General features: G+C 45.5%; 1 protein-coding gene, 1 long non-coding RNA gene and 1 pseudogene across 3 annotated transcripts; all 3 read right to left on the reverse strand.

Moving 5' to 3' along the window:
• Positions 1-14,395: 14,395 nt before the first annotated feature.
• SCGB1A1 (secretoglobin family 1A member 1) lies at positions 14,396-17,801 on the reverse strand. Its single transcript, XM_077114982.1, has 3 exons — positions 17,692-17,801; positions 15,471-15,658; positions 14,396-14,528 (listed from the first exon to the last, which is right to left on the reverse strand). The coding sequence occupies exons 1-3, from the start codon at positions 17,744-17,746 to the stop codon at positions 14,418-14,420; spliced, it is 354 nt and encodes a 117-aa protein (XP_076971097.1). The 5' UTR covers positions 17,747-17,801; the 3' UTR covers positions 14,396-14,417.
• A 3,421-nt stretch (positions 17,802-21,222) lies between these two features.
• LOC143645871 (uncharacterized) lies at positions 21,223-22,155 on the reverse strand. Of its 2 annotated transcripts, none has more exons than XR_013157200.1 (3): positions 22,048-22,155; positions 21,512-21,604; positions 21,223-21,270 (listed from the first exon to the last, which is right to left on the reverse strand). It is a non-coding gene; the product is annotated as an uncharacterized LOC143645871 (long non-coding RNA). The 2 variants fall into 2 exon arrangements; XR_013157199.1 differs by lacking the exon at positions 21,223-21,270 and adding an exon at positions 21,308-21,412.
• A 16,584-nt stretch (positions 22,156-38,739) lies between these two features.
• On the reverse strand, positions 38,740-38,914 carry LOC143647529 (U2 spliceosomal RNA; annotated as a pseudogene).
• Between the last annotated feature and the right edge of the window lie 12,514 nt (positions 38,915-51,428).

Here is a 51,428-nt window from a genome sequence, read left to right on the forward strand (position 1 = left end):
TATGAGTGCATATGTCAACAAAAAGATAGGCACAAGTATCTCCAAGTAGTTGCATGAATAATACTTCCAAACTTGGAAACAACCTAATTATTATCTAACAGAAGATTAGATAAATTAATTGTGGTGTATTCATATAATGGAATACTATGCGACAATAGAGAAGGGTGATGGTTATACAAATGCATATATATGTAAATTATTATCAAGCGGTACATTTAAGATGAGTGCACTGTATTGCATACATCTTATACTTTGATTTAAAAAAATGGAAAGAAATACAGAGTATATCCAAAGGGTGTTAGAATAGTAATGATAATTTATCAAACACCTAATATGAGTCAGATGTTTTTTTTTTAACTTTTTTTTATTGTGAAATATAACATATATACAAAAAAAAAGCAGTAAATTTCAAAGTATATTGTAACAGTAGTTATAGAACAGATTTCAGAATTTGGTATGGGTTCCAAACTCTTTTAGGGTTTTCCTTCAACCTACTCCAAGACACTGGAGACCAAAATAAATATCAATATAATGATTCAGCAGTTACTCATTTGTTAAACATTACCTCTTCTGTATAACTCCATTGCCACCTTTGATCTTTCTCCCGGTCTTTAGGGGTATTTGGGGTATGTTCATTCTAACTTTTTCATGTTGGAAAGAGCTGTTGATAATATGGGGTAGGGGGATGGAACTAGCTGATGTTCTGGAGAGGCTGGGCCCCCTGGAGCCAGGTGTTTTATAGAGATTATTTTACTTAATCTGTCCAAACCGCAAGGTATTATTCTCACTTTATAGATGAGAAAACTGAGATTTAGGGAAGTCCAATAGCTTATCTGGGTCCCAGCTGGTGAGTGTAGAAACCAGGACATGAATGCTATGTCCTGGGGTCTTGCTATATGCTGTGGGGGCTTCAGAGTGATTCCAGGTAGAGTGTCAAGGTTTTCTACATTGCCTGCCACTTTCCCTAAGCACTAGGGCTCTAGATACTGTTCTTGGAGAGCTTCATCAAGTATCCTGATATTCCAGGAACCCCAATACTTCTTGCCATGGTTAAAAAAAAAAAAAAAATGGAATGGGAAATCCAGCCTCTTTACACACCCTCTCCATGAAGTTGTTCCAATGGGGAAAAGAACCAAGGCTTCCAACCCAACCCCTTCTCTCTGTGTTGTAAATTCTCTGAGAACATAAGGTGGGCAGGTGATAACCGTCAATATGGAGAGCCAAGTTTGAATTCCAGCTCTGCTGCTCTTAAACCGGGGGCTCTTGGGAAGTCCTTTAACTTCTCAAAGCCTGTGTTTCCTTGTCTGTAAAAGGGAACAGTGGTACTTCCCTTACAGTTAGGTGGTGAGGGTTCAATGAGGTCCTACATGAGTGCTGGTCTCCGTGGAAGTGCTTGATAAATGGTCAGAAGTGTAGAAAAGTCAGTGTTCACTTCATTGATGCCCAACCCCCTTCCCTGCCTCTTAAATGGATTTAGCGCCATTCCCTCCTAAACAATTCAGCTCAAAAAATGTTGAATTGAAAACAATGCTATGCTAATAATTTCTCCACTATGTGTGAACATCCTGAATAAATGTAGCTGAATCTCAGTGCTTTAGGAAGGGGGGAGGATGAGTCATTTTGAACTAGAATGGAGAGAAGGTTTTATTTGGGGTGGAACTTCAAAACTGGGTAAGATTTAGTCACAGAGAGAACTAGGTTATAGGGTGGGTGTTCCAGGTGAGGGATGGAGTTGCCTAGAGAGCAAAGGTGGAGTTTGGGAATGGAAAATAGGCCGTTTGAGTCGGAGTCTAAGATTTATGTAAGAACTAGTGGAAGATAAAGTTGGAAAGGAAGACTGGCTGCAGATGAGGTCCAGCTAAGGAAGCGGGAACTTTTTCTTTTGGAAAAGAAGTCACTGAATGTTCTCAAATGTGGCAGGTACGTGACGAGACCCTTATGGGGTCTTATGGGAGATGAAAGAAATCAGGCTAAGGAGGCCAATGTGGAGGGAAATGTGCAAGTTTAGGGGGAGAAAAGTTGGATGTGACTCAACAAATGGAGAGGAAGGGATAGGTGGGAGGCTGGAGATGGGGAAGGAAGGTGAAAACCTCCTGAAGTCTCAATGCTGATTGCTTGGGTTTATGTTGCAGGAAGAGGGAAGTGAAAAGAGAAAGGCAGTTTGGAGCTGATAATGACAGAGATTTCTTAAGGACTAAGACTGGAGATGGTGGATTTTTTCTCTTCTTGGTTCCTCTCCTTCTTCAGTCTGCTGTTTGGATGTTCTCAAGAGCACACTGTCCTCTCCTGGTCTTAGACTTGAGAACACGCAAAGGACAGACACCGGCTTTCTAGAAGCTTCCTTTCCACCCTTGTGGCATAAAAACCACACAGAGGGAGGCATGTCCAGACTGAAACAAACCTAACAGCAGAAGAGTTTCCAAATCTACCCCTCCCAAAGACAAGAATGTGTTTAGATAGTCTACCAGAGGTGTGGGGGCGGGGAAGCTCTTCTCCAGCTTGTGCAAACCTAATGGTCTTCTGACTTTATGGAGGGAAGCAAATATGTTTTCAATAAAAGTCCCTTTGTTATTGTTGTCTTACAGGGCTGTAGCAATGGCCAGGAAGAAAACCACCCCCTCTGAAGGGTGTTTTTGTTGCTATTCTTTGGCGCATTGTCCTAAAATGGGAAATAACGTGTTGCTGTGCCAAAGGAAACAAACACCTGCAGTTAAAGGCATACCTTCCACGAGGTGGCTTTTCAGAACACTTACCATTATAGTCCTGGCCGGTCTGATTTGCAATTCGGTGCTTTTCTTCATTTCCAAGGGGACTGGGCGTGGGCTTGTTTGTAATTGAAATGGACTTTGGTAACTCTGGGTTTCAGGGGTTTTTCCTTCACTCCTTCATCCAATAAACATTTATGGAGCATCTATTCTGCACCAGCCCTGGTAGTTTTTTTTTTTCACTCTATTCTCTTCCTTGGGAAACTTGTTCTTCATTTTTTTCAATTTTCAAGGTCAGTACACAGCTGCTGCTTCCAAATGGCTGAGAAGCTAGAAGGAATCTCAGCATGTTCTCTTTTTCCCTTGTCCCCCTCCTTTCCTCCTTCTCTCCCTTCCTCCCTTTCCCCTCTCTTCCTCCCTTCCTCCCTCTCTCCCTTCCTTCTTTCTTTCCTCCCTTTCTTCCTCTTTTGTTTTCATCATTTGTCTGAAAAACCAAAAATGGGATTTTTTAACATGTCAATCAATACATTTCATGGTCCCATGGATTTTCAAAGTTTGCAGTCACTGGGGGTCTGGTCTGAAATTCTTAGGGTGTCAGACATTAAAAGAAAATCTTTTGGTTATCTGGTTAACGTTTAGCACTTATCAACACTGATATATTTGCAAAAAAACTCAGGTCTTGAAATGTGAATTAATATGCTTAGGATGGATTTGTGATGTAAAAAAAAATAATAATAATTACGTTTCATCAACAGATCTCTTCCTTATCTAGAAACTGGAAAGAAACAGGGAGCAACGAGACATGGTGAAATTTTAAACTTTCTGGAGGGTTTTGACTTTGATGAGAACTTCCTGCCCACGAAGCTCATTCATTTCTCAAATGGCTTGTCCAGGACGTGATGTTGGTGGAGAGGTGTCTCTCAGCTTGCTGGACACTGATGCAGTCCCAACTGGAAGAAGTGGGATGGAATCAAATGGGCCTCTAGCTATAATCTACTTAATTTGCTGTCTTACTTCCCACGTTGGTTTCAACTTTCTCCAGAAGAGGCTCAAAAGTAGGATCCTGCTATGATTGAGTTCATGATGTGGATTCGCATTTGAGTCTCTTCTTTTTCTTACCTGAATTCTCTAATTTTTCTACCATGAGTGGCAAGATAACAAAATTGTGGATCTTGCCTTCATGGGGACTCAGGTTCTAGAAAAGGAGACAGAGGTAAGTAAATGCAGTTGTGATGGAAATGTAGAGGTGAAGAGATGCCCAGCTCCGTCCATGCCTCTTAGTTGGATTTAGCACCATCCCCTCCTAAATAATTCAACCCACAGTTGAACAAAAATGTTATGCTAATAATTTCTCCACTATGTGTGCCCATTGTAACCAAGAAATCAGCTTTTAAGGGATAATTTTGATTACTGAATCGTTATGTATATATACCTTTTTGCTTTCTGGTATACTGGAGTAGACAGAGGGAAACTCCTGAAATCTCTAAATTGTAACCGAGCTGCCTTGATCTCTGACAATGATTGTACAGACCTTATCTTCTACCCCTGTGACTGTAAAAACCTTGTGACTAACCTTCATTTGTACCTAGTTATCCAGTTTTTCAACTTTAGAGCCTTGTAATCACTAAAGACAGCCCCTGATGTTTATTAATGAAGCATCTTGGGTTAGCCCAGAACTAACCCACCCTGAGTCCAAAGTTATCTTGATAACCAAGATTGGATCTAACAAAAGTGGGCCCATCTGACATGTGCAGTAGATTAGACTTTCACCAACAAGTCATCTGTACCTCAGTCCGCCATTTTCCTACATATGTTCTATGACTAAGCATGTCATCAATCTGTGCATGCTCAATAATCAGATCACCTCTCATTCCATCATCTGGGGCTACTGCACTCATTATCCTAAACCCTGCCCTCTTTTTCTCTAATAAAGCTATCAGACTCACTGCAGCTTGGGGAGACAGATTTTGGTCCGCTAGATCATTTGCTTTCCTACTACGCCCCTAGTAATCAACTCTTTCTTTCTCTGCAACCCCAGGGTCTCAGGAATTGGCTATCAAGCGTGGGCAAACGAATCCACAAGTCTGAGATTAAGAGTTTCATGCTCCAAGGTCTTTGTCTGATCACAACATCCTGAATAAATATAGCGGTGGGTTTGGTGAGGGGTGAGGGGAGGCAAGACCAAAATTTTAGAGACCAATTAGGAGGCAGGAGAATGTCACCCCTCCCTGCCCCCTCCATCCTCCCCCAATATCCACATCTCAATCCCTGGAAATTGTGACTATGTTAGGTTACATGGCAAAGGGAAATTAAATTTGCAGGTGGAATGAGGATTGATAATCGTTCGACTCTGAGATGGTCCTTATAAGAGGAAAAGGGAGGCAAAAGAGGAAGTTGGAGTCAGAGAGAGATTTGAAGATGCTGTGCTGTCGGTTTTAAAGATAGAGGAAGGGATCATGAGCCAAGAAATGCAAGGTGGCTTCTAGAAACCAAAAAAAGTCAAATGGATTTTCCCATAGGGCCTCTAGTGGGAGCACAGCCAACTGACACGATACCTTGACTTTAGCCCAGTGAAACCTTTTGGACTTAATCAATGTGTGCTGCTTTAAGACATTAAATTTGTAATAATCTGTTGCAGCAGCCGTAGAAAATGAATACCGAGGCTATTTGCAATAATCCAGGCCATAGATGGTGAAGACTTGGTATTGGCCAATAAGGGTAGAGAGAAGGGGACACATTCAAGGTAAATGGATTTAGCAGCTGCTTGCAATTCTTTCGAAGACCAGGAGATGCTTGTATCCCTTGGTCCTTTCGCCTGCCGTCCGGCCCCCTCGCTGCTCCACTCACCAGAACCTTCCTTGGAGCCCCCGATCCTGCCCATTGCCTGAAAATCTCCATCCTGTCCTAGGGCCCAAGGAGCATCTACACAAGAGGGCCAGCAATTCCTGGCATTCCCAGAAGGAATCCCAAAGGGAGCTTCCAACACTATAGAAGCTTGCAATTACCCCAAGTGATTGGATGCTACAGGTATGGAATTTCAGATAGCCACTTTGGGGTGAAGGCTGCATCTACATGCATTGCTGAGTCAAGGGGGAACAGATCTGAGTTCCACCCCCACCCCCAGCTGATCCATTCAGAAACTGGTGGCTGTAGTTTTTTTTTTTTTTTGCATGTACTATAGTTTCATCATTTTAGCTTGCTCATGGAACTATGCTGGGTGACAGATGACACATCTTCACATTTTCCCTGTTCTGCTGTAAAGCACTGGGGAGGAATTACACATCCCCTAATTACACGGTTCAGAATGCATTGTCTGCACGTCCATCATCATCAATCAAGGTTTTCTTTATCATCTGAAGCCGTTTTGAGCAGCAGTCACCCTAAGGTGAATTACTACCCACAGAATCACCTGGAATTCACAAATAGCCCGCCTTGCATCACCAGTAGCTATAAACTAGACATAATTTTATCTGCATCATCTTGATAAAGTTGATGAAAGCTAGGTTCGCTTCCTCTTCCTGCCTCATGAGTCATTTAAGATTTTTCTGCCAGGCAAACCTCGGCCCTCTCATGTGCACAGGGCGTAAAACTGCATTTTTCTTACGGATCAGTTTATTCAGGCGATACACTGAACTACAAGTAAGGGCCAGCACTTGGATTTTGCAACGCGATGATGCTGGAATTTAACACAAATACTGCATGCAACCCAGAAAACCTCTTCGCAAAGGTTGAAGAGAAAGAAAATCAATTTTATTATTGAATAAATACTAAAGCAGAATGTGATAACACGTCATCTGCTAAAGAGATTGCAAAGACAGAAAGAAAGCTTCACACTTTTTTAATGTAGCTAAGCGATACAATCCATGACATACATGGTCTCACGGTATCTCTGTGATTGGAGGTAGGTTTGCAATTTAGAGCCCCCTGAAACCATGCTCATCTCCTCCCCTGAAACTTGATGATTTCACTTCAGAGAAATGGCTATCACCCTTGAGGAAACATTCTTGAGCTGTGAAATTGGCGAGGCGCTTTTATAAATCTTTTACAAAAAGATCACATCCACTTCAAAGAGACAGCTAATGAACTTACCATGGAAAGTTTTCTGAAGTAAATGCTGAAAGAGAAAGGGTCAAGGAGGAATTCTCTTTTCCTTTCTGCACGGGGTGGGGGCGGGGGGATGGATTCTTTTCTTTTCTGTTTGTTTTGATTTGTATTTATCCTTAGGATGGCAATGTTTGCTAACAACTTTGGCCTTTTGAAGTAAGTGTTCCTTCTGTTGTAGGTTGCATATGTGCGTGTGTGTGTATGTGTGTGTCCCCAGACACTTTTTAAAGAAAAGCGTCGCCCATATTTACCATTTACTTACCAATGTGATCAAGAAATGTGGTCCTTGCGTGATTGTGAAAACCTTGTGTCTGATGCTTCCTTTATCTACCTTCGGGATAGATGAGTAAAACATGCAGATTAAAAATAAATAAATAATAGGGGGAACAAATGTTAACATAAATTTAGTAGATTGAAATGCTAGTGATCAAAGAAAGAGGGGGGTAAGGGGTATGGTATGTATGAATTTTTTTCTGTTGTCTTTTTATTCCTTTTTCTGATTTGATGAAAATGTCCTAAGAAATGATCATGATGATGAATATACAATTATGTGATGAAAAAAAGAATGTTCGTATTGTATGTTGATTGGTTTTATTAATAAAAATTTAAAAAAACAACAAAAAAATGGTCTTTCTTTCTCCTGGGCTCTACAGATATATGAATGCTGAAACTAGTACAGTGCTAAAAATACACTTCTTGTTTTGAATCTTTTTCCTCCTTCTGTTGAGATACATTTTAAGCTTCACCACCCTTTCAGTTTGTACTTAACATCCCTCAAAAGCGGAAAGCTTATATGTACACAGGTGGCCTCCCTGTGTTTTGTGTTTGGCATATTCAGAGTGAAAATGGCTGATTATATAATTTATATTTCTATAATTCAGGGGTGGACAAATGTTTTCTGTAAAGGACCAGACAGCAAATATTTTAAATTTTGTGAGCCTGTACATGCATTCTCTAACACTTCTCCTCCTCTTCCGTTTAGTATTTTTTTAAAATCTCCTAAAAATGTAAAGACCATTTCAATTTGAGATACATTAAAAAATGGCCACGCAACGTGGGACAGAAATCCTGGAATGAGCTGAGACTCAGCATCAAGGGATTGAGAAAACCTTCTCGACCAAAAGGGGGAGGAGAGAAATGAGACAAAATAAAGTGTCAATGGCTGAGAGATTCCAGAGTGGAGAGGTTATCCTGGAGGTTATTCTTATGCATTAAATAAATATCACCTTATTATTTAAGATGTAATGGAGAGGCTGGAGGGAACTACTTGAAAATGTGGAGCTGTGTTCCAGTAGCCATGTTTCTTGAAGATGATTGTGTAATGGTATAGCTTTCACAATGTGACTGTGTGATTGTGAAAACCTTGTGTCTGATGCTCCTTTTATGTACCTTATCAACAGATGAGTAAAACATACGGAATAAAAATAACTAATAGAGGGAACAAATGTTAAAATAAATTTAGATTGAAATGATAGTGACCAATGAAAGGGAGGGGTAAGGGGTATGGTATGTATGAATCTTTTTCTGTTGTCTTTTTATTTCTTTTTCTGAATTGATGCAAATGTTCTAGGAAATGATCATGATGATGAATATGCAACGATGTGATGATATTGTGATTTACTGATTACGTATGTAGAACGGAATGATCATAAGTTAAGAATGTTTGTGTTTGTTTGTTGTTATATATTTTTTAAAAATTAAAAAATTAATTAAAAAAAGGCCACAACCCGGATCTGACAACAATAGTTCAGGAACTCCTGCTTTCATACATGGCTGTCCATCGCGAGTGCCCACACGCAGACAGAGAAGTACCCAATGACCGTTCCTTCATTTCTCTAATTTCCTTCTGCTCTCTCTCAACAAGCCACACCCAGATACATGTGCTTCCTATGGTTGTGATCAGCTTATCTTGTGATCTGCTTTAAAAAAACCTGATGCACACTGCAGCGTGTTGACACAGGCTGCATTCTTGGGGAGCATGAGGCTGAGACGTGGTGCAATACAATTGCGCTTCCTTTTTAAATTCCCCCCCCCTTAATAAGCACGCTTTTTCAGTCATGTAACAGCCTGGGCTGCCGGCTCACTCTGCTCCATGCAGTCATTTTGAGATGCAGATTCCTTTCAAGGTACATCTTACCGCCATTCTTCCCCAACTCTCTGCGATGAGGGACCCATCTTTGATAGTTGTCAATTCATTACTGACCAAAATTTCTGTAAGCAAATCATAAAAATGAATCACTGGGAAAATGACAGGGGAGGAAAAAAAAGCTAAAGACATACAAAACACAAGCCCCAAATATTAAATTATTTTAACATTGCTTTTCTGAGTTGCCGTAAAATTTACCAAATACACCGTCTCAGGTTCTGAACATGTCATTACGGACCGGTGTTGGAAATCCTTCGAGTGACACTGGCCCAAAGCACATGCCTGAAACAGGGTCATCTCCATGTCCAGATGTCCAGGTGACAGGCCTTAGGCACCCAGAGAGCGGAGGAGACCCCACTCTGCCCCGTGATCATTTAAAATCAGGGGTGCAAGGGTAGGTCAGTGGTAGAATTCTTACCTGTCACACGGGAGACCTGGGTTTGGTTCCTGGTCCTTGCACTTCCCAAAGAAACAAACGAAGCAAGCAAACAAAGAAGGAAAAACAAACAAACAAAAACTCAACAAATGGTGCTGCAATAACAGATACTCACATGGAAAAAGAATGAAATGTGACCCAGCCATAGAGCATAAAAAAAAATTTTCAATAGGTTTATTGAGGTTTAATTTACATTAAATAAAATCTACCTTTAGAGGTTTCATTGTGTGAGTATTGGCAAAAATATAGTACCGTAAGATCCAGAATACCTCCATCAATTTTTTTGTGTTTTTTATTGTGACATACAACGTATATACAAAAAAAAAAAGCAGCAAATTTCAAAGTACATTGTAACAAGAAGTTATAGAACAGATTTCAGAGTTTGTTATGGATTAAAGTTCCACAATTTTAGTTTTTTCCTTCTAGCTGCTCCAAGACACTGGAGACTAAAAGAAATAACAATGTAACGATTCAGCAGTCATACTCATTTGTTAAATCCTATCTTCTCTGTTATACTCCTCCTTGTCCTTTGATACTTCTCCCACTCTGTAGGGGTATTTGGGCTATGCCCATTCTAATTTTTTTCAGGTTGGAAGGGGCTGTCGATAACATGGGGTAGGGGGATGGAACTAGCTGATGTCCTTGGAGAGGCTGGGCCCTCTGCATTTCAGGACTTATCTAACTTAACAACCCATCTAGAGGTTGTAGGTTTCTAGAAAGTAAATTTTAGTGAGTGAAACTTGTGTAGAAGTTCAGATAAAGCCCTAGGTGTTCTTCAGGGTTGGACTGTCCTTCCTTTCAATCTCAGATACCTGTGCTTTACTTGCCGCCCTTGGTAAATATTTCCCTGGGAAATATTTCATTAAATTTCTGAAACTTCTTGCCCTAGGCCCTTATCCCTTTGGACAACTCAAGCGGTTGGTTCACCAGAGGCCAAGGTATGTGAGTTAATGATGAGCTGGATGCAGGTGAACCCCCGCCCAATCCCCACCCCCATCAAGGCCCCACCCCTGGCAAAGAATTTCTCTGGGAATTGCCAACCCCCCCTTGCCCTGCCCGGGAATTTTTACAATCAGAGTCCCTCCTTTGTGGCAGACAATGAAAAGCTGGGTGTCACCCTTTACTGTGGCTTTCCTGGACTTTTCTCATTATTATCACTTAGTTGATTGCTCAACAGGTTCTGGAGATTCAGGCATTCCTTTGCAGACACCACTTCTTCTGGACTCTGGAATCAGCTTACCTGGGCACTTCCCGGCTGTGTGCAACTGATATTTTCTGAGCTTCAGTTTCTTGATCTGCCCCATGGGGTCCCCAAGTGGTTAACTCAGGGCTGGGGGAGGAAGAAATGCCAGAGAGTAAGCCACCAATAAAGGTTATTAGTTCGTGGTGCAGCTTCCAGGAGGAGGCCAAAGGTCAGCGCTAGCCAGGTCTGAACCGCAGGCTCTCAACTCATCTGGGACTGGAATCATTGCTAAATCCGGAAGGGCCGCAGATGCAGCTCGCCGCGAAGGCGTTTGTGCCACGGCCCCTGCTTTTCTTCAGCATTCTGATTTTTAAAAGATTAAAAAAAAAAATCAACTTAAAAAAATCATTGCGATGATAAAATATCACCCGAAGGGAGCTGCATTTTAGCAGCTGTAGCCGAGAGTGGCCGGGCCCTGGGCTCCGCAGCGCCTGGGTCGCTGCTGCCCCCTAGTGGCCGTGAGTGGCGAAGGCGCGATCCACCCGCCCCAGCCTTGCTTCTTTCCACTCCTGCCTCCTCTCTGCACGGCCTCCCCACTTTTTTTTTTAATTTGATATTGACCGAGAAAATCAAAATAAAATGCAATATGTTTTGAATGTGGGGATGGTTTATGGTTTTGGTATTCGTTGCTATTTAACAATATTATTTAATAATCAATCTGGAAGTGTAGTCAATAGAAATGCAGAATACTGGTTAAACTGCATTGATTTGCAAAATGTTGCTATCATTCTTTTTGGATTATAAATGTCTTTTTTTTAGTCGATATGGAAACCTTCATACATCCTGGGGGCATGATATTCTGAGAGCATGCAAACATCCTTCGATGTAGATATGCTTATTAATGCACAGTAACTGATGACTGGAATTTTTGTATATTTCTTGCTTCTACATTCACAATCTGCATTAGTTTGATCTTTAAGGAATTTACAGACCACTAAGCAGGCAGCAGTATCAGCAATGTGTGCAAGATAAGAATAACCTCCAGCGTAACCTCTCGACTCTGTTTGGAATCTCCCAGCCATTGACACTTTATTTTATTTTATTTTTTTGCATGGGCAGGCACCAGGAATCGAACCCAGATCCTCTGGCATGGCAGGCAAGCATTCTTGCCTGCTGAGCCACCGTGGCCCACCCCATTGATGCTTTATTTTGTCTCATTTCACTCTTCCCCCTTTTGGTCGAGAAGGTTTTCTTAATTCCTTGATGCAAAAGAGGTTTTCTGGGGGTAGCTCTTAGGCATAATTTTAAGTAGGCTTAGTCTACCCTTTGCAGGAATACGTTTCACAGGGACAAACCCCAGAATCGAGGGCTTGACGGGCCCCCAATTTTATTTTGCATTTGGGGCCTGGGCCAACTTCCATGGACAGGAGGTGCTTTTGGGTTTTGATATGAACACAGGGCTCATCTTTCTGATGAGTTCTGTTCTTTGGGCATATTGCCCTTGGGCAATTATTGTTGGGTTGGTTAACCAACCAACAAATAAATTCTAAGCAGCTGATGCTGTGCGGAGCCGAGCACAAAGACCCCGGAGTGCCAAGGGACTTGGTTTGTTTCATGAACAAAGCACAGGCAGGGAAGCGGGTGAAAGAGCAGAATGAGCGATGAGGGAGGGCTGGAGATGTGAAGCAGGGATGGCTTACTTTCTGGATTTTGAATTTGTGATAAGAGTGCTGGGAAACTTTGAAGGGTTTTAAGTGTGAGGCAGGTGGAAAGGGATTTGCATTTAAAAAATTTCCTTTGGCTGCTGTGTGGAGAATGGTTTGTAAGGGGGCTAGAGTGTGAGCTGGGGGACCAGCTGAGAGGTGTTTGTGCAGGTGAAAGATGGGTAGTAGTGGACAAGGATGACCCTTGTGGACATGGAGAGAAGCGGATGATTCCAGAGATGCTTTGGAGGTAGGCTTGTGTGATCGGATGGAATGGGTGCAGGAGAGGGAAGGGTCAAGGGTAAGCTAAAGGGAATTTCCAAAGCAATGGTGTTGACGGAGGTGGAACTTGCCGAGATCGGGAAGACCGTGAGGGAAGTGGACTGGGAGGGTGGTCAAAACAAGTAGAGTTTGAAAGGTTGAGTAGATGTAGGATATGAAGGGGTCTGGGCTCTTTTGCTGGCAAGCCCAGAAAACTGGAGAAAAGGAGCTTTAGATGTTCTGAGTTTTCTCCTGGATTCCAAGGGCAGGGCTCAGCCAAGGGTTGGGAGAGGCTTTGATCTTGGACAAAGTCCCAGTTGTGCTCAAAGATCTTGTTCTCTGTTTCTCTGTTTTATTCTTTCTTCTTACTGCACCCTCTGCCTGGAACGCTCCCCTAATGGCTGGTTCTTCCTTATCCATCCAGTTTCTGCTCAGATCCTAAGAAAGGCCCTTTCTGACCCCTTTGAGCTAAAATTGGCCTGTCCAAGCAACTCTTGCTCACGTCGCCCCATTTATTTCTTTTAAGGCTCTTATCACAGTTCTGTCTACCTGTCTGTCTGTCTATTCTCTTTTTCTGATGGAGCGGTGATTCTTCTCCTCTACATGCCAGTTCTATGAGAGCAGGGGCTGCTGTTTCATTCACTCTGATCTACTTGGGGTATAGTGAGGCTCTGGCAGGACCTATTCATTGGATTATTTGATCTATTCCCAGGTCCGTCAGAGTGCCCAGCACCAGGAGAAAGCTAGAAAGTGCCCAGTGAGTACCCGGAGATGAATTTCATGCCTGAAGACTCCTTTGCTGCAAGAGAAAAGGGGAACCTGAGTTTTGTTTTGCATGAAATGCCATTGAGCAGGGACTCGGGGGACTGGGGTGAGTCAGAAAGGGATGTCAGGGCCATGGCTGGTATGTCCACCAGTGGGTATCGGTGACCAGGGCCACTGACCTCACAGCCAGGCTGGCCCAGCCATGACAACCTCCCAGGGCACCTCTACTGAGCAAAGATGCCCTTCAAACAAGACTGCACGAACCGACAGCTTTAAATGTATGCCTCTGGAATTTAAGCCCGGACATATGACGGTGCAGGAAGGGTGGCCAGTAAATCCTAGAAAATGCACAAACACAGGGTTTTTGTGATGGGGACCTCGTGCCTCAAATTCACCCCCAGACACCCTGGGTCTGTAAAGAGGGTACCACATCAGTCTCATCTTCTAGAGTTTGTTTCCCTCATCCCCACATTTCCTTTGGGAATGGATTTCCTTAATAGGCAGAGAGTATCGTCCTGTGCTCTATGGGACACAGGGCCACCCAACCCCAAAATAGGTCCTTACTGCCCTGTGCAAATGTCTGAACTAGTCATCTTTTAGCTTTGGGAGAAAGGAACTCTTCGAAAAGTTCCATCTTTGCTCGCAGGCGTGTTACTTGGGTGGGTTAGCCAACTCAGGTGTCTCCTCTTCCACCCAGAGGGCGGGAGAAACAGAATTGAAAGAAATGGAACCGTTAATGTCATCACTAAATGAGTGGGGATGGGTGGGTCAGTCTGGGAGTGGCCTAAGGTTAGCGGTTCTCCCCTCCACAAACCGCCCCCCACCCCAACGAGGCCACCTTTGAGCAGGGCCTTGGCTGCATTTCCAGGTTCCCTCTCTGTCCATGGAAGGGTTTGTATGTTGGAGGATGCTTTTGCTCCCTGTGGCTATTCTGACCTCAAGGTCTGGGCTTCCTCCCCTCCATCTTTCTCTTGGCTTTGTTTATTCTTACCCCAGCAAAGGCAGACGCCCCCTCCTCCCGCCCCCCATTCTAGCAGGGAAATGAAAAACAGGGAGGCTGTGATGCTTGTTCTTTATCGAGGTGAGCAAGGCTGCTGGCCTGGGCTGGTGGGGCTTAGGTGACAGAGGGTGGGAGCTTTGCATTCAGTTGGTGATCTTTGACTTCTAAATCAGATGGGCATAGGTTGTCAGACTTAGTACACTGTGGGCTTTTTATTATTTTTTCCTAAAAAAAAAAAGAAAAAAGAAATCAGTGAACAAACCTCAAAGTTAGAGAGACATGACAATAAACAGAATCTTGAAAGTGGAGAAAGAGGCGAGGTAAAGTTGGAAAGAGCTCTGCTTGTAAGAGATGTGATTATTTTGCGAAAGCCTCTTTCCGAAAGCAAGGAGGTAGCCTTCTTGACCAAAAGGGGGAAGAGAGAAATGAGACACAATAAAGTGTCAGTGGCTGAGAGATCTCGAGCAGAGTCAAGAGGTTATCCTGGAGGCTATTCTTATGTATTGTATAGATATCCCTTTTTAGTTGATGGTGTACTGGTGTGGCTGGAGGGAAGTACCTGAAACTGTACAGCTGTGTTTCAGTAGCTTTGTTTCTTGAAGATGACTGTCTAATGATAGAACTTTTGTAATGTGACTGTGTGATTGTGAAAACCTCGTGTCTGATGCTCCTTTTATCCAGGGTATGGACAGACGAATAAAAAAATAAGATAATAAAAAAAATAGATAATAGGGGGGAAATAAAGAGTAAAAAATTGAATAGAATGAAATACTAGGGGTCAATGAGAGGAAGAGGTAAGAGGTATGGGATGTATGCATTTTCCTTGTTATTTCTTTTTCTGTAGTGATACAAATGTTCTAAAAATACACCATGGTGATGTATACACGGCTATGTGATGATATTGTGAGCCAATGATTGTATAATCTGGATTCACTGTATGTGTATGAAGATTTATCAAAAAATCTTTATCTATGCCTATATCTATATCTATTTATAAAGCAAAGGGGAAATGGCTGTGAGATAGCTGGGTCTGGCCTCTGGGGCCATCTGTGCCATGACTCTCCTCTCTCCACTCTGGGTTAGAAAAGTTTGCAGAAAATAGGATGATGCAGCTGAGGGACTCAGGGTTATGCACGTCTAAGGGGAGAAGCAAAGAAAGCTGGTTACCGAGAGCTTCATGATGCTGGTTTTGGTCTCCTGGGGGAGAATGTCTATCAGCTTCTTCATTTTGACCCCAGCGTCTTTCATATCTGGCTCAGGCTTGAAAGGTTGAATTGCGGATTCATAATCGGAAAGCGTGCCCATGAAGATGGTTGTAAGGACATGGAGAAAGCTTTCACACACCATCGCTGCAGCTGGGGCCCAGAAAAAGAGAAAAAATATGTATCCAGACCATCTTCCAAACTGGCCAGCCCCCTGGCTGGACATGCCCATGATGCCAATGCCCAGGCTGGGCGGCGGGGCCAGCAGCCCTTTTGCCCATGGAACAGAATGTCAGCTCTGCCTCTGGTGCCGCTCCTGGCAGTTGACTCTCCTGGTGCTCTGTGAATGCTTTCTGGGTTATGGCCAGCTTTTTCTGGCTTCCTTGGACTTCCTGGGTGGGGGTGGGGCAAGGTGCCATTTGGCCTTTCTGCTCGAATTCTAGGCAGGGTATTGCCCAACAGAAGCTGCTGTTCTGAGTTGGGAGCACCTGGAGAGGCAGCAGCCTTGGGGACTTACTTCCCACTAGAACATGCCTCTTACCGATGGTGAGTGATGGTCTGAGCCACATGTCACTGTGGGCTCGTGGCAAAGCCAGGCTCTGGCAGGAAGAAACACTTGTACCAGCCAAGCATGAGCCCCCACAGTCAGGCAAGCTTCTTTGGGCTCTTCCTTGTCCTATTGTGCTCCCTGTAGTGCTCCCTGGAGTGTGCTCCCTTCTCAAATCTCTGCTTCCAGGAGCTTGGGGGAGAGTCACACTCCCCACCCCCTGCATGCCCCCATCCCTCCACAGAGGCGCAGATGCCCAGTACCTGCGTTCTCTGCCTTATACTCAAATTCAGCTCCTCTCCTGGACTCCAGGCCCCTACCCCAAGTGGCGACTCTGAGTCACATGCTCTCCAGAACTTAGATTCCTGCTTTGTACCTTGCTATATCATCAGGCAGGTTAATTTACCTTTCTGTAGCTCAGTTTTCTCCTCTGTGAAATGGGAGTAATATACCATCTTCAGAGGATTGTTGTAAGAATGAAGAGATAGTAAGTGAAAGAGGGACACGTTGCAAATGCTGAGTAAATGCTAGAGATATTGCTGCTATTTTACCATATGCACACAAACGAATATACAAAAGCCTCCCAGACCCACCCCGAACATAGTTCAGTACCATCTCACAGAGCCACCCACTTTTACACCCAGCACTGCGGTCTTCTAATTAACATGCATTGCAGCCCAAAACGGTATTATTTCCCTGGAGAAACAAACTTCTCTACAAGATGGCTGCTTCTTGCTTTTGGTTTTATAACCTCCCAAGGTCATAAAGTTTGTCATCGTCATGGGTAGCATGAAACTTTCAAAGCGAATTAAATGGAATTCGTTTATTAAAAAAAGCAAACGAAACGATAGCATCTTCAGATTGGGGTGGAAGAAGCTGATGCAGAGTTAAAAAACCAGTCAGGTCACCCAATTCCCAAAGAAGGGGGGACTTGGAGAGAAACGTGAGAAAGCCACCCTTCCCTCCCTCCTTTCCTTTCTTCCCTCCCTCCCTTCCTTTGGTTCTTCCATTCCTTTCCACCTTAGTGACAGCAGCAACTGCTCAGAGGCTCCTACTTCTTTTTGCAGAGAACCAAATGTTTAGAAAACTCTCTTTTGGGCTGGCCGTTTCCTAGAGGGTAGACCTCTTTCTGGTTCATTCTTCTCTGCCCAAAGAGAAAAATGCCTTGGGGTGGGTTTCATCTGGGGACATGAGGCTCTGCAGCTCCTTTTCCTGGTCCGTTTGCCTGTCCGAGGCGGGAGGAGACCCCAAACCTGGAGGCTGCACGGAGAGCTCTTGGCATCTTGGGGTTTGTCCAAGTCTGGGCTTTGAGCTGCTCATAATTCCTATTCCGTTGGTTATCAGACCCTCTCATCTAGATGGGCTCTCCAGCATCCCTCCCTTCAGTCTGCTCCGTTCCCTGGAATTGTTAGGTTCTTGGTTATGGACAATGGGACCCTTTTTGGGTTTCCTGACAGCCTCAGAGCTCCCTCCAAGCCCTCAAGATGGGCTCTGAGCTTCCTGGCTCAGAGTCAGTACCCCAGACTCTCCCCCAGCCACAGAGGGGACTCGAGCAGTTTACCCTTGTCCTGAGCAGAACTGGGGGGCCGTGACAAGCCCTGAGGCCAGTCCTGGACTAAAGAGACTCTGGGGGGCTCACCTGGGGTGCAGCTGAAGGCCAGAGTGACCAAAGCAAGAGCAGCAAGGAACTTCATGGTGGGTGGGAGGCTGGGGGAGGCTCTCGCTTGTCTCTGGGCCGGTGGGCTTGGGTGAGACCTGCCCGTGGCAGAGCCTTCTTATATGCTCCAGGGAGTGCCTGGTGGGGGGAGGCCAGGGCACTGCACTGTTTACTTGGGCATCAGCCCGGTGGAAAAAGTAAATATCTTATTTTCTCAACTCAGTTTCTGTCCCCATTGAAACGGAGCTCTCAGACAATGGGTCACTTTTGGGGTAGGGAGTCCAGAGTCCTGCATGGAGACTGGGCCGCCCACCTCACTCTCTGGCCCTGAGCGCTGGGGGTGGGGTGGGGAGGGGGCAATTCAGGAACAAGGTAAACAATTGTGGGCTGGTCAACCGGGGGAAACCGAGGCCCAAGGCCCTTCAGCAAGTGGCTGGGACGGGACTAGAACTCAGGTCTCCTGACATCCCGCTGGCTCCTTCCACTGCTCCCCTCCAAGGACGGCAGCTGGGCAACATCGTCCAGAGGTCCACTGTGTCCAGACCTGGGGGAGACCCTGTACTGAAGTGTGTTCATAGATAAAGGGTTTTCCTAGGACACCTATCAGAACCAGAACCGGATCCAGGCTGGACGAGGCCCTGCACCAGGCTGGGTCTGCTTCCACCCCAGAACTGCCCTTCTGGTGGCCAAATTCATAGGCACCTTCAGTCCTTATCTTGCTCGACCTTTTAAATGGCTTTTGACCTGCTTGACCGGTTCCTTTTCTCCTTTGTGTTCTCCCATGTCTCAGTTCTTTCCTGTTTCCCCCCTCCCTCTCCATTCTCTCTTGTTCTCTTTTGATGTTTATCCTTTATTGACCCAGTTAAGTGTTGGTGGTTCCCAGGCTTTGTTCTCAGCCTCCCCTCAAGTCCCCACGCCCTGTGGTCGCTACCTCCCTTCTCTGATGCCAATACCTCCTGGCATCTGGCCTGGTCTTTCCAAAACCACCTCCTAATTGTCTCCCCCCCTCCCCATTTCCTAGCTTGACCCCTCAGCCATCCTCTGAAATGCCATCAGAATAATCTTTCTAAAAGACACCGATCATGCCATTCTCCTCGAAACCCTTTTATAGCTTTCTTTTGCCAACAGGTCAAAATTCAAATGTGGTCTACAAGGTTCTTGCCCGTGGACATTTGCCTCCCATTTGAGCCTCATTCCCTCCACTGCCCTGTTTGATTTAACCCCGTCTTACTAGTTGTAGGTTCCAGAATATTTCTAGATTCTTTTTTTCCATGCATATTTCTACCTTTGCACAAACTGAGCCTGATGCCGGAATATACACATCTTCCCTTGTGTACGTCCTCCAAATCCTATTAGTATTTCAGAACTCAGCCAGACGTCATTCATTCATTCAATAAGTGTTGAGTCACCGGCTATGCACCAGGCATGTGCCGGGAGTTGGGAGTCGTGGGGACGTGGAGAGGCGCTGCCCAAGAGCTCACTGTGTAGCTGCGGGCAGTGTGGTCAGCAGAGCCTTCAGCTGTTGGTTGCTTCCAAGTCTTTTTCAGCTTCAGAGGAATGCCTGGCCGAAGGTCACGGCTTTCCCAAAGTTGCCTGCATCTGGGGACCCAGCAGGGATCGGCTTTCAAACCTGGGCACTTTGGCACCACATGGGACAACTCCAACAGGCAGTTCTCACTCTGGAGCTCTCTGCTAGGGTGTGGCTGGGGTTATTTATTTATTTATTTATTTTGTATGGGCAGGCACTGGGAATCGAACCCGGGTCTCTGGCATGGCAGGCGAAAACTCTGCCTGCTGAGCCACCATGGCCCACACTATTTATTTATATTTTAAAAAATATTTTCATTGACAAATCTTCACACACATACTATCTATACGTGGTGCATAATCAGTGGCTCACAATCTCATCACATAATTGTGTTTTCATCACCAGGACCATTTTTTTAGAGCATTTGCATCATTCCAGGAAAAGAAATAAAAAGAAAAAAGAAAAAATTCATATATACCATACACTTTACCTTGCCCTCTCATTGATCACTAGTATTTCCATCTCCCCAATTTATTTTACCCCCTAGCCCCTCTATTATTTATTTATTTTTTAACTTTTTGAACTGTATAATATAACATATATACAAAGCAAAGAAAGAAGCAATAATTTTCAAAGCACTCTTCAACAAGTAGGTACAGGACAGATCCTGGAGTTTGTCATGATTTTTCCTTCTAGCTGCTCCAGAACATAGGAGGCTAGAAGGAATAAATATTTTTTTTATCATCTCAATCGACTTTTTTTTTTTTTTGCAAAAAATAGCATATATACAAAAGAGCAATAAATTTCAAAGCATAGCACAACAATTAGTTTTAGAACAGATTTCAGAGTTTGGTATGGGTTACAATTCCACAATTTTAGGTTTTTACTTCTAGCTGCTCTAAGATGCTGGAGACTAAAAGAAATATCGACATAATGATTCAGCAATTATACTTGTTTCTTAAACCCTACCTTCTATGTATAACTCTACCATCACATTTGCTCTTTCTATCCCATTCTTTAGGGGTATTTGGGCTATGGCCATTCTAACTTTTTCATGTTGGAAGGGGCTGTTGATAATATGGGGTAGGGAGATGATCTAGCTGATGTTCTGGAGAGGCTGGGCACTCTAGGTTTCAGGACTTATCTGGTCCAGGGTCCCTATCCAAATATGTATATATATATATATATATATATTTTAAATGTGGGCAGGCACCAGGAATTGAACCCGGGTCTCCTGCATGGCAGGTGAGAGCTCTGCCACGGAGCCACTGTGGCCCGCCTTTTAAAATTTTTTTCTTTTTTTTCCCTATCCATGTATATTTTTACTCATCTGTCCATACCCTCGACAAAAGGAGCATCAGACACAACGTTTTCATAACCCCACAGGCACATTGTAAAAGCTCTATCATTCTACAGTCATCTTCAAGAATCAAGGGTACCAGAACCCAGCTCAACAGTTTCAGATGCCTCCTTCCAGGGAGGCTGGGGTTTTGCCCGGCCGTTATCATAGCTTCCACCCCTTCCCCTTGGCAGGCGTTGAACTCTAAGGGCGGTCTTGCACTCCAAACTCCATCTCAGCATCTGCTTCACGAGACCCCAACCCACAATGTGGTTTCAGCAATGAAAGAGTGCCTTGTGGCGCTCCTCTCTGGTGGGGGCAAAGATGGGTGGACATTTAAGCAAATGAAATAATTACAGATGGTGACATTCCTAGGGAGGAATTAAGCATGATGCTAGGATAAGGAAAGAAAAAAAGGTGTGAGGCTTCTTAGATGGGGAAATCAGGGCAGCCCTCTGTGAGGAGGTGACAATTCTTAGAACTGCAGGTTGGGAGGGCTCTGGTCAGAGGGGGCAGCCAGCACCAAGGGCCTAAGTTGGGAAGGACCCCTGTGTGTCGCGGGAGCCCATGGGGGCCCTGTGCCTGTGTACCAGCTGTACAGGGCCAACAGGGCAAGAGCACACAGGTCTCAGGCTTTAAGCTCAGTCACCGGAAGCTTTTTAATCAGGGAGTGATGTGATCCGATTGTCCTTTTCTTAAAAAAAAAAAAAAATTATTTTAGTAGCATATATGCAACCTAAATTTTCCCATTTTAATGACTTTCAGGGATACAATTCATTGATGTTAATTACATTTCCAGGGTTGTGCTGCCATCGCTGCCATCCATTAAGATTGCCCTTTGGGGAAGAAGGAAAGAATCCACACCCCTCCCCCACACCCCCATCCCCCACCCCCACCTCCCCTGCCTGTTTAGATTTGGCATAACCAGTCTGTACCCTGTGTTCTGATCTACCCCAGTCCTATCCAGATGAGATTCATCACATCTCTAGTCGAAGTCTGATCCGTTTTTTCAACGTTTTCAGCAGTTCCTGTATGGAGTAATGCAGGCTCTCAGAGCTCCAGAGTTCAAATCCTGAGTCTCAGGAGTCACATAAATACCCGGAGTTTCTGGGAACGACCAGGTTATAAACAAATGGCCCTCAGGAGAAGGACTGGTGGTGAGTGAGTGAGTGTGTGTGTTGGGGGTGGGGTGGGTGGGGTGGGGGACAGCTGAGCAGCTGTTGCCGATGTCCCCCCGAGAGGCGGTGGCATCTGGACCAGGTGACAGGCAGGGGAATCAGGGCAGCTAAGAGAGGCGATGCTGGACAGGCTGTATGCTGGACTGAACGAGGCAGCCAAGGGACAGGGAAAAGCCAACTGTGCCCCCTGGCTGTCTGGCTGGGGTCCGATAGAGGAATAGGGTTGGGCCCGGAAAATCGAGAGTGAAGCCTTCTCCGACCGGCTGGTTCCCCTCAGTGGCCTCACTCCCTACCTGCCTCCACAGGCCCCTCCACTGTCTTGCATTTTAACGTTGCCATTTGTGGTGCCCTCCTGCGCCATTTGTGGTGCGCCTTTGCTTGGGCCGGTCCCCCCAACCCCACCCCCACCCCCACCCTGTGTGGCAGAGGCCAAGCTATGTAATGGTTGCTAACCAGGAACCTGTGGAATGCGCCAATGCATGCGCGTTTGCGTCACACAGGGGAGATCCTCTCACCTGATAAAGGGATGATCTCCAAGAGAGACTACCAAGGGAAAAAAGCAAGGTATGGAGTGGAGTAAAATGAGCAAAAAGAGAGAGAAAGAAAAAAAAAGAACAAATTACTGCTGCTTGCAACATGGAAGACTGTCATAAATAAATTAATAATAAAAAAAAAGCGGAAGGAAACTCCATGTGGGTTTGCTTATAAATGCATAAAATATGTCTGGTTATGGATGGCCCTGGTTGTTTCCAGAAAGGAAACCCATTTGGAGGAGCCACCGAGAGAGGTAAGACTTTCTTTCTTTTTTTAATGTTTCTATGGACAAATCATACACATATAGTCTATACGTGGTGTACAATCAATGGCTCACAATATCATCACGTAGTTGTGTATTCATCACCATGATCATTTTTAGAACAGTTGCAGAATTTCTACAGAAAAAGAAATGAAAAAAAGAAAAACCTCGTACATACCCTAATAACCCTTACCCCTCCTTCTCATTGACCACTAGTATTTCCATCGACCCCATTTACTTTACTCCTTATCCCCCCTATTATTTATTTATTATTTATCCTTTTTTTTTTTTGCTCATCTGTCCATAGCCTGCATAAAAGGAGCATCAGACACAAGGTTTTCACAATCCCATCGTCATATTGTAAAAGCTATACCATTATACAATTGTCTTAAAGAATCAAGGCTATTGGAATACAGCTCTACAGTTTCAGGTACTTCCCTCCAGCAGCTCCAATATACCATAAACTAAAAAGGAATATCTATATAATGTGTAAGTATAACCTCCGGGATAACCTCTCGACTGTGAGATCTCTCAGCCACTGACACTTCATTCTGTCTCATTTCTCTCTTCCCTCTTTTGGTCAAGAAAGCTTTCTCAATCCCTTGATGCCAGGTCCAGGCTCAACCTGGGAATTCTGTCCCACGTTGCCAGAGAGATTGACACCCTTGCGAGTCATGTCCCACATAGGGGGGAGGGCGATGAGTTTACCTGAGTTGGTAAGGTAACTTAGGTCTCTAAACCGGTTAGCTTAGAGAGAGAGACCACATCTCAGCAATACAGTAGGTTCTCTGGGGATGACTCTTAGGCCTAATTTTAAGTAGACTTAGCCTGTCCTTTACAGGAATAAGTTTCATAGGGGCAAACTCCAAGATTGAGGGCTCTGCCTATTGAATTGGTTGTCCCCACTGCTTGTGAGAATATCAGAAATTCCCCAGATGGGGAGATTGAATATTTCCTTCTTTCTCTCCAGTCCCCCAAGGGGACTTTACAAATACTTTATTCGCTGCCCAAATTAAGGTATGAGATGAGGCAGACTTCTTCTTTTTTTAATTTTTTTAATTCATTTTAAAAAAATGACAAGAAAGAAACACAAACATTCTTAACATATAATCATTCCATTCTACATATATAATCCGTAATTCACAGTATCATCACATAGTTGCATATTCATCATCACGATCATTTCTTAGAATATTTGCATCAATTCAGAAAAAGAAATAGACAACAGAAAAAAATTCATACATACCATACCCCTTACCCCTCCCTTTCATTGATCACTAGCATTTCAATCTAAGTTTATTTTAACACTTGTGCCCCCTATTATTTATTTTTATTCCATATGTTTTACTCATCTGTTGATAAGGTAGATAAAAGGAGCATCAGACACAGGGTTTTCACAATCACACAGCCACATTGTGAAAGCTGTATCATTATTCAATCATCCTCAAGAAACGTGGCTACTGGAACACAGCTCTACATTTTCAAGCAGTTCCCTCCAGACTCTCCATCACATCTTGACTAACAAGGTGATATCTACTTAACGCGTAAGAATAACCTCCAGGATAACCTCTCAACTCTGTTTGGAATCTCTCAGCCATTGACACTGTATTTTGTCTCATTTCACTCTTCCCCTTTTTGGTCGAGAAGGTTTTCTCAATCCCTTGATGCTGAGTCTCAACTCATTCTAGGATTTCTGTCCTATGTTGCCAGGAATGTCCACACCCTTGGGAGTCATGTCCCACGTAGACAGGGGGAGGGTGGTGAGTTTGCTTGTTGTGTTGGCTGGAGAGAGAGTGAGGCAGACTTTTGACAGTAGACACTTTGGCGCCCTTTGAATTGGGAGCTGAATAAACATATTACCAATTCAAAATGATATTTTAAACAGAGAGAACAGGTTCTAGAATGACTGCCTGGGTTGGATCCCAGAGCCTCTGCTTTTTAACTGTATCATCTTGGGCAAAATTCTTCACCGCTCTCTCTGCCTCACTTTCCTTGTCTGTTATAATAAATAATAAAAATATTATCTACCGCACGTGGCTGATAAAGTTCACACAAATCACTGTAAACAGTGCCTGGACATCAGGGACTATTGTACTTGCACGTCCCCAAGTTGAAGGTGCAAGAACCTGGTCTTTCAATTTTAAGTTCCCTTGTTCAAGTCTGCACATGTGTGTGTACTGCGGGGGAACAGAGAACTCTGAGTGAGCAGTGCCCACTTTCAGCCTAGTCCTGACCATCCAAATGCGTTTTCCTTTGTTCCTGAACTTCTCTGCTGTGTCCACCAAATACGCGGTGAACTCAGCAGACCCCCTCTTTCCTGATGTACAGGAGTTGGTTGATAAGGTTACTGAAAGAACATTCTGGTACTTCCAAAGTCCACTGTAGGTAAGCCAGGGAAAGTGGCTTAGACTTCGCAGCAGGATTTTAATTCTATCCCCATCCTTGTGTCCTAGAGTGAGAGTGTCTCCATGTGTGACGTGACCACTTGCTGACACAGCCCCATGGCTGTGCTGAGAATGGCCTGATGAGCAGCGCTGAGATAGTTCCTTGACTCAAGAAGTGTAAAAATGCAGCCTTCAAGAAAGACTGCTGTGTGACTCCTTCCAGGACAGGCTGTGGGCTCTTCTCCGAGGTTGTGCTAGGCCAGATTGTGTGGGTCTTGCCCTCTTTCCTGCCGTCTCTCTCCAGACACTCCTCTGGCTCCCTTGTTTCTCCAAGATCCTTTTTTGATAATGTCCTTTGATGCACAAAAGTCTTTAATTTTGATGACATTCCAATGACCTAGTTTTTCTTTTGTTGTTTGTGCTTTTGGTATAAAGTCTAAGAAGCCATTGTCTATTACAACTGGATACACACCTTTGATGCCAATTCTGGGGGTCACTGTGACCTGTACCCACATCTGTTCAGCAAGTCCAAGTCCAAGTCCACGGCTTGGACAAACCCCTGGTACCTCCTTCCTCACCTCTCTCTGAGGGCCCATTATAACCCTTCACTTTGTCTTCTATGACCTTTTCTTTTTGGCACAGTTTCCTCTGGGGCCACCAGGTCTCAGAACGACATCTTGGTCCTGAAACTTTAGTTTGATTATTTCCTTTGATTCTGGGAGTTTCACAGATCCATGCTAGTTACGCAACTGGGTTTATTTGGGGGGCCACTTAGCGAAGACAGATGAGAAACCCACTAATGCTAAAAATGAAATCCTGTTCATTATTAAACAACAACAAAAATCCACATGATATTAAGTGCCATCTCTCTTCTTGATTTGACTCCATCGTCCAATTACAAGGTCTCTTGAGGCCAATCCATCCTTAGGGCTCCGATTCAGAAGTCTACATCACCCCTCCCTTGGGGACTGTCCACAGTGGCAGGTCAGAGGAAGAGAGGGCATGTGTGGGGTTAGCAGGTGAACTGGCTTTTGGTGGATGAGCAGGACTTTGTGGTCAGGGAAGAAGGGAGATGTGTCCCACGGGGAGGACGCTGTGTGAGGGGAGGTCCAGGCTCCAGCTTGTATGGACCAGAGGAGTGTAAAGTCCCAGAAGGAGCCTGGGATTTCAGGCTGGCTGTTGAGGACCTCGGTGCTATGTTAAGTGCGGGTTTGACCCAAGAAAGCAGGGAGCTGATTGGTTCTGTTCCCGGCATTGCCCAGCCCAAGGGTGATGATTTCCCAGATCCCCGCTGGTGGGCGCTGGGCTTCTAGGTAGGAGGTCTGGAATTTGCCCTCATTCTGGGTGAGACCTCAGCTACCACAACCGCATGTCCCATGACAAGTCTACCACCCCAACCCTTGGGAAAGCTTCAGTGGGTTTCTCGTTTCTCTTAGGTAAGTGGCCCCCTAAATAAAGCTAGTTACTTAACTAGCATGAATCTGTGAGACTCCCCAAAGCAAGGGAAATAATCAAACTAAAATTTCAGGACCAAGATGTGGTTCTTAGACCTGGTGGCCCCAGAGGAAACTGTGCCCCAAAGAGAAGGTCATAAAAGACAAACTGAAGGTCCCATAAAGAGCTCTTTAAGCTTGGGCAGAGGTAGGGTATCTCTCTCCTGCCCAGGAGCCTGCAGAGCTCTCACTTCTCTGACCTACCATGTGGGTCATTTAGGCAGAAAGTTAGACAAGTTTCAGAACTCAGAGCTTCTTCACTTCTGTGACCTGCTCCCTGACACTTTAATCCCCCAGACTGTTGGTTCCTTACCAGAGCCCTCACACTCCCATAGCACAGCTGGGGACCGAGGTTTCTGGCTCCTTGTGGGCAGTCACCTGCTCACCGTGCAAAGACAAATGGTCCTGAGGAAAGATAAACCCTTGGGGTATTAGCGCAATGGCGATGGCAGAGAAGTGGCCAGGCTTCTCCTACCCTCTAACCAATCCCTTTGGCTGGCTGTGCCTGGCACTGTGAGCCCTGACCTCTGAGTGGCTGGAGATTGGCTGGCAGGGTCTGGCTATAGCTGGGGGAGCCGCCAGGGAGCCTGCTTTGAGCCCACACATTCCTTGGGCTACCGCTTGGATGGTTTCTGTAAACACCTTGTGTCTGGCTCTGACCTGGGAGAACGGGGCGTGGGAACGCACCTCTGCCAGAAGCCGCCCGGGTGGGAGGGTACTGAGGGACCTGGAAGCCCCACCTAGCAGGTCTTAGGTCTGCTGGTTTGCAGGTGTGGAGCCAGTGGCCATGGAGGAGGGTGGGGGTGGGGGATGGAATGGGCCAGCAGCAGCCCCCAGCTTCACGTTGCCAGGAGGTTGTTTAGCCCTGGCTCTGTGCCCGGCACATCTTGCCCAGCTGGCAGCTGGGGTGCAGCCTGGGTTGGCATCTGGCATCTGCAAGTCCCAGCACTGCCCAGAAAACAGGTTGGAGGCCTCGAGCGGGCCAGCCTGATCCTGTCCCTCTGGCCGGGCTGCTGGAGGAGGGACTAGTCAGGCCACAAGCGTGGGTCAGCTCACAGGTGGGGCTGTAGGGTGTCCCCTCCCTCCCCACTGGGCACCCAGCTCTGTGGTTCCTTTAGAAATAGCCCCCAAGCTCAACAGATTTTCCCTTGTGGATTTTGGTCTCCTCTCCCATGCGTTGGGGCTGCTTCCCACATTGACCCAGAGCTCACCGGGGAGGAGTCCAGCAACTTTGGGACATTCAGGTCATCTTGTCCACTGGCTTAGATGCCTCGGGCCTATGAGATTTTTTGGGGGGGTGGGTGTGGGTAGGGGGAGCTAAAAAATATGTCTTGCATTTGTTAGCCCCAAAATATAAAAAGAAAATCTCAAAGTTGAAATTAATGAATATTTATCTAAGTAACATTATTTCAACTAGTCAAACTGCAACTGGAATTACATGAAGATGCAATAAAGTTTAAAATGTATGAACCAACACAATCTATTCCTAAGATCAAGATTATTAAGTTTATACAAGCTGCTTCAAAAAGTTTATAGCCAAAATTATATTCAATGTTGGCAGGGGATATATATATATATTTTATTGTATAGCATGACATATATACAAAGCAAAGGGAGGAAAAAGCAATAGTTTTCAAAGCACTCTTCAACAAGTAGTTACAGGACAGATCCCAGAGTTTGTCATGGGCTACCATACCATCATCTCAGATTTTTCCTTTTAGCTGCTCCAGAACATTGGAGGCTAGAAGGAGTTTATATATTTTTTATCATCACAATCAACTTTTTCCCCCTTTTTTTGTGAAAACTAACATATATACAAAAAAGCAATAAATTACAAAGCACATCACAACAATTAGTTGTAGAACAGATTTCACAGTTTGGTATGGATTGCAATTCCACCATTTTAAGTTTTTACTTCTAGCTGCTCTAAGATACTGGAGACTAAAAGAAATATCAATATAATGATCCAGCAAACTCATTTGTTAAACCCTACCTTCTCTGTATAACTCCACCATCACCTTTGATCTTCCTCCCACTCTTTGGGGATATTTGGGCTATGCCCATTCTAACTTTTTCGTGTTGGAAGAAGCTGTCAATAATATGGGGTGGGGAGATGGATCTAGCTGATGATGTTCTGGGGAGGCTGGCCCCTCTGATGCGACCTAGAAACCCATATGGAGGTTGTAGGTTTCTGGAAAGTTACCGTAGTGCACGGTACCTTTGTAGAATCCTATATAACACCCTAGGTTTTCTTTAAAATTGGCTGGAATGGTTTTGCTTGGGGGTTGGCAGGTTATGGTAGGTAGCAATGTCTAACTGAAGCTTGCATAAGAGTGACCTCCAGAGTAGCCTCTTGACTCTATTTGAACTCGCTTAGTCACTGATCCCTTATTTGTTAACTTATATATTTTAATATGCTTGATATGCTGTGGGGTGGGGATAACAAAACTAAGAGGGCCTCACACCTGGATCTCCCAGTACCTGAAGCTCTGACCATAGAACATAGCCAGAGAGAAGAAACACCCCAGCTTCTCTCTTGTCCTGTTTTCTCATTTACTTCCAGGACATTCCTTTAGCCTAACCCAACTGGAGTTCAGCCTGGCAAGGGACCTGGATTTCGTGGTCCTTTAAGGATGGCCCAGAGCTGATCAGGGAGAAGTGGAATGTGGCTGGGAGAGTGGGTGTCAAACGTAGAATAACCAGTGCATGCGACATTATTCTAGACATATGGTTCCATGTCTTGCCTTGCTCACTTAATGCCATGGATAGCTTTCGAAATTTTGGCACCTGTAGGTACATTTGACTTTTTGTTTTTTTGGTCCCCCTTGCAGAATATGCCTTTGTAAGGATGCACTATAATTTAATTTACCAGTACCGTCTCGATGGACGCTTGGCACTTGCTGGCAGTTTTTCTGCCTTTACAAAGCACACAGCATGTAAGGGCCTCCTTCCGCTTTGGGGGATTCTTCCCGTACCAGGGAGGTCCAGATTTAGACAGGCTCCCACTCATCATTTGCACTGACTTTCCCCAGCCCAGAAGCTCTTCAGTTGCAACTGCAGAGGGGTTGTGGGTGATGACATGGCTGGGGTGGGAGGATGGCTGGGTCAGGGTGGGATGCGGTGGAATGAACCATTACAATTCTCCCCAACACTCTCGGTCCTTCTTCCCAGGGCAGGTTGTCATTCGCAGCTCATAGACTAAACCAGGAGCTGCCAGATAGAGAGGGCCTGCAGGGATCTGAGGCCCGTCCAGCATGTGTGTCCCTGTTGCCTGCTCGGGCACCGCCCTTCCCCGTTATGGTGTTGGACAAAGTGACCTGGCTCTTGTCGTGTCTGGAGCCCAAGAGCTTCAGGGGAGGGTGAGGGCACGATTGGACCTGTTAAGGATGGAGGCACTGGGCCCCAGCAGTCGCGACAGAGCTGAAATCATCTGGGGCTGGAGGTGGGAGCTGGGGTTGCGCCTTTCCAAGGCCCGGTGCCCAGAGACCCCAGCAGGTTCTTTTCTCTGGGTTTAGCTCCCTCCGAGGGGGGGTGCGGACACTGAGGTCTATGGACGTCCCTGTTCTGTGGGGTGGAAACTGGTTCCCCTGCATTTTACAGGCTGCCTGCCTGGGGCCTTGGAGCAACAGATTTGGGGGCTGATGGCAGAATGGCCGGATTCACCTGTTGACCTTTCCCAGGGTGCTGGCTCACTTTATTGCCTAATTCTGCAAGTCTTTTGTTCTGCAGCTGAGTCATCCACCTTCAGCCCTCCGTACCCTGGCTGCTGCCTTCTCCAGCCTTCCCTTCCCTGGGCTTGTTCCCACTCGTAGGTTTGGCAGGTTCACGGCTGGGGCCCCTCACGCCCCCACCCAGCCTGAATCCTCAAGGCAGGTGGCGAGGCCCGGCTCACAGCCATCGAGGGGCAGGGGAGGGGGGTGATGAGCAGATGTGGGGGCGGGGCCAGCCCGGCTGCTTGGTGGCTGAGCTCCCTGCAGGGCTGCAGCTGCTTCGCTTGCACAAGGAGTGGGTAGAGGGGGCAATTGCTGGGCAATTTCTGGCTGTATCAGTTGAGGCCCGAGGTGTCTCCCTGCCAAGGGGCCTTGGGCACCTCCGGCCTTGCTTCACCAGCGAAGGGCCTGACACCCCAGCCTGGACACTGGGTCACTTTTTCTTAAATATTTTTATTGATAATTTCTTAACATACAAACATTCCATACTTGGGGCGCCATCAGTGGCTCACAAGATCATCACATAGTTGTGTTTTTACCACCCTGATAATTTTTTAGAACATTTGCATCCATCCAGAAAAAAAGGAATAAGAAAGGAAAAAGAAAAAACTCATGCATCCCATATCCCTTACTGCTCCCTCTCAAGGACCACTAGTATTTCCACCTATCCAATTTAATTTAACCTTTGTTCACCCTATTATTTATTTATTTATTATCCATATTTTTTACTCATCTGTCCATACCCTGGATGAAAGGAGCCTCAGACAAAAGGTTTTCACAATCCCACAGTCACATTGTAAAAGCTATATAGTTGTGTAGTCATCTTCAAGAATCAAGGCTACTGGAACACAGCTCTATAGTTTCAGGCACTTCTCTCCAGCCACTTCAATATACCATAAACTAAAAAAGAGATAGCTACATAACGAATAAGAATAACCTCCAGGATAACCTCTTGACTCTGTTTGAAATCTCTCAGCTGCTGACACTTTCTTTTGCCTCATCTATCTCTTCCCCCTTTTGGTCCAGAAAGCTTTCTCAATCCCTTGATGCCAGGTCCTGGTTTATCTTGGGATTTGTGTCCCACGTTGCCAGGGAGGTTTGCACCCTTGGGAGCTATGTCCCACGTGGGGGTGGGAGGGAGGGCTGTGAGTTTATTTATTGCATCGGATTAGAAAGAGAGGCCACATCTGAGCAACAAAAGAGGTGCTCTGGGGGTAACTCTTAAGCCTAATTCTAAGTAGGCTTAGGCTATCTGTTGCAGGAATGTTTCATAGGGGCGAACCCCAAGACCGAGGGCTTGGCCTATTGATTTGATTGCCCCCACTGGGCTAAATATTTCCTCCTTTCTCCCCAGTCCCCCAAGGATACTTTGCAAATATTTTATTCACTGTCCAAATTACTCTGGGATATATCGGGGCATCACACTAACCTGGACAAACCAATAAAATCTCATACCCTATTCAAGATTCCATGTACTTATGGCGTTCCACTAAACTGACCATACAAGTTAAATTAGGAAATGCACTACCCAAAATATAAATTTTGCAGCAAATAAATATCTCTCCCTTTGGACTCACACAAAAGTTGGCGTTTTAAAATATGGACAATATCATCCTTTACCCTGTATTCTGATTTACCTTGATCCTATCCAGATCAGCTTCATTCATATCTCTACTCGAAGTCAGATCCCTTTTCAGCTTTTTAAACAGTTCCTGTATGGAGTATTGTTGGCTTTCATAGCTTCAGAGCTCTAACTCTGAGTCTCAGGTGTCATATAAATACCCAAAGTTTCTGGGAATGACCAGGTTATAAACAAACAGCTCAGTATCTCAGAATTTAGAAATTACAGTTACAACTCCTGAATATATCTAACAGCTTATAATCTATGTAGGACCCTGTACAATCAGCCCCAACCTGATACCCCATGTTCTCCACTTCAGCTCACTGAGTTTTTATATATTAGTTAGCCCATAGGAGCGAGAGATGATGATATTTGTCTTTTTGTTTCTGACATTTCATTCAACATACAGTCCTTAAGATTCATTCACCCAGTTACATGCCTCACAACTTCATTCCTTCTTGAGGCCACTCAGTAGTCCATTGCATGTATACACCACAGTTCCCCTTTCCATTCCTCAGTCGTTGTACCCTTAGGCCACCTCCATCCATTGTGGATTGTAAACACCTCCGCCATAAACGCCACTGTGGAAATGTCCATTCATGTGCCCACACTCAGGGCTTCCAGGTATATACTGAGCAATGGGGTTGCAAGATCAAACAGCAAACCCACCCCTAACCTCCTGTGGAACCACCCCACTCCCTCCTAGGGGCTGCTGCACCTTTCATTTCCTTACTGACAGTGAATAGGTACATCTCTTTCTCCGCATTTTTTCTAGCACTTATTTCTCTCCGTTCATTTTTTTATTTTTTATTTTTTGGCATGGGCAGGCACCGGGAATTGAACCCGGGTCTCCGGCATGGCAGGTGAGAACTCTGCCACTGAGCCACCATCTCCCCGCCCTCTGTTCATTTTTAAACAGCTTTATCCACACATCGTACAATCCAACCTAAGTGTATAGACATGTGTTCACTACCATAATCTATCGGAAGACATTTCCTTTTCTTCCACAAAGAATCCATATCCCTTTCCCATGCCCCCTACCTGTTGACATTTAGTTTTGACTTAATGCCTTTGTTATATTCAGTGGAAACATATTACAATGTTACTGTTGACTGTAGACCCTAGTTTCACTGATTGTGTTTTTTCCCATATACCATCTTTCTTGATATTTTCAATATCTTGCAATATTGACATTCATTTGTTCTCCTTCATGCAAAAACGTTTATTTTATTTGTACATTTAATCACCATCATTGTCAGTGTTTATCCTTCATCTTTCCTTTTGATTTCATGTGTGCCTCCAGCCCTTCTCCTATCATACTCACACTCAGCTTCATTCATTCTTATTTTATTGTTCTACAATCAGGAAATATTGTGCTATATATTTCTGCATTTTTACAATCAGTCCTGTTGCAAAATCTGTATCCCTTCTGCACCAATTGCCCAATCTCTACCCTATTTCTATCCCCTCATAATCTGTGTTCTTTTTTTTTTTTTTCTTTTACATGGGAAGGCACCGGGAATCAAACCCGGGTCCTCGGGCATGGCAGGCAAGTGTCCTTGCCTGCTGAGCCACCGTGGCTCGCCCCATAATCTGTGTTCTTAACTGAAATTTTCCAAGTTCACTCATTTATGTTAGTTCATATTATTGAGACTGTACAGTATTTGTCCTTTTGTTTCTGGCTAATCTCACTCAGCATAAAGTCTTCAAGGTTCAGCCACATTGTTAAGTGTTTCATGACTTTATTCTATCTTACAGCTTTGTAATATTCAATCATATGTGTATACCACGGCTTGTTTAGCTACTCATCCGTTGATGGAATTTGGGCTATTTCCATCTCTTGGAAATCATAAATAATCCTGCTATAAACATTGGTGTGCAAATGTCCATTTGTGTCCTTGCCCTCGGATCCTGTGAATATATAGCTAGTAATGGGGTTGCCAGATCATGTGGCAATTCTGTGCTTAGCTTCTTAAGGAAATGCCAAACTGCCTTCCACAGCAGTTGTACCATTTGACATTCCCACCAACGCTGAATAAGTGTGCCTCTTTCTCCACATCCTCTCCAGCACTTGCATTTTCTGTTTTATTGATAATGGCCATTCTGGTGGGTGTGAGATGATATCTCATTGTGGTTTTGATTTGCATTTCAACACTGGGTCACTCTTGGTTCATCAACATATACTGGGTAACTCAGGGTCCTCAAAGGCAGGTGGTCACAAAATAAGATAGGACTTCCCTTATTTATTTAACTAAATTTAATTTCAATCTCAAGCCTTCATTCTGCCAAAGGAATGGAAACTTCATCTGGTCATCTTGGGAATCTCCCTGACTTCTAGGGGTCAGGTGTGGAGTTCAAGGTGTTGGCAGGACTTGTGTTGCTGAGGACATGTGGTGGTTGATGTCACTGGCCACCAGTCTATCCCTTGCCATACTGGCCATTGGTCCATGCAATTTGCTCCTGAGCCATCCTCAGCCCTTTAGCTCACTGGCTTTTTCTGCCATTTTAGAGCCATTCCTGGGTGCACAGGAATCCTGCCACCTGCTCCCAAGCTGTATAGGGGGCCTGGAGACTCTGCCGTGAGACCATCTGGAGTTCTCTGCCTCGACCTGTCACACTCCCATTTTTACTTTTGTGTGTGCATTGGGGCGGGTGTATGTGTGTGTGTGTGTGTGTGTGTGTGTGTGGTTTTGCCTCTGCTCTCAGAGTCTTCAAGCCCATCTGGACGACTGCCACCTCTCTAAAGAGTGGCCTTTCCAGTGGCTTACCTGGAGGACTTGACACCTGGAATGGATCATTTTTTTTTTTTACTTAAAAATTTTTTTTTCTTACTGAGAAATATCCACACATGTAGAGTCCAACCATATTATGAAATCAGTGGCTCATGATATCATCACATAGTTGTGTATTCTTCACCATAATCATTTTTAGAACATTTGTATCACTCCAGAAGAAAAGATAAAAAGAAAAAGAAAAAAAAGAACTCATATAGCCTATACCCTTACCCCTTCCCTCTAATTGATCCCAGTATTTCAACTCTATGCAATTTTTACCTTTTATCCCCCGTTATGTATTTATTTTTACCCTTATTATGATTATTTTTTACTCATCTGTTCATACCCTGGATAAAAGGAGCATCAGAGGGGCAGATCATTTTTTAACACCCCCTCCCTCACTCTAGACAACAAAATTATTCTCAATCAGGAGGTAAAATGAATAAGAATACAGGACAGACAAACTCTGGAAATAAACTCACAACGCTTCCCTGCTACATGAGACATGACTCCCAGGAGTGTAAGTCTACCTAGTAATGTGGGACATGACTCTCAGGGAAGAGCCTGACCCTGGCATCATGGGAACGACAATGTCTTCCTGACTGAAAGGGGAAAAAGAAAGGAAACACAATAAAGTTTCTGTGGCTAAGAGATTTCAAATAGAGGTGAGAGGTCAGTCTGGGAGTTACTCTTATGCAAGCGTCAGCCAGATACTGCAAATTGCGACAGTATGCCAAGCCCCAGCCAACAGTATTCCTGAAAATCCTGAAGAATACTCTGGGCTCTAAGACTCTATAGCTGTTTTACTTAAGAAGTTTATTTTTCAGAAACTTGAGGCCTCCAGATTGTTCCTATGCCAGATAAGCCCTGAAACCCAGAGGTACCAGTCTGTCCAAGAACATCAACCAGTTTTATTCCTCTACCCCATAAAGTCAAAACCCCTTTCCAGCACGAAGGTGTTAAAATAGGCGTTGCCCAAATATCTCTGATGACTGAGAGAATGAGCAACTGAGAGGTGGGAGGATTAGGATTTAACAATGATTATGACTCCTGCCTCATTATATAGATATTTCTTTTCAGTTCTAGTGTGTTAGAATAGCCAGAAGGAAATACCTGAAATTGTTGAACTGTAATCCAGTAGCCTTGATCTTTGCTGATGATTGCATAACTATATAGCTTTCACCTTGTGACCTTGTGATCCTTAAAACCTTGTGACTGACACTCTCTGCATTCAGTATAAGGATAGATGAGTAAAAAAATAAAGACATGCATGAAAAAAAAATAGGTTGGGAATATGGGGAAAAATACCCCTATGTAAACTATGAACAATAGTTAATAGTACTATTTTAATAATCTTTCATCAATTGTAACAGATGTAACTACTGTTAGTAGATGTAACTACTGTTAAAAAATGGTAAAATTACAAAAAAAGTGCTATCAGTTGTAATAAATTTTTCACACCAATGCAAGTGTGTTGTATGGGGGTCCTGTATTTTATGCATTATTGTTCTATGAATCCACAACTTCTCTAATAAAAATTTAAAAAATGTAATAATAATAGTACAGGTCAGAAAAGAAATGCAGACCTTGAACATTTTCATTTATTTATTCATTTATTCAGAAGAACCTTTTTAAATTGAGCTTTAGATATATAAACATGAAATCATGCCAGTAGAAAAGCTAAGAATTACAGCACTCAAGCAAACACACGTACTTTCAATTCCCACAAAACACAGCTAGTTAGGGAATAGTGTATATATTTACCTAATCGAATTTTGGTCCTTCGGCTACAGCTTAACGTAATAATATTTTATGTCAATACTTAAATATAAACAGAATTTTTACGTAGGTAATTACAAATAATCAATACTGGGATTTTTTTAGTTTATTTTAAAATTTTTATTTATTTGTTTGTTTTTTAATATTTTTAATGATGTATCTTCACACACTATACAGTCCCTACATAGTGTACACTCAGTAGCTCACAATATCATCACATAGTTGTGTATTCATCACAATGATCATTTTTTTAGAACATTTGTATCACTCCAGAAAAAGAAATAAAAAGAAAAAAGAAAAATTTCATATATCCCATACCCTTTACACCTTTCTCTCATTGACCACTATTATTTCCATCGACCCACTTTATTTTACCCCTTATCCCCACTATTATTTATTTATTTTTTAATCCATATTTTTAACTCATTTGTCCATACCCTGGATAAAAGGAGCATCAGACACAAGGTTTTCACAATCACACAATCACATTGTAAAAGCTATGTAGTTATAAAGTCATCTTCAAGAATCAAGGCTACTGAAACCCTGCTCAACAGTTTCAGGTACTTCCCTGCAGCCACTCCAATACACCATAAATTAAAAAGGGATATCTATATAATGCATAAGAATAACCTCCAGGATAACTTCTAGACGCTGAAATTTCTCAGCCACTGAAATTTTATTTTGTCTCATTTTTCTCTTCCCCCTTTTGGTCAAGAAGTCTTTCTTAATCTGTTGATGGTGGGTCCCAGCTCATCCTGGAAGTTCTGTTCCACGTTGCCAGGGAGATTTACACCCTGGAGAGTCATGTCCCATGCAGGGGGAGCGGACAGTGAGTTCACATGTCCAGTTGGCTTAGAGAGAGAGGCCACGTCTGAGCAACAAAAGAGGTTCTCTGGGGGTGACCTGTAGGCCTAATTTTAAGTAGACTTAGCCTGTCCTTTGCAGGAATAAATTTCATAAACTCCCAAGATTGAGGGTTGGGCCTACTGATTTGGTTGTCCCCACTTCTTGCAAGAATACCAGAAATTCTCCAAATGGGGAGGCTAAATATTTCCTTCTTTCTCCCCAGTTCCCCAAGGGGACTTTACAAATACTTTACTCACTGCCCAAATTACTCTGGGATGCATTGGGCATCACACTAACCTGGACAAACCAACAAAACCTCACACCCTATTCAAGATTCCATGTACTTATGGTGTTCAACTAGACTGACCATAAAAGTTAAGTTAGATACTGTGCTGCCCAAAATACAAATTTTGTACCAAATAGATATCTCCCCCTTTGGTCTCACATAGAAGTTGAAGTTTTAAAATATGGATGATATCATCCTTACCCTGTATTCTGTTCTACCTCAGTCTTATCCAAATCAGCTTCCTTCATATCTCTAGTTGAAATCTGATCCCTTTTCTCAACTTTTTAATCAGTTCCTGTACGGGGTACTGCTGAATTTCATAGCTTCAGAGCTCTAACTCTGAGTTTCAGGTGTCACATAAATACCCAAAGTTTCTGGGAACAGTCAGGTTATATACAAGTAGTTTATTATTTCAGAATTTAGAAATAGCATTTACTGGGATTTTTATAAAACTGAAAGAACTTCAGAAGGTAAAATTTAGGCAGCTATTATATTGCGCTGTTGTGGTACCATCTTATTTTCATGACAAGCAATTTAGTTTTAAAATAAACAACTGACTAGTAAAAAGGGACACATTTCAATTTTAAAGCTATTGAAATTGAATAAAGGGTTTCGTAGATGATATCTTAGTCGAGGTGCTCTGGAGAATTAGAACCAACAGGAGAGATATCTAAATATGCGATTTATAAGGTGTCTCATGCAACTGTGGAAATGGAAGAGTCCAAAATCCAAACTGGCAGCTCCCATGAAGGGTCTGGACAAACTCCATAAGAGAGGCTCACCGGCTGAAGAAGCAGTGAAAGAGTCTCTCCTCTCCCTTAAACAAAACAAAACAAAACCTTCAGCTGATTGGATTATCTTGTTCTGGGACACACGTCTTAATTGATTGCAGAAATAACCAGCCATAGTTACAATCAACTGCTTTAATACACCAGCCTTCTGGTTTATCAACCAGCCATGAAATATTCTTGCAGCAGCGGTGAGGCCAGTGCTTGCTTGACCAGACAAACTGGGCATAATCATTTGGCCAAGTTGACACCAGATTCTAACCATCACAGCTGAGCTAAAATTTTTACTTGCCAATCACAAGTTTCGTTCCAGGTTCCAAACACCTAGAAGTTTGCACTCTGTCACTCTTGAATTTCAAACCCAAATGGAAACTTCAAGTGTTCACATAGAAGTGAAAGAATCAAGGTACATCAGCTCCCTATATCTTGGTCTTTTCAATCTTGGCACTGTAGTGTTTTTTTATTTATTTATTTTTCTGATATTTTAAATACATTTATTACTCCCCTGAAGGGGTGCACTGTTCCTGAAGTCGATGCATGGAATGGACGGAGCAACCTCCTATTCCATCTCCCAGTTCCAATAATCAATTTCATATATTGTCCTTGGATAGAGGGTGTATCACATATTAAACTGATAAGAACAGATACTACACTTGATCTTAGCCCAAAGGCTGAGAAGCGATGTAGTGTTTATTTTGAACCTACTATTTATATGCAGGAATTTGTTGCACACAAGGGTTGGAGATAAGAACTGAAGCCCGAAGCCAGCTCTGAGCCCTCATGAAACTACCCTTGAAGTGAATATGTTGGAGACCCACTGTATAACAGAGAGTTCTTCAAAATAGCTTTCCTGTAGAAGACAATGCTACTTAAGGGATAAGTGAGAAACCAGTGCAAATTTGGAGCTTCCATATAGAATATAAAAACTCATCAGTCACCGCAGCTAGTATTCAGAACTTAGAGTGCGGGGAAATTTTCAGGGAGGAGCATTTTATCACTGGCATGATTTAGGATTGCTAATGCATGGTTATCCTAAAAAGCATACTGGCTTTTAGTGAGTCTCAGCATTGTTTTGCAATTCCCTGCAGACAGCCAGCCCTGGAGAAGACACGCCTGTCACGGATCTCCAGCAGGGAGCACCAACTCTTAGCAAGGCTTGCTCTTAGCTTCCCTTTTCTAGTCGGGGAGTGCAGTGGGGGCTTTGGAAACCTGGGTCTTAGAATGAGTGTCTGGCTATCTTTCCATCCCTCTGAGGGCCTGGGCTTTGGAAATGTAAACTCCAGGTAGTCCTTCTCCTTTCTCTGCCTTCTGCTGTCACAGCTCTTCCCTGAGGCCACCTTGACTGCTCCAATCAGGGAAAGAGACAAGAGGAAAGGAAAATATGAGGACAAAAAACATCCCACTACAATGGACGGCTCAGAAGGACACCTTCCTGCTTGTCCTTCCCCCTCGGCGGGGGTGGGGAGAGCTGGGGAGGACCATGGCTACTGCACCAGCTGTGGTGGTGGGTCCCCAAGTGAGGTCCCTGGCCATCTCATCAGCCCAAGACAGAGCGGAGGAGGCTGAGCTGCCCCGGGCTCTGGCTTCTTTGATCTCTGGATGGTTCTTGGCAGCTGTCTCTGGCTTGCTCCAGATCCAGACTCTGGAGAACCTCAGACTAGAATCTATGCCTAGACCCTGCGGAGACTGCAGGGAACAGTGTTTACTGGGGGAGGAACGTCAGGCCTGGGAGAGGAGCTGTGGGGTCTCCCAGGCTGCACAGAAAGCTGGAGGCAGAGGTGGGACTTGAACCCGGTCCCCCAATGCTTAGTCCAGGGCCTTCCCCTGATGCTCTGAGCTGCAGAGGATGGCTCTGTCCCTTTGCTTACTGCTCATTTCTAATCGCGCCCAGCATCTTATGGGCAAACAGTTCTCGGTGCCTTAGGGAGCCCTGGGGTTTGTAAAAATGCTGAAAAACAACCACTGCTGGCAGTAATTGACTCTCCTCTGAAGTCACTGGTGGGTCTTTAGGTGGATTCAGAATGCCAGGAATGATGACTTCAGAGAACATTCATTGCTCGGTGCCAGAGGCTGGGAGATAGAGACTCATTAGGTCAGGCAAGGACAACAGATAGTTTGTCCTATCATGGCCCAGGATGGCTTGGGCCAGGTTTGTGGCTGGCCTGGGGGTATCCTCTGGGGTCCCCAAGGGACCGAAAGTGTGAGGGGCTGCATCCTTGGGGCTCTGGCTCTCCATGGGGTACACACCCAAGGTCAAGGCTGCTGAAGTCCATTCTCCCCACAGCAGGCAGACTGATCTTCTGGAAATGTAGATCCAATCACGTTCCTTCTCAGTGGAGACCCTTTTTGGTATCCCACAACCCTTGGAATGAAATCCAAAATCTCACCCAGACCAGCAGGCCCTGCAGGGTCTGTCCCCCGCATCTCTCCATGCCTCCCCCCCACCAACTTCTGTCCAATCCCTCTTGAGCCATTTCCCACTCATTCATTGGGCTGCAGCCCACTGGTCCCTGACCTCCAGGGGTCACCAAGCAGGCCCCAACTCCAAGCCTTCCCTTGCTTGTCCTCTGTCTAGATGCTCCACCCAGATTATTTCCTGATGGTACGTGTTGGTCTCTTCACTGAGGGGTTGCCTTGTATAATTCTTCCATGACCACCATGGCCCCCTTCCCCACCCCATCTCCAGCCTGGTGACCATCTTTCACTTCTTCAGGCCATGGGGCCCTGTTTATACATTTACTTTATCTGCCTCCCCAGGAAAAGGTGTGCTCATCTCATCTTTGCTTCTCTAAGGCCCAGCGCACAGTAGGTGCTCAAGCAATGACTGTTGAGAAAGTCTCTTGTCCTCCAGCCTCGAGCCTCCTCTCTAACCTCACTGCCGGCTGTTCTGGGAGAGGCTTGGTGGAGAGGACAAGTGCGGCAGTTGGAACAGGGCCTGGCACACACGAAATACTCAGGACCAGCTGTGACAGTGCCCGGTCCTCATTCCACTCCTGGGCTGGCCATTTACCGAAGCACGCTCAGTTCTCTTGCCTCCATGCCTCTAGCCTACCGCTCCCTCCCAACCCCACCTCCACCTGCTGAAATCCCTGTGCCTTTAGACCCAGCTTGAAGGACACCTTGAGGGAGAATAGTTCCCTAATGGCAACAACCGTGAAGTAGACCAGGCGCTGTGCTGACCCTCCTTGTTTAACCTTGAGACAACCCTTTGTGGGAGGTGCTATTCCCGTCTCCATCTTAAAGATGAAGGTCAGAGAGTTGCCAAGATCTCCCGGTCAGAAGAACTGGGAATTAGACCCCGGCAGTCAGGGTCCACACCCACGGTGGTCCGCAGTCCCCTCCACACCTTCCCCCTCGCTTGCAGAGCTGGTGTAACTCAGAAATTAGGGGTTAAGGGCTGATTTTGATGACCGGATCATATTCTTTTTTTGCTTCCGGGTCTATTGGAGTAGACAGAGGGAAATAACTGAAATCCCTAATCTGTAATTCAGCTGCCGTGATATCTGAAATGATTGTAAAAGCCCTTCTCTTGTGCCGTTGTGACAGTAAGAGCTGTTGCTTCCTTTATTTAGTCATTTCCTTGTAGGGCAGAGGCCCTAATGCTAAGGAAGTCAGCCATTAACTAGCCTCAGCCCTGGAGATTTGTAAATCCTATCAGCTAGTGTGCTGGTGTGAAGGGATATATGGACCCTAGAAAAGCCATGTTTTAATCAAAATTCCATTTCATAAAGGCAGAATAATCCCTATTCAATACTGTATGTTTGAAACTGTAATCAGATCATCTCTCTGGAGATGTGATGTAATCAAGAGTGGTTGTTAAAGTGGATTAGGTAGAGGCATGTCTTCACCCATTTGGATGGGTCTTGGTTAGCTTCCGGAGTCGTATAAAAGAGGAAATATTTTGGAGAAAGAAGGATATTCAGAGAGAGCAGAGAACAATGCAACCACGAGAAGCAGAGTCCATCAGCCAGTGACCTTTGGAGATGAAGGAAAATGCCTCCCAGGAAGCTTCATGAAGCAGGAAGCCAGGAGAAGAAGCCAGCAGATGATGCCGTGTTCACCATGTGCCCTTCCAGAGGAGAGAGGAACCCTGACCGTGTTCACCATGTGCCCTTCCACTTGAGAAAGAAACCATGAACTTTATCAGCCTTCTTGAATCAAGGTATCTTTCCCTGGATGCCTGTGATCGGACATTTCTATAGACTTGTTTTAACTGGGACATTTTCTCGGCCTTAGAACTGTAAACTAGCAGCTTATTAAAGTCCCTTTTTAAAAAGTCATCCCGTTTCTGGTGTATTACATACAGCTAGATTCTGCTATCGAAAGATAACTTGTCTCCCTTCCTTTTGGCTTACACTTTAGTACTGAAGTGATGGCTCTGCCTCTCCTCCTTTCAGTTTATGCTCTCCTACTGAAATGATAATGGTAACACGCTCTCCTTTTCTACTTTGAACTTGCTATCTGAAATGACCTCTTCTCCCCTTTCTAAAATCCTTAAAAACCTGGAAGCCCCTAAATTTGAGGGGACAAATTTTGGGCCTCTAGACCAACTGCTGTCTACTACTCACCTATTAATAATCTTTCTCTCTTTGAAACCCTGGGTATCTCAGGAATTGGTTATTGAGCGTGTTGGCAAAAGAATCCCCACCCTTTGTCCAGTATCGCTGGTTCCTGGTGTCTGCCTTGACTTGGGGTGGTCCCATTTCTTGTTTCCATTTTCACCTGGGTCCCCCTCCTTGGGCCTGGGGCTCAGCACTCCTTGAGTATGCTGTTGAGTCTCACCCACCACTGCTGGAGGGAATTGAATTCTGGCCCCTCTTCCGTCCACCCCAAGCACCTGCCCTTTGGATTCCCTAATGGCCAAGGCCATGTCCCACCCTGAACTCCTTATCCCTCCATAGTCTAAGCAGTGCCAAGCATATGGGTATTTAGAGCCATTTACCCTCATTGCCTCAGTGGTTTCATCTATACATTGGGGCTAATGAGGGCCACCAGCCCCCATGTCAGGGGGGCTCTCAGAGTTCATTCTGTGATGAAAGTCAAAGCGTCCCAGAGGGTCTGTGGTGGCAAATAAACCCTGCATGGAGCTGTTAGGGTGGAGAGGAGTGTTGCGGGGAAGGGGCCATAGGGGGCTGGGCCCAGGGGCTTGGTGCTGCCTCAAGGATCTCACAAGCGTATGAGAAGACAGATGGGCAGGGAAGTCTCCCAGGAACTGTTCAGAGGAGGGAAAGGCTTCTGAGAAGGTCACAGAGAGGCTTCCTGGAGGAGGTGTCTTTGAGCTGGGGCTGGTAGGAGCTGAGCTAGGCCTTGCAGGAAGTGGCAAGATCAGAGCAGGCAGGGGCCTCCACCCACTGTTCTTCATGGAGCTCATATTTGTTAAAGCCCTGCCTCGTGCCAGGCCCGGTGCTGATACTGGGGACATGGTCTAGTGTAGGAGACAGATGCCAATTGCGAAGGTGACAATTCCACCAAGAAATGATTCAAGGACTTTAGAGGGATCACCAGGTCCAGGAAGTCAGAGGACATGTCCCTGGAGTGAGTACTGTGAGATCAGCAGGCATTGACTGGTAAAGAGGGGAGGAAAAAGTACTTTGGGCAGAAGGAACAGCCTGTGCGAAGCTGCTGGCCTGGGAGGAGCCGGGTGCATGTGAATGGCCAGAGCTGAGACTTAGAGGCGTTTGGTGCTAGAAGAGGCCTGAGGCCTCAGGGCAGGCAGGGGCCACTCCACAGAGCTGTGGGTGCCAAAGGGGCATTCGAGTTTAACATGGCAGGTCCCAGGCTACCACAAAAGGTATCAGAGTAGGAGGCAGGGGGCAGGCTCCTCACAGAGGGTGGAGCAGGAGGTGGATGAGGGCAGAGGGCAAGGAAAGGAGGGTGTCATTCAATGATGGGTGAACGAAGGAAAATGGGGTTTGTTGGGGGTAGGAGGGGGCATGGGCAGGACGGGGCATGGTCAGGCCCAGTTGCGGCCAGTTCAATTCACTGAGTCTTCTCGGAGCTCTGCACGTCTTGAGCTCTTCCAGGCAAGCGCTGTGCTGGAGGGTGGGTTGGGACTGGGGTGGAGTTTGGCTTCATTTTTATTTCTACCTTGTGGTCAAGAGAGCTCCTTTCTGTCCATGCTGTTACGTTTGTTACATGAATGTGAACTCCCACTGCCCATCTGGGCTCATGACCTTGGGTTCAGAGGGGGCACCCCCCCACCCCTTCTAGCCCTGTCTGAACCTGGCTGTGCCAGCAGCCCCCCGGGTCTTCCATATCATCTTGGCCTGGACAGTCAGCTAGAGAAATGGCCCCCAGGGTTTGTGCGCTCCTATTCCCTCCCGTTCTGTCCTCAGCAACTAGCCGCCCTCATCCCAGCTCCACCTTGCTCCCCGATTCTCATGGAACCCCATCTATCCTCCCTTCTTGCCCCCCAGCCCTGGCTTGCTGGAGCTTCTAACCAGGAGATCCATCCCCAGGGACCGGGAGCTGACCCCTCTCCTCCTGCAGCAAGGGTGAGGGGACCCCTGGCCTAGCAGCTGCAAAACGAGGGATGGGACACCCTGGTGGGCCTCTCTGGGCTCTGGGGTGCAGACAGTAACACCCCCTTACCCCTTCTAGGCCCCTCTGAGCCTGGGGAGTTGGGCAAGGCTGGCAGTGTTTCGCAGGTCTCAGGGTAGGTTTGCCTCAGCCAGGGGCCCTTGTGACCGAGGCTGAAGAAGGGGCTGTAACCTGGCCTTCCTTGAGATAAATGAAGGACAGCACTTGGGATTCATTGTATAAACATCTATTGGGCACAACCAGAGGCCTAGGGAAGAAGCTATAAGGAAGGCAGACGAGAGCCCTCAGGGCTCTCACTGATGGGGCAACAAGCTTAGTGCTATTAGGGTTTGATAAGCTTGCTGGGGCTGTTGGCTGGTCTTAGTGATGGAGCTGCCCGTTACAGGCTCATATTCTGGTCTCTTCATTTGCCAGTTCTCAAAGCCATGCTCCTCTCTCGAAGCCTCAGTTTTCTCATCTGAAAAATGGGCATAGCATCTGGTTTGCAGGGCTGTTAAGGTTCAAGAGGGTTAATGGCAACAGTGGTTGGCCTTGGACCCTCCTTGTTGTGACCTGGAATTAAGCAGCCCTGTGGGCTGGCCCAGCTCTGTGAAAGGCTTTCTGAGGCCCAAGGCTCACCAGTCTTATCTTAGTGAGCAGCTTTTTTCTTTTATTATTTTATGATTAATTTAAAATTAAAAAAAAAACCAAAAAACACCAAACAAACACAAACATTCTTAACTTTTGATCATTCCGTTCTACATATATAATCAATAATTCAAAAAATCATCACATAGTTGCATATTCATCATCATGATCATTTCTTGGAACATTTGGATCTATTTAGAAAAATAAATAAAAAGAAAACAGAAAAAAATTCATACATACCATACCCCTTGCCCCTCCCTTTCATTGATCACTAGCATTTCAAATTAAATTTATTTTAACATTTGTTCTCCCTATTCTTCATTTTTATTCCATATGTTTTACTCGTCTGTTGACAAGGTAGATAAAAGGAGCATCAGACACAAGGTTTTCACAATCACACAGTCACACTGTGAAAGCTATATCATTATACAATCATCTTCAAGAAACATGGCTACTGGAACACAACTCTACATTTTCAGGCAGTTCCCTCCAGCCTCTCCATTATATCTTGACTAACAAGGTGAGATCTATTTAATGCCTAAGAATAACCTCCAGGATAACCTCTCGACTCTGTTTGGAATCTCTCAGCATGGACACTTTATTTTGTCTCATTTCACTCTTCCCCCTTAGGTTGAGAAGATTTTCTCAATCCCTTGATGCTGAGTCTCAGCTCATTCTAGGATTTCTATCCCACGTTGCCAGGAAGGTCCACACCCCTGGGAGTCATGTTCCACGTAGACAGGGAGAGGGTGGCGAGATTGCTTGTTGTGTTGGCTGGAGAGAGAGGCCACATCTGAGCAACAAAAGAGGCTCTCTTGGGGGAGACTCTTAGGCCTAAATTTTAAGTAGGCCTGACCTATCCTTTGTGGGGTTAAGTTTCATATGAACAAACCCCAAGACTAAGGGCTCAGCCTATAGTTTTGGTTGTCCTTAATGCTTCTGAGAATATCAAGAATTCAACTTGGGGAAGTTGAATTCTCCCCCTTTCAGTGAACAGCTTTTTACGTCAGCAGCCCAGCTCACTAGCTGGGGTCCACGGGTCCACAGATCAGTCATTTGTTTGCGTTTTCCAAGGAGCTGATCCAGAGACAGGGGCGTCTGGTTTTCATTGTGCAGCTGTCTCTAATTCCTTTGGCAGCTGAGCTTTTCAGAGGGAGTAAGAGGCACTTAACTGGTTGTGATCCAGTCTGGTGCCGAAGCAGCAGCACTGGGCCTGGAATCAAGTGGGCTGGGTTACAGTCCCACCTCTGTGGGAGTTGTGTGAGTTGGGAGAAGGTACTGAAGGTCTTGGAGCATCAAAAGTCCCATTTTGAAAATGGGAGTAATGATTTCTGCCTCATCTACATTACAAAGGAGAAAATTGAGGTGAAAGGGCTCTGTGCATCATAAAATATGAAACTGGTACTTGTCCTTTGTGTCTTTGCAGGTGAGGCTCTGCAGGTTCCTGGAGCACCTGGCCCTCAGGTCCAAAAACGGTCAAAGTGACTCTGGGGGCCCATGCAACAGGGACCATTTGAGAGCTGGCTGGCTGATGATCTGAAGGGCAACAGGGACTCAGAAAAGGAGGTGCTCACTCTGGTGGGTGTGGTGAAGGAACAAAAAATTAATGGGAATGACAGCTAACAGTTACCAACGGCTTACCAGTTGCCGGGCACATGTCTAACGATTTTACATGTATTAACCAATTCATGCTGCAACGCTATGCAAGAGGTGGCTATAGTGTAAATGGATAAGGGAAACTGAGGCACAGAGCGGTTTAGGTATTATTCCTCACCTGAAATGGATAAGGGAAACTGAGGCACACTGAACACTGTTGACCAGTGGTAGAACCACAGAAACAGAAGTGGGAGACTGGCCTTGGGAGTTCGGATGGATGAGAAGAGGGTGGAAAGGCAGTTTAGAATGAAAACTGTATGCAGAAGTTGGGGGCCGCACTTAGCCTGGGGAACAATGGGTCCTCCCGCCTGGCAGCCAGGAGGGGTCAGTTTGGAGGAGCCTTGAAAGGCAGCCAAGGGTTTAGACATGATACAGTCCGAAGGAGGAACCCCTGTGAGCTCTTGGGTGACCTAATCCTTGAGAGGTGGGTGGGCTCCTGGGAGGAGGGGGCTGTGACAGCCTGGCTGCTGGGTGCAGAATCCAAGGAATGAGGTGGGGTTTCCTCCTTCTTCTGTCTTCGTGCTTGAATACAGGCCCAGCAGCCGCCCAAGCAGCCCCCTTGGGAAGCTTTGACACTAGTCTGGCCCAGAAGCTGGGCTGTGTGGGGTGTGTGGCCCAAGGCCTCAGAGGCCTGGTAGGGCCGGAGGGACAGCCAAATGGCCTAGAACCTGGTCCTGGCCCTCCAGGCACCAGGCATCCCAGGCAGCTTTTGCAGGGGCCAAGGGCATTCCATCCCGGGAGCTGACCTCCTGGAAGGGCAGGGCAGCACCGCCTGCGGGTTGGGAATCTCACAATGTGTTGCTGGGTCTTAGTGGAGTCTGGGGCATGCTCCAGGCAGAACAACTGTGGCATCCCCGTCTGAGCTCACACAGAACCTGGCCGCCACAGGGCTGGTGGCGTGTGTGTGTGTGTGTGTATGTGTGTGTGAAGTGGGGGTAGGTGGGTGGAAGGACACTCTGGCGGTGGTTAGAGATGGGAAGCAGGGTCGGTATCTTTCGTCTGATAAAATGAAGCCCTTTCGCAGGTAGGCCACTGTACACTGGCCATGACGGAGGCCCTGCAGTCCAGAAATAAATGGGGATTTTTTCTGGGGATTTTTTTTCTGCAGGGGATTAAGATGACATAAAGGTAGATGAGTCCCACTGACAGGTACTGGATGCCTAATTCTTGTAGCACATCCAAGTAAGGGCTTGGGGATGGAAGTGCTGAGAGAAAGTGTGTGTGTGGGGGGAGTCCTCTCAGTTCTGCAGGGTGCCCGGCCCTGTGTTCTGACCGTTTCTACCTGCGAATAGTTGACAAATGTAGGAATTTCTAATGAAGACAGGGACGGATGGGAAAGGGTTTCCGGGAACTGGCCGAGTGTTCAGTCCAGAGGCATGCAGGGTGTAACAGCTCTGTGAGAGCCAGAGATAAGATGAAGATGGCCAGGAACGCTAGGGAGGTTGCACAGGACAGAAAGGCCACATCCGGGGTGAGGTCACCGGGAAAACATGTGGGGCCCACAGTGAGTTGGCGGGAGAAGGGCCAGCAGGGAGGACTGCACCTTGGGCTGGGTGGCCCAGGGGCCAGGAGGGGAACAGACAGAAGGGAAGACCTTGCCTTGCTTGGCTTTTTTTACTTTTCAAAAGGTTGAACACTTGGCGTCTGACTAGAACACTGGGAGGGTTCGACGCCCCAGTGATCTGGCACAGGGTGGAGGTGGGATGTTATTCCAGAAGGCCAGGGTTCCACAGTATTCCAGCCTTTCTCCTTAGCCTGTGGCAACTAGTCCTGGATTTGGTTTGAGAGAGTGGCATCCACCTGCATTAATTGGTGAATCCCTCTGAGAACTGCCCTTTGCCCCAGAGGCGTCTTGGGTAGCTCGTGCAGTGCAGGGAGCAGGCCCTGGGAAAGGTTGAAGGTGAGCCAAGCTGGGGAAGGAGGGCAAACAAACCCTTTGTCTGAGGGGAAGTGCCTGGGGAAGAGACGGCCCAGAGGAGCCGTGAGGAGGAAGGGTGGGGGGCGAGTCCTTTCCTGGAAGCTGCACAGGGTGAACTCTCTCCCCACCTGCTCTTTTGACTCGAAGTTGCCCTTTGCCAAACTTCTGGGTGGGGCCTTGTGCTTTTGGCACAAACTACGTTTCCCTTAAACTCAATCTGGTCTCACCACCGAGCGCGGCTAGACTTCTGCAGCAGAGTACCTACGCTTCACTGGAAATGGCACCCAGCAGCCCTGAGATTCCAAAGGAAGCAAGGTGACCAAGAAGGCTGACTCCGCAGGACAGCTGGTTATTCAAAAAGTCACTGTCATTAAAAAGAGGAGCTCTGGGGCATGCTTACCAACGCTGGCACGGGGTAGGGTTTGGATAAACCTGCTGTGGAGGAAATTTTGGGGAAAACTGAGGAAATCTAAACACTGAGTTTATTGATGTGGAAAAGGCGAGATTAATTGAAAAAGGATTACAAATAATACACACGTTATGACCTCATTTTGTAAAAAAATGCTTATTTAATATATTGTACAAATACACACACACCACGCATATACTTAGAAAAAGTTCTGGAAGGACATGTAATAGGGACTTAACGTGATAAAGGCTGGGCAGTAGGAATTCTTTTCTGAATGTTTTTCTTACTTTTGTTGGTCTATATTTTCCCAATACTTTTTATTTAAAAGTTAAAAAAAATTTTTTTCCAACGTTCTACAATGCACAGATACTGCTTTTGCTATATTCAAACTTTTTTTTTTTTTTTTTTTTAACATGGGCAGGCACCAGGAATCGAACCCGGGTCCTCTGGCATGGCAGTCAAGCATTCCTGCCTGCTGAGCCACCGTGGCCCGCCCTCAAACGTTATTTTTAACTTAAAAATGTTAAGTAAAAAACTGTCTCCCCGCAAGCCAACAATCGAGGGTGCTGCCCTATTGGGCATTAGGGGTGCCCCTGGGGTTGGGAAGAGCCACCTCTGATCCTTTTCTCCCAGCCATAGTTTGGAACCCAATCCTGTCCATCTGAGTTCTACACAAGATCTAGAAAGTGCTGATAATGGATTAGGAAAAAAGAGTTAATTGTGGAACAATCCTGAGATTGAAAAAACAAAACAAAACAAAACAACTCAGGTTGGTGTTTTCCACCAACCCAGTCCATACCTCTCAGTCTGGAAAATTCAACTTCGTTTTAATAGTGGGTTGGCAGAAAACAGAATGTGAAAGATAAAGTTATCAAGCTGTATTATTCTTTTCTGTTTCTCACCTAGCGCTCTCTCGGGACTGCCCCAGGGTCTCAGTTGCCCCCAGTGGTCTGAGAAGGACAGCTGAGTCAGGGGTAAGCACTGTAGGATTTGGGAATAGCGAGGCTGAGATAAACAGAGGAAATGTGCTGCCAATTTCCCTGGGCCTTATTTTTTCAGTTTTATAAAGGGCAGAATAATCCCTGTGCCTCCTTTTGCACGTTTTGAACTTCTCAGAAGAGATGAGCTATTTACAACTATGGCTCAAGCCTCTTAGGGTATAGTGTGTGGAGAGGGGTAAGGCTAATTTTCTGCTTAGTGGTATCTGTGCTTTGGATGGCACCACTAAGGGGCACCCACACTCTCCCCTGACCCCAACCCTAGCTGTGTTCTAGCTCCGAGCTCCTGCCTAAACCCTATCCTAGACCTGGCTTGACCTTTATCATCTTGTCAGCCCCAATTCCTTTCTGGGCCATGAGAGAGAACACCTGTCTTTTTCTCAGCTGGACAAGCTCTGTGGGGGCTCTTTCTTTATGATGTTTTATGTAAAGGCGAGAGCTGATGAGAGGACTCAAGACGAGGACATGTGGAGCTGGAGGAATAACAGTGTACCTGCCAGCTTTGCCACACACCATCCATTCCTGATTATAGGGATACTGAAGAAAACAAGTCCATCTCATTCCACCTTCCTGTGCACTCAGGGATTAGAAGCTTCTCACGCTAGAAAGAAACAAGTCCAGAAATGCCATTATTTGAAGTGGGAACAGAAAACCACTAATTGTGCAATAGCTATAAGGTTAAGGTCCTTCCCCATTCAGGGCTTTTGTTCACAGCTCTACAAAGTGGGCTGGTTCCAGGGTCACATGCTCAGGCAGATGCTTGGGGATCTGGCCTTTCCTGGTGCACCTTATCTTCCCACTATTTTGGTAAGTATTGGCCAAATTGCAATTTATCTGTCTTCCTGGTCAGAAGCAGCAGCAGACCCTGTGCAGAGAAGGCTTCAAATAGTTCCAGTCAAAAAGACTTGGTTGATTTGATGGGCTCTATGCAGCATTTACTAGTGTGGGTGTTTTGGACAATCTGCTCTAAAATAAATTGCAGTATTTAGATGAAACAAAAGTTGGGAACAGGAACCCCCCTTGTGGTTTCAAAAGTTTTGAACAGACTG

The sequence above is a fragment of the Tamandua tetradactyla genome, chromosome 9 (assembly GCF_023851605.1).
Source record: "Tamandua tetradactyla isolate mTamTet1 chromosome 9, mTamTet1.pri, whole genome shotgun sequence".
NCBI lineage: Eukaryota > Metazoa > Chordata > Mammalia > Pilosa > Myrmecophagidae > Tamandua > Tamandua tetradactyla.

Excerpts from the sequence above, each read along its gene's own strand:
- SCGB1A1 (XM_077114982.1), bottom strand. The coding sequence starts at position 17,746 with ATGAAGTTCCTTGCTGCTCTTGCTTTGGTCACTCTGGCCTTCAGCTGC. Across the intron at positions 15,659-17,691 it reads GGCCTTCAGCTGCACCCCAG|CTGCAGCGATGGTGTGTGAA; the intron begins GTGAGCCCCCCA and ends TCTGGGCCCCAG. Across the intron at positions 14,529-15,470 it reads CCAGCATCATGAAGCTCTCG|GAAAAAATAATAAAAAGCCC; the intron begins GTAACCAGCTTT and ends TTTTTTTTTTAG.